The 65,440-nt window shown below is 32.0% G+C and overlaps 3 protein-coding genes and 3 long non-coding RNA genes across 8 annotated transcripts; 2 read left to right on the top strand and 4 right to left on the bottom strand.

Annotated features, from left to right (window-relative positions):
• Positions 1 to 10,002: 10,002 nt before the first annotated feature.
• LOC121127403 (coronin-1C-A) lies at positions 10,003 to 18,150 on the bottom strand. Of its 3 annotated transcripts, none has more exons than XM_040722742.2 (8): positions 17,876 to 18,150; positions 16,443 to 16,824; positions 13,078 to 13,232; positions 12,692 to 12,946; positions 12,385 to 12,625; positions 11,987 to 12,331; positions 11,783 to 11,920; positions 10,003 to 11,712 (listed from the first exon to the last, which is right to left on the bottom strand). In XM_040722742.2, exons 2-8 carry the CDS (start codon positions 16,638 to 16,640, stop codon positions 11,488 to 11,490), a joined length of 1,557 nt encoding a protein of 518 aa, XP_040578676.1. In that variant the 5' UTR covers positions 16,641 to 16,824; positions 17,876 to 18,150; the 3' UTR covers positions 10,003 to 11,487. The 3 variants fall into 3 exon arrangements, with proteins under 3 accessions (XP_040578676.1, XP_040578677.1, XP_040578678.1); XM_040722743.2 differs by lacking the exon at positions 17,876 to 18,150 and adding an exon at positions 17,485 to 17,612; XM_040722744.2 differs by lacking the exon at positions 17,876 to 18,150 and adding an exon at positions 17,042 to 17,498.
• Positions 18,151 to 20,743: 2,593 nt separating this feature from the next.
• Positions 20,744 to 23,355, bottom strand: LOC121128053 (R3H domain-containing protein 4). The gene is made up of 5 exons (XM_040723622.2): positions 23,198 to 23,355; positions 22,910 to 23,133; positions 22,129 to 22,358; positions 21,756 to 21,897; positions 20,744 to 21,090 (listed from the first exon to the last, which is right to left on the bottom strand). Exons 1-5 carry the CDS (start codon positions 23,248 to 23,250, stop codon positions 20,978 to 20,980), a joined length of 762 nt encoding a protein of 253 aa, XP_040579556.1. The 5' UTR covers positions 23,251 to 23,355; the 3' UTR covers positions 20,744 to 20,977.
• Positions 23,356 to 29,987: 6,632 nt separating this feature from the next.
• Positions 29,988 to 31,306, bottom strand: LOC139906973 (uncharacterized). Its single transcript, XR_011783254.1, has 3 exons — positions 30,657 to 31,306; positions 30,459 to 30,604; positions 29,988 to 30,270 (listed from the first exon to the last, which is right to left on the bottom strand). It is a non-coding gene; the product is annotated as an uncharacterized lncRNA (long non-coding RNA).
• An 8,090-nt stretch (positions 31,307 to 39,396) lies between these two features.
• Positions 39,397 to 41,564, top strand: LOC139907070 (uncharacterized). Its single transcript, XR_011783385.1, has 3 exons — positions 39,397 to 41,001; positions 41,054 to 41,193; positions 41,256 to 41,564. It is a non-coding gene; the product is annotated as an uncharacterized lncRNA (long non-coding RNA).
• Positions 41,565 to 46,078: 4,514 nt separating this feature from the next.
• On the bottom strand, positions 46,079 to 48,261 carry LOC121128504 (uncharacterized). The gene is made up of 2 exons (XM_040724088.2): positions 48,035 to 48,261; positions 46,079 to 46,853 (listed from the first exon to the last, which is right to left on the bottom strand). Exons 1-2 carry the CDS (start codon positions 48,118 to 48,120, stop codon positions 46,160 to 46,162), a joined length of 780 nt encoding a protein of 259 aa, XP_040580022.1. The 5' UTR covers positions 48,121 to 48,261; the 3' UTR covers positions 46,079 to 46,159.
• A 4,204-nt stretch (positions 48,262 to 52,465) lies between these two features.
• LOC139907048 (uncharacterized) lies at positions 52,466 to 54,046 on the top strand. Its single transcript, XR_011783361.1, has 4 exons — positions 52,466 to 53,112; positions 53,166 to 53,305; positions 53,367 to 53,525; positions 53,713 to 54,046. It is a non-coding gene; the product is annotated as an uncharacterized lncRNA (long non-coding RNA).
• Positions 54,047 to 65,440: the final 11,394 nt, after the last annotated feature.

Raw genomic sequence — 65,440 nt, 5'->3', positions numbered from 1 at the left:
AAAAAAAAATTCTAAATTTTTACTTCGGCCATGAATAATGCTCATTTTTCCGAAAATATTTATTCTTGTTTTCCCATTAATTATTTCTTTTTTAAACTGATAATTTTTTCTTGATCAAGACAAAAATTCCTTGGTTTGGGGGAGGGGTGATTACAGCACCTTCAGCCTCCCCTTACAGACGCTCCTGAATCACCATGAGTTACTTTCCTTTCTAATCCTAATGTGAATACTTTCCTGGTGGGCTTTAATAGAGAAAGTTAGGTCAAATCTGGATTGGGGGAACTTCTCTTTTTTTTGGATATCACTTCATATGTATTTACCGAGTGGTCAATCAGAATCTCAACATCTTGAATTTTAAACTTCAACAAGATATAATTTAATTAATTGAAAATATACATTAAACAAAATTCTTTAAACTTTAACAACATATAACTTATTAATACACAATAGAATTAATAGAGTAGTGTCTGAGTTCTCTTAATGCTAATATAGAAGCCCTTAGCAGCATTGAGGAATTCAAGGTGGCGGCAAAAGGCCACGCATCGGCTGTGGATATCGTACTCTGTCATAGCATCCCAGTGCTGGCTTACAATGGCCTTAAGGGCCTTGGTGTTTGGATGACAACACTGCAGGTCTTCCCCTCGACATGGGCCAAAAGTGTCAAAAAATAGTTCAAAAGACTCATTAAAGAGTCTTGCAACAAAAAAAAAGGGGTTTTTTTTTCATTGCTGGTGTCAAAAGTGGTCTCTCCACCCTCACAAGACTCTTCCCATCCACTTTTTTAATAGCTTTCCGCACAATCTAGAGTGAAAACCCAAGATATCTTGCATGGGCCTCATTGACTTGAGGGGATTGCCCTGGCCTGTTTTGTTTGGCTCCTCTGGATATAGTTCAGATTTTTGGACAGAATTCTTCTTCCTGAAGACACTCAACTGCTTGGAGTGTGTGAACGGAAATGTATTGATCTCGTTCAAGTGTCATTTTCTCTACGTGTACGTAAACAAGAGAGTTCAGGCTTTGTTGTGTTTTATTACTAATTGTATATGCTTTAATATATCAAAATATGAATTAATTTTGATCACTCAACATTAAATAGTTATTGAATTAGTATGTGTTCAGATGTCAATGAACCATCCGGTATGAACATAAACAAGGCAAGCTATAATGATTTTTCTAAAAATTGAGCCACAATTTCATTTGTTTCCTTCGTTGGATTTTCTTCCATTTCTATCAACAAATTATCTGTTGGAGGCGTCGTCAATTGCCCTTAAAGTAGCAAAAAATCATCGTTATAATGAAAAAATTAGAAATTAATAGATATATTAAAAAGACCTTATCAGGGTCAAATAAGTCTTATACATCTCATACGAAGGCTTAAATTATAGTTAAATTCCATTGGAAAAAGTAAAAGGATCTGACTTAGGATTAATTCATTTATTGAAGTGAAGGACTACAATTTGTTGGATATGTTAGAATGTTACACATTGGCTCACATACATAAATCATTATTAAATTGTTGATTTCATATATGCATTTAAATAAACTATTTATCCCTTTCAAGCTCATGACATAATATCTCATATTTGAGCCTCATTCTTCTTTTCCTGTACTTTGAAATTGTTTCAATATTAGAAATCTTTAGCTTTCACATTACCTATAGGAACCTAAGTATTATTTATATAACTAACTAGCAGAGGGCTGGCTGAATATAGGGGAAACAAAGAATGAAGGTTGAAGAAAAAAGACAGGGAGGAAAAGAAGGGGAGAGACAAATAAAAGAAGATAGATATAGCACGTTGTTACTTTTAATGTACCCTGCAAACTTTCCTCAAAAAAAAAACCAAAAACCAAAACCATTTGGTAGTAATTCAATCGAACCAAACTGCTATTTATCTTTTTAATCATTTTAAAAATGAATGACATAAATTTATTTCATAATATTAAAATCCTACATAGTATTTTATTTGATAGTGTATTACAAATGATTTATGAATATATTATTCATCAAAAGTGAAGGTATATATTTGTATTTCTGTATGATGGCCAAAATTCCTTCATAGAAATAATAAAATGGCCAATATATATACATTATATACGACGAAGGATCAACAAGAGATTGTATTCTTGTCTTCTTTTGTAAAGGAGCATAAGTCAAAATGGACCACTCGGTATATTGAAGAATTGTTCTGATATAAATGGACTATTTTTTATTTCGTACTTTTAACACAGTTTTCCTTGCTAACACAAAGACATACTGTGTATTTTGTTGTCAGTTGTCGATGTGTAGCTGAGGTGCCCAGATGCGCCGGTTACAATATCTTCAACACTTTCTTATGAAGTGGTTTTAGAACAATCATTTTGTCCTGGTATATAATCATGCCACGCATTTGATACAAAGACTTCCTAATGGACTTGTATTGCTCTATCTTCTTGGACAGATCGTCTTTCAGAACTCCATCTTCCATCAAGATCTGCAGTATCTGAGAAACTGTGTTCTGTCTCGTTACATCTGCAACTTTTTTCAAGATGATTCTTACAAGCTCAGGTTTATACCTTATCAACGTTATCAACAACTGATCCTCTTCTTTCGCAGTCACATCACCTCTGATTCTTGATATTACGATAGCGAATGAATTTATAATACCAGTCATATGAAAAATATGAACTTCCACATTAATGTACCCTGTTTAAGTCTAAACAAGTGCATAATTCGAATTTCATTCAGGGTTTGATCTCCTAATCGCTTAACAAGTGGTTTATTGTCTGGTACAATCTCCTATTTGTCACATCCTTGAGTAGAATACTTTGTTTCTTCCAAAGCCCATGCTTCTCCAACATTTATCCTTCTACCGGTACATATCATTTTTTCAATATCAAATAGAAATTTTGATCCCACATTCGTAATTTTCCATCCATGAGAGCAACATTCTGGTATTCAGAAATGGCATTGACAATATCTTTTACTCAAGATAGTATACCAGTCCTCTATTGGACCAGTCTGGTCGTAGACATGTAGCTTTGCTTGGGTAAAAAATCCGAACTCACTTACTATTTGTAGGTGATGAGGACGTACAAAGGCAGTTATGGATCTCGCCATGCGGAAAGAAGACTTCATAGTATGGGGTTCTCTCTTACAATATTTATTCAGTGGAGACAAATCCACCGTGTGTCTAGGATTTCCATCATCTTTCCTGGTTACCAAGATTCTGTGGCAACATTTACTTGGTAATACAATTTGTATGCGTTCCATGATACCCATCCTCTCGCCACTTCTTAAATCTTCTTCCACTTTATATTTCCAGTGGTGTCACTGGTGAGGGCGTATATACAGCTCTTAGGTTATAATCTTGCTCCAATAGTACTTTAAATGGCTACCTTCAAAATTGGGTAAAGGTTGATGCTGATATGTATTAAAAGTAGATGTTGCATATCTGTCAGTTATCCATTTTTCATTAGAGGAACATTCGATTCAACAGCTTAAAAAGGCAATGACCTTCGTTTCTCTGAAGGTAACGTGCACCTTAAACAACCACATTGGCTCATTTTACATAATTTTTACTAGACTTGGCAATGACCTATTAATTACCTTCAGCTGCTCTAATACATCCATTTATAAGTATAGAATCTTAGCTTATGGACTTACGTAGTTCTAATGTTTCTACTCTTATCTTTACTCTCTATTGATACGCCAAGTAATTTGATAATAATTTTTTCTCCATTCTCTGCCGTAGCTTCATCTTAACTTTTATAAGGTCTTGCAGCCATAACCCGGCTCTTGAAAAAATCTTCTCGTCCCCAAAGGCAAGGTCATCAGTTATTGCATGGATCATCTCTGTATATATTTTAGGATATTTGTGTTATATATCTTCCTAGTCAATGTTATGGAGAGATACATTTACTTATACTCTTGGTTGCAATATGGGATTTTTATAAATCGATATTTTGTTCCGGATTACGAGATGGGCTTTTGATGACGAAGATGTAGAAACCTCCAATATAGGAGCATCTTCTATATTATCTGGGTTTTGTAAAATTCCCAATACCTCTTGCTTACTTTGGTTGCCAATTTACGCCAATATTTTAGGCTCTAGGTTTCTTATTATAACTCTTTTGGGCCATCAGTAAACAATTTAAAGAGCTTCCACAATTTGTTTTATTTTCCGTACTTTATCCTCTTCCATTTCATTATTTATCCTAGAGCGCCGTCTCAAAGTAGAAACTGCTGCCGATTTTGGTTGGCTGCTTGTATCACTTTTGGTTCTTTCTGTAGATTCAATAGAATCAATTCTGTCGACCTTTTTATCAATTTCTGATAAAGTCACAATCTATCTGAACATTTCTCGATCGTTAACTCAAGTCGTTATTATTCGAACTATTTATAATGTAAAAGCAACGTTCCTACCGCATTTACACTTTGTTTAAAAGTAAGAGATGTCCGATTTGCTTCCAACTATTGACGCGACCGCTTTAATTGGTTCTCTCAGAAGGCGGTGGATTATACTTACGAACCGGATCCAATTCTCGTGAAAGTGATTTTTGATCACTCAAACTATGAGTGTTAAATAGAGCAATTGCTGCTACCTCTCAGTCGCTCTTGATAACTACATCCTAATCTTTGATTGGAAAATTGATAACTGTTGGTGGTATAGTAATATATTTAATCTGTTGAGGTGTACGAGCACAAGAACTCGATTAATTAAATATAATGATGAATACAGATCCTATTGAACAAAGAATATAATAATATATTTATTATGCCGACAAACTCTCAACTACAACACCCTTTCTCCTCTTCTAAATCAAATAACCTGTAAGGCTCAAAGATAAAGTTAAATAATACTTCACTCAGCTTCTACGGTTTTATTATTGATTGCCGATCTAGAACAGTGGTTCTTAAACTGTGGGGATTGGCTGAGTTGCCATGTGGGGAATAACCGGTCTGATAGAAAAACTACTCATGGTTGAGATCAAAACTAAATCGCAAAATCGCCTGATTGACCTTGAATTTTTTTTTGTGCTGCGCCATTTCTAAAGTGGAACCAAACATTAAGGCACCCATCAAGGCCAAACAAATAAAAAAGTGTCATTAACCTGTGTGCGTCTAGTTTACATTTTTATTTGTTTTTTATCGTACAAATAAATTAAGAAATAAAACATAACAATTTGAAAAGACTGTCTTCAGAAAAGCTGGATATTTTTACAAAAAAAAACAAAGACAAAAAAACTTTAAATTATTAACTTGAGGTAAAAATTATCTTCGTAAAAGATAGATGTTATCATCACGACGATTAAGAAGAAACAAACAAAAATAAAAAGATAACACGCACTAACCATTTTTCTTTTTTCAATCTATAAACAATATTTGTTTGCTTTTGTAAAAATCATATGTCTAGTTATAAGAGTATACTTAATTCCTTGTAGTCCTTTATTATGTATTTAATGTTAGGCTCCATAATTTGAGAGGAACATATGTGGTATCAATATCATTCTTACGAGGATCGTTTCAATAGTCCAAGAGATGGTACTACTGGCGCGTATCGAGTAATGTTTAGTTAGTAGGATCTCTTGGAAGAACAATCACATCAGACAGATCGGTGTATTTCTTTCGGTTTGACATTCTTTTTAATCGAGGAAGTAGAGTTACTTTCAAAAAATGGACAAATAGAATATCTTGTGTTGGTTAAACATTACTTTATGAAAGACAAAACACCTCAGGAGACTATAAAGATGCTTCGAAAAAAGTTTCAAAAAATTAACAGGTATTTACAAAAAATTTCAAAAATTAATAGACATTAACAACAAATTAAATTTTTTTGGAAATCATTTTGAATATTAATTTTTTTTTTTTTTTAAATCAAAAATCTACAGATATTCACAAAAAAAAATTGAAAAATTATTGTGGAAATTTTGATTTTTTGGAGGGGGCTTCAACTTTACAATCCCAACCCTTGCGGATGCCCCTGTAATGTCATGTAAATCTACTTCGTAATGAATGAATAATAAACTTTTTTTCTTAATGTCAGACCACAGATCCGCAACTCTTTATTGGTAAGTTGTGCTAGCTAATTTTAGTAACTTACTACACACAAATAAATACATAGATACGTACTTGAAAAGCACAAAAGAAACATTTAACATAATCATCATCGTGAAGAGAGTTATATTAGTAATTTTGAGTATTAATGTGTATAAATAACCTATGTAGTTAGGTACATCTTGATAACTATCATCAAATGTAGATAAATATATTGAATACATCAATTCTAGACCCTAACTATAAAAGTATGACGGAAATCCATGTAAATAGACTCTTTTGTTCTACATCATTTATCCAACGTTATGAACATAGTTTAAAAAAGTGCGTGAGCGGACTTTTGGACCGAAACATTTTCACCGAAAAACAATTTGTCGAACAGATATTTTGCCGAAGGACCATTTGGGACATTAGGACGAAAAACGATATTTAAACCATACGATTGTATATTTTAATTCATTCTAAGCACCAAGGACTTCATCTAATATGCTATGATACATCCAGACCCCCACCCCTTAACATTGCACCAAGTGTAGAGAAAGTAATGTAATCTTCTAAAAATACAGTTTTGAATAGGCGTTGTTGATTAATTCTTAAAGTTCCGATTATTTTTGAATAGATTAGATTTTTAAGCCTTTGATTGATGTACATGATATAAAAAAAATATTCCGTATGTGTAGGATGGAGGCCATCATGGGCAATTTAATCTGCACAGAGAGAACCACCTCGAACATCATGAGGGCCTTAAACGTTAGCAAGGCCACAGTCTGTCGGGTCAGAAATCGTTTGGGTGATGGGTACAATCTTAAGGACAAACACAAGAGTGAAAGACCGACAGAAGTGATGCCTAAATACATCATGGAGGGCTTTATTGTCAACGCTGAAGATGTCAGAGTACACCAAGAAGAAGAAGGTGAATCGGTTTACTGTGGACAAGGCCATCTGAAAGGCTGGAGGAAGGTCGCTTAGAAGAATCATTTCTCCTGTTTAGAACAGCGTCCCCTGTGAAGATCTTCTTGTCGGATATCAACTTGTGCGTAGAGGAGATCGAACACCCTCTGTCGTTTTGCTTGTTGTTCGGACATTTTTGATTGTAAAAAACAAAACAAACATCAAATTGTAGCCTTTTGTCAAAATTGTCATACTTTTAGAACTGAGGCTAAAACGGTTTCGAAGAGCATTCTAATTTTTAAGTCATCAACTTGTACACAACCCGTGGTCATATTATAGCATATTAAGGGGGTTTGATCCTTCTACCCTTTCGGCGGTAGAGTTTAAACTGCTTTGAAGCCCAGCGCTTCGCTCGCACAACCTATTGGCTAGGGATATTAAATGGGGGTTTCATGGCTAGTTTCTTCATCATTCAATAGTTTTATCGTCGGAATATAATGATATATAAGGTCTTGCAATGAAATTACTGACAATCATATTGCTTAATATGATGTTGCTTAACAATGATATAACCTACAACCTTTTAGTGTTTCAAAATGATAATGTACACCACAATTTTATCATGCAACGATATTACTCAAAATATTATGTCCGTAACCTTTTTACAACAAACCTTTTACAGTGAAGCAATATTTATCATAATATCATTTTAAATTGAATTAAAATACACAATCGTATATATCAATAAAATAAATATCCTTTTTCGGCCAAATATCACAAATGGTCCTGCTGCGAAATGTCCGTTTGGCAAAAAACAAAAAAAATTGGCCAATTTTCATAGAATCGAAAATAATGATTTGCCGATATGCTAAAAAATAGAAACCAACCAAAAATTAACCCTGAGAATTGAAGAGCATTTGGAAGAAGAAAATCTTATCTGTCAAGACGTTTCATTAAATTAATTCCGTGCTGCTAGAAGATAAAAGGAAATAAAAAAAATCCCACTCTGTATCAATCTATGATATAAGCTCGAATTATTCTGTTGTCGATCCTCAATTCTACTCCGAGTCCAACAAGAACTTACTTATAACTCCGTAACAAGTCCTCAGAGATACTGCTGGACTTTCATGCAATAGTGATTACTTTATATTTATAAGATATATGTGTTGCTCATCAAATTGCAGCTACAAAAAATCGCTCCCGATGTTATTATTTTATTTTTTCATATATTGTCACTCATGAGTAGGAGTGTATAAAAGATGTTCTAGAAAGCGGGAGTGACTTTATGAGATTGCAACCTGAACACGATTTTATATATTCTAAATCTTTTATCAATCTTGTTTCATTATTAGAAGTGTAAAGTAATAACTACTGCGTGTGCTCAACAAAGACAAAGAGTAACAACAATGAGGATTTGAACAAGAGTTATAAGTGTAAGTTCTTGTTGGACTCGGAGTAGAATTGAGTATTCGCATCGGTGTTATTCCAGGCTATATGTCCTTGCCATATACGGAGTGGGATTTGTGTATATTTCCTTCCCCTCACGACTACTTGCAGCTGATCTAATAAAATCCCATGTCAGCTAAGCTGCTCTCCTCCCAAACTTTCTGCAAATTGTTAGGATTACCACTTTAATTTTCGGCTTCTTTTATTTTTACACACCGGGAGGACATTTTTTGCGTAACTCTAGACTTATAAGCAACTGATCGAAGGCGATGTTGTCGTGTATATCTAGATAAACAGACCTTAGTAGGATACATGCTATCTTTAAAGGCTTTTCTTTCTTTTATAATTTCTCTAAAATTTAATTTCTTATAATCAAACATAACCTGCGACAACTGACTGTAAAATACTACTTTTTTCTTCACTTAATTAGTGACTCTATCATTCTATGAGTCATAATGGAAATTGAATACAAGGTTGTATCCATTTGAAACACAAGACACATGGATGAGAATAGGACAGGGGCTTCGATTTTTCAATAGGAAGTTGTTTTGTTTTTTTTTTCAAATTTTCTAATTAATCTCTCATTTTCTCTTTTTTTTTAGAAAATAAAAAGGTATACAGTATAAATTTGCCTACACGTCATACTTTCTCTTTCTATCTCGAAATTGGAGACAGCAACATCGGAAAGTTGAAATTCAATTATCAGAACCTTAAAATACTAGGGAAAAACTTTGCGAAGCGTATAATATATTATTGATATTGGAGTAAGAGGCGACGGACCTCGACTTTTTAGAGATATTCTAGCACTTTGGAGTATCATGAAAGTAGATGGAAGGTCTCATTAAGTGAAGTTATTATTTTATTTCTTATGGAGTATACAGGAGGGAGGGGACTTTAAAGAGGGACTCGGAGTTGATCCGTGGACTGAGGATGAGGCAGGAGGAGAGTGCATCTCATTATGTAAAAAACCATGACTATTTCTACGATGGGATCTCCTCCAGCCTGTTTCCTCAGTCTAAGGATCGACTCCGAGTCCCTCTCCTCCTACTCCAATGATATATTTTTGGCGTCGCCTCATTAATCGAGGTTATTTCTTTATTATTAAAAGGTTTTGATAATTGAATTTCAACTTTCCGCTGTCGTGTCTTCAGGGCAAACTTAAAACTGTACCCAGCCTTCTGCTGTTATTTTTGATGAATAGTGTCCATATTTATTTTGAAAGTAATATTCCTTTTCATTTTCTAAAATGGTCTCTTATTTCTTCTAAAGAGCATCCATACCATTCCTTCTGACTCAAATATGAAACAACATTTTTTTAGGAGGAACATATGAATTTTTTTTTTCGAATTTCATCCCATTATTTCCTACTCTAATAATCCATGGGGGGGGGGGTACCCATCTCCGTGGGTAATACCTTATCACAGTAAACGAATTCATGCATGTATTTATCATGTATGTGTATTTTAGCTTGAATAGAATAACAACTCCAATTATATGAAGATATAATCATTTTTGAAATTCGAATCCTTACAAAAACACGGAGATATTATATAAAAAAAAGTGTAAAGTGATAACATCCTCAGAGCTGCACTTGCTTAAATTTATATACATAGATTCATATCAACCAAAAATAAAATTGCAAGCATATTTTGTATTTAACACTTATTATTTAATAAAAATATATTATTCACCAATTTATATAAATAGCCTAAACGACATTTGTTCTCGGGGAAAAAGTATGTTGAGCCAATACTCACACTAACAAAGAATGCAAAATAATTATTGTCTATTCTATATGTAGATAAGATATATTCATAATTGTACGTAGAAGCATATAAAAATAACAAATGTCCAATATAAAATAGGTGTAGTGTGGAAATCAATAATAATTAATTTTATGTCGAAGGGCAAAAAAAAAAAAAAAAAAGATAAATCCTCTAATAAAGACATCAATTATATTTATCAATCAATCAATTATATCTAAAATGGTAGGTGGCGCAGTCAAGTATCGTTGATATTTTATATTATTATTTTGTATATAGTTATTAATAAAAAGAGAAGGAAACTTTTCCCCCCAAAAAAAATTGTAATAATATAATAATGATAATAACTAGAAAAATAAATAAAGAATCCATTTCACATTCCTTTCTTATTCGTCTAAATTTTATATTAATACAAGTAAAGAGAGAGAGAGAGAGACAGAAAATATAGTCTGTTCGATCAAATTCAAAAAAAGAAAATAATAAAACAGATTTAAAAAATAATGTCATATATCATGTAGAACTAACGAACTAGGTAAATATTTAATAAAAAGTAATAAATGAGCACCATGAAGATAACTGTTAGTAGTAACTGTAAGTTTCCATCAATATTATCCATTATGTCTATTTAGGTCATAGCATAGCATAGGTATAATATATTATACAATATACAAATGTATACATATTTAGGTCAGTTTATTTTTAATTTGTTTTTTGTTTGAAAGGCACTATTAAATCACATAAGGATACTTTTTTAAGAAGAGACACGCATTGGTTTGAGAGTAGTAGATATATGTAAATAGATGCAGTAGTAGACGAATAGAAGGTCTGAGAGAAAAGAAGGAATATCGTATTAGATTAGTGGTGTTTATCGCAGATTATAATTCGATGTATGTTGATTGTAGAGAGTGGTGGTGGTGGTTGTTGTTGTATGCAATATAGTGTATTCAATATCATGGCACAATTTCGTTATTTGCATGTAAAGATAAGTATATATATATACATATATATTAATATATATTCTTCATTCATTCGAGGGAGAGGAGAGGTTATTTAACTTTTGTTGTCATTCTAATGTTGTTTGAGTCATGTTTCTAATTATACATAAATATATTAGCACAGTTGCCAATTCAAGGTGAAAGAGAGATAAACATTATAATAAAAATATATTTTTGAAGAAAAGTAGAAGCTACGACAGATATTTATTTCTCTTGTTGTATTTTCGTTAACCCGTCGCAAAACTCTTACGTAGTTGAATGTTGATAACATACAAGTACTACGTGTGAGAAGAGGAGAAGAATTGAAGGACGACGCACACACAAAATATCTTTATTAAATTCTTCTTTGATAATGCAATTAAACTTCGTCAGGATCTAACAATTCACTACAATGTCCATTATTATTCCGTAGTCCAGCATTCTCCAATTCTCTATTACGGGTTTCCAGAGTACCGATCCTAGATTCGTGTTTTACGATCATTGCTTTAAGTTTACGAATTTCGGCTACTTGTTCATCGATTTTCTCTTTATGTTTGGCTGTTATTGAAGTGATTTGACTGTGAACTTCTTCCATCACAGCCATCTACATATAAATATGAACAAAATGTTAAGCCCACACGCAATTATATATATTATTGAGTATTTATTATTACCGTTAATTTTCTCATGTCTACTTGCGAAGGTTCTGCAGAAGCCGTTGATGCTCCGTTAGATTGTAGTGTTGCTACAGAGTTCTTACGAGTAATGGGTTTGTCAAGAGCATTGGACTTTCTGACTTTAGGCTCATCCGTCTATATTTGTAGTAAAAAATAATCAATTAAACAAACCATACATAGATTTGTTTCGTGTAATATTACTTTTTCGGTAGACACCCCAGTCTCTGTCATAGGAAGCAAAATAGGATCTGAGTCGCATCCAGATGCCCATTCATCTGCTGTAATTGCAGGTATATCTCCCTTAGTATCAGGATAAAGATCTTCTTGGAATAACTCAGATTTACGAGGAACAGTAAATGGGATGACTTGGCAGAATCCATTGTTATTAAGACGGAAAAATCTTGTTATTTCACAGGTTCCTACATCTACCCCTCGCTTACCCATCATACCAATACCCCGCTGAGGATCTGGGGTTTGAAATGTGTTGATATAGTGGACAAATGGAGGTTCCGGAGTTATTTCAAAATAACGTATTACACTGTCACCCTGAAGAACAAAAAATAAACTCAAATAAAACAACCCCTGCTCGAACAACTTACCTTCCCACACAAGTAAACAAGATTCACATCAGGATCATACATTGGAAACATTACACCGTTAGAAGTGTCCAATTCAGTCATGACGATAGGGTCGTCAAGATGCTTTGGTGCTCTAAGAGAATACTGTCTCTCACTATGCTTTGTAAATCCAGTAGTAAAAATTAATCCGTTCTTTAAAAATATGGCACGGGATGCTTTGTTTCCTTCATGCGCCACCGCTTCTTCCAAAATTTCTCCATTTCTTTAGGCGAAAATGAATTTAAAAATAGATAAAATATCCTTCCCTATTTCATTAAATAAAGTCTACCTTGGATTCACACGACGAATCTTACGATCTTTGCAAGTAAACAAAACCTCGGAACCATTCCAGTTCCAGCAACCAGAATATACTAAGTCAGGGAGTGTAAAAACACTCAAAGCCTCTCCAGTTCCAACATTCCAAATAATGACATTATTATCAGATCCAGCAGATAAGAGGACATTTTGAGCAGAGGGATGCCACAACACAAGGCCTACTCGACGTTGATGTTTCATGAGATCCACTACAGACTCGGTAATTGTTCTAAAAGAGGTAAAAAGTCGAGAGATATACAAAACGTGAAAATCCATAACTCTAAATTCTAGCTTTGTTATAGATGGAGGCAATTAAAGACAATAAATCATAGAAATGTTTAGCAACATAAATGAAAATACCTAACAAGACCACCATCCGGGATGTGCCAAACTTTAACAACACAATCTTCGGAAGCACTAGCAATAACATTATCATTATGAGGACACCACGAGATATCCAATACAGGTCCCTTGTGTCCAGCAACTAAAGGTGCATCTGGGGACAAACGACCCGTCTAAAAAATAAATTAACGATTAAAAGGGTAAATATATAGGAAGGAATCATACTAATTAATGATGAATAAATGTAATGCTTTTCAACAATACTTTGAATCACTTTAAAAAAGAAACTTTATAAAATTGTATAGTTTTCAGAAGCAAAAAAAAAAAAAGAAGTTACTTATTATATTGATATTAAAAAATAGTACAGGGGATAAAACTAAATATTGACAGTTTACATAATGTATGCAAATACATCAACACACCAAAAATGGTAAGAAGTCATCCTTGAATGAATATGGACGGATGGATATACATACATATATTAATAACTCTTTGACAAAGTGATCATCTGTAGCGGTATTTTTGTACATACCCCTCGAAACAAGAAAATAACAACCCTAGTCCATCTATAAATTATGTGGGTTTTTTTACAAACATCTTACTTAATCGCAAACGTCACGTGTCATAACAACTTATGAACATGCATATTGTCATTCGGGGGATAATTTATAGTAAATCAATTGATAAAATATATGTCAATGATAGTCAAAACAAGAAAAAAATATTGGATGATTCAAAAAAGAATAATGTATTAATAGAAGTTAGAAAGCACATAGAGGAAAGATACTAAACAACAGTTTCATAAAATAATATTCCCTTGCCCCCAGCGTGGTAGACTAACATGACTTCTTGATGAAGTCATCCCGTCTCATTTTAAGTCGAATAGGAGTATCTTACAGGAGGTGACAACTTCAATGAGGGTGAGTCGAAGAAGGGGAAGAAAAAAAAGAATCGTTATTGATATCTCTTAGTGCTTTATTTTTAAGAGTGTCAAGTAGAAATTAATTACAATACATTACTTACTTATAAGCCTTATGACACATACAAATTCACCTATTTACATTATGATTCAATTTTCAATATACATTATGTTCCTTTAATATTACTTCTATGAATAAGATATTCGGCATGAAAGGGTGGGAAACAAACTAATTTTTATGGTGTATTCTTTATTTATTAAACCAAGTTTTATTATATAGATGAAGGCCCAAGGATCAAAAATAGAAATTAAAATTCAAAATACTATTAACAATACATATCAAAGATAAACGAAATAAATGACATTGCTCAACAAATACTTTAATATCGAGACACATTAAAACAACACAACTTCATGAATGATAAGAGTAATGACGAATCGTGTTCCATTTCCAATTCAGTGTCTCAAATAATCAAATCAATATAGAGGTAATACATTGTTCGATATTATGAATAAAGATTCGTCGAATTATACATTTTTGAAAATATTCAAAGAACATAATTTGAATGACCCTCTTCATTTAGATCTAAAAAAAATCCTTCTTTTTCAGAATATCATTTAATTGTTTGATTTCCTCACAATTAACTCTTGTACTTACAAAATCCCCATTTTTTTAAAGGAAGGATATTGAAGATCAAAATATACAAGATATGTAGTATTATATATAAAAAAATCGGTTATACCTAATACATTCATCTATGACAGATAAGTATGATGTAATTGAAGAAAAAAAAAGGCTCAATTTTTTAGAGCAGATATCATCATTATTCAACATTATGATGAGTACACTTCTCTCTAAACATCAAATAATGTGCTGTGGTATTGGTAGTGGGCATGCAAACTCTAAAAATCCATCCAAACTTTAACCCCCCCCCCCTCATAGTTATTACACAACTATTTTACTAAATATGTACATTTAGAGCACAAAAATTGGCATAAATTATCTATAATTAAATGCATTTGAGGAAAAATTATTATGTTAAAAACAAACTATGTTTTGTACGTCAAAAGTAATTACATGAAATATATATATATATATGTACACATAGTCCGCGAAGTAAAAAAATGGTACAGACATTCCCTACACATTTCACAACATTTAAGACGACCCAATCAAATTTGTATTTAAAAGAAAACAGGAAATTTTGCAACTATCTCATAAGGAAAGAAGGGATAGATAGGGTCTTGCAACAGAGTAAGAATTGATAAGTAATATGATGTATTCAAATTAATTATATTTATTGTATCATAGAGAACAGTCGACAACTGCTATCATTTAATACGGTGCTTATTTGCCACAGAGATCCATAAGATTCCCACACGTAAGCTACCTCTGTCTTAAATGATATTTAAAAGTAAATCCTAAGTAATTTCTTTCATCGTTGTTTAAGTAACATAAGGTATCAAATTGAACCGTTATTGATAATACAATATATAAATATAAGAAAACTGTTTCCGCTTTGAAAATATACACACATATCAACATTTAAAAAAAATAATTCCCCTTTTTAATTTTTTTTCTTATTGCTCACATATATAGGCCTTGAGAAAATAATACATTTTCTTAAAGAAATAGAAAAAATATTATTTCAAAAACAAAAACCACAATACATCACTTTCCTGGACTCATAATTACTCCTAGGAACGTATGTATGTATCTATAAATATGCAACTAATTCATAGGACGTCACATGAAACAACTGACAAGATAACTGTTATACATGGATGATGTTGTTTTTGAGGTGTAAAAGAACACATACATATAAACAAACGTTACATCGAAACAAATCATGCAAAACCACCTCTTGTGGCTTACGAATGACGATTCTATAAAATTTGATTAAACATATTTTATTTCGGCTACTAAGTGAAACTCATATTGAACTAGAGTGTCATTTTTCATTGCATAATGTATATTATCTATATGGAAAAATCTTTATTTAAAAGTAGTAGATATACAATCTTTGAGTACCTAGTTATCCTAATAATTGAGCAACTCACTTTTGAAAATTGCACAAATGATTATTCAATACAAGTTATAACTTATTTGATATGCTATACACCGATGCGTCATAATGTGAGCATTTCCTAATAGAACAACCATTTTAATGATAATACATAAATACTATTATGCTTCCTGGCTTCTCCTTTTCTGTATTTATTAGTACACATAAGAAGTTACGGTCATAGGATTACAATAATAACTGGTTTGAGGAGAAGAATCCCTACACTTCCCACGACATCAAACCCCTTTAACTCTTTATACACACGCATTATTATTACTTTTTATTGATAAGAAGGCCTAGCAAGCTCGTTTACATTCAAAAGATTGGCTTGATGCATCTCCCTCCCCCAAACATGCTTGAGACATGATATACAGTAAATCATAATATTAATAAATTACCTTGGACAGGGGTAGAACAAGGAAGGCACCGCCGCCACCGGACTCAACAATGACAGCTATAAACTTTGGGTTAACATCACAAAACGTAGAATCCCAGGAGGATTTGGATACACGGATATTGTCGTAGCATTGCTCACGTTTCTGATTAGAGCCGTAGATATGACGAAATTTACTGGATCTTACGACTCGAAAGGACATTTTTCTTAATTTTTCTTCTGAGTAACTTTAATTAGTTTAATTAAGATGCGCAGTATGAACTTAAATTGAATTCAATTCAATTGAAATGATAAGAGATGGAGGAAAGTACTACTTGATATCCTTTCCAGATCCCAAACTTTATATTTTATCTTGATCCCGATGAAAGTATCATAGGCGAAAACAGCTGTAAATAATAAAGGTACAAATTAATATGATGATTCACAAGATTATGTCAGAAGCCACATGAGTATTTTAGGTGCTATTGTTGTGATAAACAACTAAAATTAGTAGAAAGTCGTAACATAAGTTGTTATAACAATAATAATCAAAGCTCATAGGGGTTATAGGGTGTTCCTGTCGCACTTATTTGAAATGAAGATACATTGGAAAGCCAATCATACCGGGGAATTGGACTCTCTCCAAAATATTTTTGTTTAAAATAAAATGAAATTCTTAAATGAGAAGATATTTTTGGAAAAGTGATGTTTCGACTCATGGAAGGAGCATCAAAATTCAATTATTCGTTGAACTCCCATAGCATTGTACGAGACATCCATCTCTTGGAAGAGTATCCATGTCAAATCCCCTTTTTATCTGCATTCCTCTTGCTTGATCATCCATCCATTCAAAGTTGTATAAGAGAACAATTTTGTTGTGTGGAGTGGATTATGCATTACATAAGAGTTAAGACTCATTAGCATAGAAATCTCTGCATTACACAATATGGATATGAGTATATTGTACACAGTGACCTCCACCTGTACATCGAATATGACCTATCTCAATGGCATTTCATCGCGAGGATGCAACTAGGACTTTTGAATGAGGACCCACTATGACTCACTTTTGACAACAAGAGAATCAGCGAGTTCATGAGATGGATTTACTAATTCATTTAACGCCCTTTCAAGTGTCATTCTCTTGAGTACACCCAAATGAGTGAATGGATCAACAAGTTTGGTATCCAATGAGTGGAAGAGACTTGAACTGGATTGGAAAAGACAAAAAGAGAGAGAGAGAGAGGGAGATGGAGAGGGAGAGAGGAGCCAGTCACAAGTGACAACTAAGAAGGAGTCTTCTCTCTGCGTCTTAGTTACAACTAGGATTAAGAAACTTAATGGAGTAAACTCGCTGAGTGTAAAGGCGCCAAGATTGGCATCCTTGAAAAAATGGGTTTGGAGAAGCAAGGACACTAATGAGGAAGGGCTCCAAAAATATAGAAATGGATATTCTACCTCGCGCGTTTTCACTGAGTTTCCTTGAGATGTTGATGAGACCTACATTCCACAGAATGGAGGCGACGAAAGAGTACGGAACTGATGTAATGGGAGCAAGTAGATCTAGCTTTGGCACTGCTTTTGAACTTAAAAAACTAATGTAAGTTGTAACTAATTAAAAAATACGAAGTGGGACTTTTTTTTTTATTATTGTTGAATGTAAGAGAAGTGGAAAGAAGTTGGAGTCTCTGCTCGCGCGTTCATGTGTGAGTGTGTGAGCGACGAGCGTAGATCATCTGTTGTACGTGTCTCTGGGCAAGAAATAGACGACCAGCCGAGAAGAAAAAGAAATAAAAAAGGAGAAGAAGAGGACAAGAGGGAGGGAGTGAGTGAGTGACTCACGCCCGGAGCGTCATGCCTCCCTCAAGCTAAGTTCATGTAATGTAAATTGTTTTTTACTTAATACTACTACTACAATTATTCCTCATATTCACTTCGGTTTGGATCCACCTATGCGTACGGACATGGAAAACAGACTCCTAGATCCGTCTCACATAATCCATAATACTCTCTTCCAGTGTATCTCAAAAATGGAGTAGTTGTTTTTCCGCCATTCATTTCTAAACTATCAAACTCAAAAGGTAGCCATGAATCATAATTATATAAGAGTGTTCATCCTTAGCCAATGTTCACTTATATGATTATTCATGGATGGAGTAGATCTTTTCAGGAAAGAGCGCGGATTTGAGATGGGTTAGCAAAATTCACTTGAATGTTCTATTGACCTTGGTACCATATGGCTACGGAAAGTGTTGATTTGATAGATAAACGTAAAATGATGGGAATTTTATACATTGATAAGTATCTAGTATACAGGTTGTAACTTGTATAATCATTAATCAGATTCTACACGTTACAATGCACATTAGATCTTATTTAGTTACAACATTGGTGATTTTAATTAACAGCTATTAATAGATGATATTTTTCATTTTTGGTCCATTAATATTACTTATTTGTTATACATTATATATGCGCCATATAATGTTTATCCATTAGTGGATAATTTGCATTATTCTCATCAGATGTACTGTTAATTCTTCATTTAAAATTATTCAACTCATACAAGCTCAACGCCTAAGAAATGGATTAAAATGTCCGCTCAAACTGTATTGTTATTAAATTAAGATGTACATATAGGCAAGATACTGTCTCCAAGTATCTTTTTTGCATGTTGGAAGGAAAAGTTATAGTCCAACGCGGTTTTTTTAAGAGAAACTTTTAAAAGTTTATTCCATAGAATGGGGATGTAATCCCCTTGTTCATTCAATTTCGATCTAGGAATCTACTTATATGTGAGACTTCCAATATATAGAATAGATAGTCTTTAAATTACATTTATGTAGGACATCCAAAGACTTTGAAACGCTAAATGGTGAAAGTACATCTGTCGTGCATGATTGTTTTTTCTATGTAAATATTATTTCTTAGATATTTATTATAATCCGCCCAGAATACTATTAATAATAGTTTGTAAAGAAGGGCCCATGAATCTAACATTACATTCTTGTTATTATAGATTAAGTTATACATATATTATTATTATAACTGACTCATCATCAAGATACATTTTTGAAGGGAAGAAAAGCGAATTTATAAATGTATCATAACATATTGAACATGCAACCCATGCAAATATTATTTCACATTTATATTGCATTATGTCAATCAATAAAAGGATTCATGGATTATAAGACTTGTATTTTAAAAAACCTAGTGGGAGTGAATGTTCAACGGCTTTGTAATAAGGAGATGAGGCAGTGAGATCCTTTACCCCACGTTGCGAGGCAAAACATAGGTACATAATGTTTTATTAAACGGCAGTCACTAATATAATATTTTTGAAATACGCATTGTATAAGGTTCTTTCATAATTATGCATCCCTTTAGTTACCCTGAGATACGTTGCGAATATAAATATCCATGAATTTTAATATATGATTTCAGGGGCGTCCGCAGGGGCTTGGGTTGGTAAGGAATTGTTGTTTATTACAAGAAAATTTAATTTAATTTTTCAATTTATTTTTTTCCCCAAAATTTAATATTTGAAGTATAAATTTTTTCAATTTTTTGAAATATAAACTTTGAAATTTTTTTTAAATTTCGAATTTTTTTCCCATAAAATTCAATTTTCTGTTAATAACTATGGATTTTTGAAATTTTTATCCAAAAAATTAAAATATTAAAAAAAAAAAGGGTAAAAGCTGTGGATTTTTGAAAATAAATAAATTAAAATATACAAAAACCAGAATAAAAAAATATATATACATTATTATAAGCCTACTGACACCCCTAAGTTTAATATAAATATAACCCCTTTTTGTTAATAAAACCTTGAATGATAACAAGCTGACGAACATTGGAAAAAAAGGAACCACAAAACTATTTTGTGGACTTCCAACACATGATAAATTCATTTTTATCAATTAATTGCCGTTGTTTACATGGGGTGAGATGAGATTTCTTATCCATCAATTCAATGTCAATTAAGCTTATATTCTTTTATTGAAGAGTAGGTATATTGAGATTTGGGAATGCCTGATCGTTGTACTACTCAAGCTTAACTATGATTATAATTAGCATGTTGTTATTCCCCTACTCTATATCATGTACTATTCATAGAATAGGAATGTTAGTTAAAGGAATACATATTAACAAAGTTAGAGGGAAAAATACCATATAAGGAGATGCTTCTTGAAAAAAGTACGGATGTTGTTTTTAAAAAATAAATGTTTTAATAGTAGATTCAATGCTTGAATAAGGTAATAATAATATTTCATAAATCACATGTATGAAAAAATGGAGGAAAAAAAACGCAAAAACAAATTCATAGTTAAAAAAGCAGTATTCTATATTATCAATCTAAATTTGTAGCTTAGAGCAACTATAGTAGTCATTGTTTAGAGTTATCAAAAGGAAAAATAAAAATACATAATATATACACTATACATAATATAATATATAAAATAAAAATATTCTGTAAAAAAAATGAAAAATACATATTGTAATATGTAAACTACTTATTCTGAACATATAAAACTTTTTTTAAATAAAAGATCTTCATTGTTTGTGAAAGCGTTCTTGTAGATATGAGGAAAGGGAAGGATCTGGTTTGTAGAAAATTTGGTTGGGATTTGCAATTTTTAATTTTCGCCTTCCACTTTCATTAAAACCTAAGGGAAAAGTTAAATATTATGTAGGCATACTTAATAATTTTTGAAGAAGTTTAGGTATATATGTTGCGTACAAGCTGCGATTTTGTACAATTTGCAAATTGTACAAGTTCCAACCAAAAAATTAGATGACTAATTTTAAATGAAGTATTTACAGTACTTGGGATGAGGATAATGTAATAATTGAATATTTCATTGGTGATCGATTTATTAGTGGCGTACTTTTTTGCTATTTTAATAGAAATTACTAAAATATTAGTATTTTGTGGCACATTATTAAATTCAAATACTCACAATTATATTACTCATAAGTACATAATAACCCTATAATTTTAATAGATCAAAATGAAATGTATAGTTGATAAATAAAATGACTCATCCTGTAATTAAACAATGCATTTTTTGACGAAGTAATAACAACTTGTACGATTTGCTTATACAAGTTGTAACTTATACAAACATATACATTACATTATCATAGGATACACATATTTTTCAAATATTTGGGACGAAAACAAAACCTATGCATTAAGATTATAGCTAATTATAGAAAGCATTACTCAAGTATATATATATATTTGGAATAATCCCAAAACATACTAACATTCATTGAAAAGGTAGAATTTTGATTTAATACTAAGAGTAAAAGTCGACGTAAGACTTACTATAGGAGTAGAGGCAATGGTAGGATGAGCAAGCATGTGCCAAAAGTCGTTCATAACTAGAGAGCTCTTCAGCAATGTAGGAAGATTGAGGATTTTTAGTGAAGAAATCAATGATTTCACTCTCTAATCCAGCAAGCATTCCCTATAATGTCATAAATAAACAAAAGTAATATAAAACATCATAAATACATAAATGTTAAAAATTGAAATTTTTTAAATAATAACTTATCAATATCCTGATCGTGATTAAAATAAATGCTAAATCAACGAGTTAGTATTTACGTTGTAAACTGCATTTCTTTTTATTGAACATCATTATTGAGAGAGCCGCCCATAAAAATGTAACAGAAATAAATAATAAATGAAATCATACCATAGGCAAATTCTTTTTTAAGGCCGTTCTTAAATTACATCCAATATTAAGATAGGCAACTTCTGGATCAAAATCTTCCGGTTCGTAGGAAACTTTATTTTTTGGTTTCCTTTGTACATCCTCATTATAGTTCTCAAATTCCCCATAGCAAAACAGAGACAGTGTTTCATCATCCAATGAAGAAAATTTGGGCGAATTGGGAGATCGATCTACCACATCCCAGATGAGTTCTTCCTAAAATATATATACCTATTAGACATTTCTTTGAGTAATTACAATTGTGATATATGAATATATCATGTCTTATTTAGCTAAAATACCAGAAGTTTCAATCACAAACTACGTACATACTGACCCTAACATTGGATAGTTTATGTATTTACGGAGCCCTTGTATTAAATTCCCTGATTAAAAAATCGGTTGAGTACAAAATTTGCAAATTTGATTAATAAACTTATAGTTTTATCCAAAATATAGTCCAATTTAAGTTAAAAAATCATTACCTTTTATACAAAAGTAGTGTAAACTTTTTAATTAATTAATTATTGATCCTTATCAGTTTGACTGTTTAAGATTCAGCCTAAACAAATTGCAATTCTTACAACTTATATATTAGTTATAAAATATTTTAAGTGACACTTAAGCGATCCACTTAATCATCAAAATTAATTATGGGACACAAATTAGCAAATATAGAAGAATAACCCAACAGACAGTATGTCATGAATGGGTTGTTTCAGAACTTAATTTAAATTGTGGATACAAATTGTTTGTAAAAAACGTTCCTCATTCGTAGTAAGCAATTTCTCATTTTCGAATCGATGACGAGAGCGTCGACCCTTTTTAAGAGCCAGTGTATGACCTCTAGTAGAGAGAGACTGGCTCTTGTGAAACCTTATTTCTTGCCTCCTTCTTGGAGTAGGGACGACTTCGTCATCTTCCGAAAAGGAATCGGATTGGTTATTATTGTTATTAGACAAAATGACCCATTCTTCATCCGAGGACCTGAAAGAGAGGAAATAGAATAGACCATTTCGAACAGAGAACTTAAAATAACTTTAAGGTTTACCTCGAATCCTCATTTGGTCGTTGAACAAAGACTTTTTCCTTAATTACACCCATTTTTGATCAAAAGATGGAATTTTCAATTATGAAAAGGAGTAACGAATCTACACAGAGAATTTTTTATACAAATGACAAGGAGAAGGAAAATGACGTCATAATATTTTTTATATCCTAATACGAAATGGAGAGAAATCATTTCATTTATTTAAATGTGTCACTAGTAGAACTTTATTATAAATATATCTAATCATAATTTAGCCTTAAGCCCTCAAATAACCAATTAATTACTGCACAATCTGTATAATTAAACATGATTTAATTTTATGATGACGTCATGGCTCATTCAAAGTTGAGTTTGACATCAAATATAAATATAATATGGACACAAATGAGCAAATATAGAAGGATAACCCAATAAAAACTCTATATCATGAATGGGTGATTTCAGAACTTAATTTAAATTTTTGATACAAATTGTTTACATATTATGAACTCATCTGGGATGTGTTGGATTGATCTCCCAATTCACCAAAATTTTCTTCATCTGATGACAATTTTTCTTTCTTTTACAATAGGAAATTTGAAAACTACAAAGGAAACCACAAAAAATAGAGTTTCCTACGAACCGGAGGATTTTGATCCAGAAGTTGTCTGGCTTAATATTGGATTTAATTTAATTCAAAAACGGCTTTCAATATCAGAGGCGTCCGTGGGATTATATTTGTGATTTTTTTTTTTAGAAAAGAAATCCTTAAATTGATTTGGGTGTAGTTTTTTTTCCTTATAAATGATTTCTTTTTAATTTCTCGATTTGAGAGAGGGGAGCTACAGCCCTCCCCCGGCGGACTTATCAATCAATTGAATGGTCTAGGATCTAATTCTAGAAATTTGCTAAGAGAATGAATAATTAAAGCCATCTTTGTGTCATAAATATTGGTTCAGTATTCAGTTGTGATTAGAAAACTTCCGACCAAAAATTACTTCCTAACTTATATTAATATTTTTGTCTTCCTCAGTGACTGGATGGTTAGGGATTTCACTCATTTGTTTGATTGCAATAAAAGCTGGTTAAAATACATGAAAAGTACTTGTCCCTGTTTTATTATCTTTTTATTTCATAATGATAATATTTAATGTTTTCACTATCATATTGAAAATGTCTCCTATTTTCATTTCAGAAATCTGATCACTTTACATTTATATGAATTTAAAATATGAAATAATTCTAATGAGACCATCCTTAATAATAATTAAGGGACGACCAAAAAGTAATGAAATTATTTGATATTCTGTTATTTATTACCCCTATCTATATTTTAATTAATAATTTAGAGATGATAAACGCTGAACTTTTAAGTTCGTTCTAACCTTTAGTAATAGCTGGATAATAAACTAAATTTTTAATGTTATTAAATGGACTATTATGAAGTTAACTAAATATGATACATGGTGTTTGAACAATTTTAGTAAAATTTTGTTCAATATATATATATATTCAGGATACTCTAAACAAATTCATAATTGATTTAAAAAGTAATAGCAAATAAATCTAATAGGCGCAGCCAAAAAGAAGGAAGCTTTGATTAAGATTACTTAAGGTAGGAAGTAGTGATCGGACGATTAATCGAAACCGGAGAATCGGCTGTTTTTTCTAGAATCGGGGAAAATAATGTTGAATTTGCGATTCTGATTATTATTAATTACCTTATTCAAAAAAATATATATATTTGAAATTTAATTTAATTTTCCATTTTTTTTTTTTTTTTCAAATTATTTTCAAAAAAACTAACTATGTATTTTTGAAATTTTTCTCACAAAAATTTGATTTTTTGTGAACAGCCATGGATTTTTAAAATTTTTTTATTTTTTTGTGAATAGTTGTAGATTTTTGAAAAAAAATCCAAAATTCAACCTCCCCATAAATGTTATCCTGTGGACGCCCCTGATTGCATAATGTTATTTTTTTATATTATTAAAAATATTTAAGAATCAGAATCGGATTTTTTTTTTTTTTTTTTTTGAATCGTCATATCACTTGTAGGAAGTAACAATTGGAAATTTGTGTTGTCAAGTCCGGTACATAATATAATATCCCTCAGTGTCTCAGCTGACACACACTATCCTACAGCAGCTGTTGATGGCTACTTCTATTGAGTCATCCATACATGATACTCCTCATCTACTCCGTTTTTAAGGGCATTAGAAATTCATATTTCCGTTATTAAAGGGAAGAGCATTCATCGCCTGGGTTAGGCTCTTGTCTAACAAATCTATCAATGCTCCATTATTTCAAAGAATTGGAGTCCCCATTCCCTCTTCTCCGGGTCTGTCTCAACAATTTACATTTTGGATTAATGATTCTACATTTTAACAAGGTTTTCATTCTATTAAAGACATTGAAACCCATTGAGGATCTTCCACGTCGTAGGGAAGCATATGAAGCTAAGTTTCAGTTTCTCAAGAGAATCACTTTTCCATAGTGGACTGCAGTGAGGAACGAAGAAGACTGTCAGATTTCACTCAAATCCATTAGAGAAATGAAATTTAAGCATTATTCTGTATCAGCTCTTTAGCCTTGTCGTCATCAATTCTATCATTCAATCTAAGACCAAATAGTCAATCCATATAAATTGGAATTACTTATTTGTATTGACTGTCATTTATTAGGAAGGCTATTAATTATCATAAGCATTTTTCATCAAATAGAAGATACTAGCTGGCTCCTCCTTAGCGAATATGAGGAATTGCAACGAACAAAAAATCGTGTTACTTCGTCTCACACGGCATTAAAGAATAGGTCATTATGATAAAGTGTAACATAATTATTAGTTATATATAGTGAGCGTTTTAAATGATAAGGAGACACAAATATATTCAAGTACTGACTACGTTCAAGGATTTCTGGAAGTAAACAACTTTTAAGATTATATGTAGTTCATAACTTTCATAATATGCATTGGTATGTCATGTTATGTAATTATTTCTTCGATGTTCTGAAGGAAATCTAACCGTGATTTGAGATATATGCTTGTGAAAGAGGATATCCCTGTATGAAAAACTTGACTTACAATAACAGCTAATATGTACAATTCTTTTGTATAGATAAGAACTTCAGTTTTCCTATAGCATATAAGTAACTAAAAACTTAATAGAGTACCTTCTCCTCTGTTTTGTTTTTGATATATTGTTCAAATTTTAGGCTATAACATTTATTTTCCTTTCATTTTCAATAGTTTTTAGAATTTTTATAAACTGTTCAAGCTTTGATTCGAGTAAATTTTCTAAAGGACAAAGAGTTTCAATTTTCTCAAATTGACATATTTGTTCAAATTTGTCTTCGGTTATATTTGTGTCATGATTAGATAACGTAAACTTTAATCTATCAAATTTTGAAGAGGTTTATATATTTTAAGGAACTGTTATAACCCTTTATAAAGCAAAAAGGCAGACTATCTCCGATTGTCATTAGTTATAGCTTATTAGTTGAGTATCAGACGGTAAACAACTACAATTATTTTTTATTTTCTTTAAAGAAGGATGCTATTCTATTCATTTCAAAATGATTCACTTCTGCTTTAATTTGACAATTCTTTTCATTTTGAAATCTGTGAAGGTTGTAGGAAAAAATATTCGCAGCCCAAAAAGACCTATGAACGTTTGCATTGGCTTCCAATTACTAATTTTTTTCTTTATCTCGTAGCCAAACTTAAAGCAGTAGTTCTTGGAACTGGACTTTTTTTTTTTATAGTAGTATTGCTTGAACACTCTAATATATAGACGGAACTGGGGCGAGAGAGAATCTTTTCTTTAAAATTAATAGTCTTCGTGTCTAAAATGTCGCTACATAATCGTAAATTTTTACTTCCTTCCCTATCTTATAATAAGTATAATAATACAAACTTTTTGTATTGATACGGTTTTCAAAGTTAACATAAATCGATTCAACTATGGAAGAGAGTTTAATTTTTCATAGGTAGAATTTCAAAAATAATATTGTTGTCCTTTAGATCGCCGGAGTAGCCTAATCTTCAGTTTGGAGAATAGCATTCAGGCATTGTTTTCAATTAATTACGAATATAGATTTCCGATCCAATAATAATTAAATACACCATTTTAATTCCTTTCAGAGCCGATTCTTCTGTTCTTTTAGCTAGGGGATAATAATAATATTTTCTCACAACAGTAGCCAGCAAATATCAGTTGTAAGTCCCCCTTTTTATAAGTCCTAAGTCAAGTGCAAAATATCATTATATAAGTTACGTGATCTTTTGCAAAAAAATGTTTTGAGTAATATTCTATTACTCCGAAGATTAAGTCATTGCCAAAGAGTTCTAATATAGCTCAATGTCAAGGACTATTAGAGAAGGGGCATTGGCGCCATAGTCCATAATTTCATAGTGTCATGGGAAACTTCTACGTAGTTTGATCAACAAATCGTGACTTTTATGGTATTTTACAACTTTCCTCAAAAAAAAAAAGAAAATAAGATAAAAATGCCCCAAAATAATTTTGTAGTTAGCCAACTTTTCCACACTATGGAATGATTACATAATAGTTATATAGCAGTGTTCATATCTTAGTAAGATCTTTTCGAATTCAATCCATCAACATTCAGAGAATCAGAACACTGATAATGAGTTTTATAAATACATTTTTTTATCTCTATGATTAAATAATATTTTAAGAAAAAAAATATACCTAGAAGATTCTTAGTCAATATATGTATTATATTTACACAAATTGGTAAAGCAATGGATTTAGTAGGTTATTTTATACAATGAATTTAAGGATCGGTATCGAAGGAGCATGCACAATACATTATGTTATGATAAATATTTCTTAAGTGATAACTCCTTAATTAAATACGATGAAATAGAGTCATGATTATCATAATGAAATACTTCAATAGATAAATCATGTTTATTTTTTAATATATATAGTATTTGATTCAATATTGAAAATCAAACAGAAGCCTTCCAAATCTTCCCGAAGTAAAATCAATGGCATATTCGTAATCGAAATTTTCAAAATACCGGGTGTCCCGAAAGTCTCGACCAGTACCTTCGATGGTTTTTTTCGAGGTTTCAGATACTTTTTACGTAAATGTTGCCTAAATAAAAGTTAAAGACCGTTTTCAGATTAACAAGTTTTGTTTCGATAACATTTCGAAATTCATAATTTATTTTGACATGGAGGCTAAAAGACATGAAGTAGCTGCTCTGCTTCGTGCAGGAATCTCTAAGGCCGCCAGCACCATTGGCAGGATTAAGAGGAGGTTGGACAAGGCGGAAGGCCTTGAATACAAGCCTCGAAGTAGGAGACCTGTCTTAAAGGCCACTAAGAAGAAGATCAGGGCCCAGATCAAGATAAACCCTCTTCTGAGCATCAGAACAATTGCCAAGAAGAACAACATGGGTAAGACTACTGCTGCCAACATTGTCAAGGCCATTGGGGGCAAGTCCTTGGTCCGCACCACCCGTCCCATGTTGTCCATGGCCAATATGGAGGCCAGATACATCCGATGAAAGAAGATTTTGAACAACATGAAAAGCAATGGGGACAGAATTCTCATTTTTTCCGGTGAGAAAACTTTTACAGTGGATCCAGTCTTCAACCACAAAAATGATCGCTACATTAGCCTTAATGGTTATTGGGATCTGAGAAATATGTGTCCATGACCAAGCACCCAGCCAGCATCATGATGCTTGGAGTTGTTGGCTCAGATGGTAAAGCTATGCCTCCAGTCTTCTTCCGAGAGGGATACAGGCTCACCTCGGAGGACTACATCAAGGTACTCAAGACCAAGGTGGTCCCATGGATCAAGAAGGAGTATTCTGGCAAGAGGGTGTGTTTCCAGCAGGATGGGGCGCCCGCACACACAGCCAAGAACACCCAGAAGTGGTTGAAGGAGAATGTGGAATTCTGGCCTAAGGACTTCTGGCCCCCCTCCTCCCCCGACCTGAACCCCTTGGATTTCAGCATCTGGGCGCACATTGAGAGGCAGGCTTGCAAAAAACGCCACAGCAGTACCAAAGCTTTCAAGGCCAGTATCACCAAGGCCTGGGTCAAGATGGACCCCACCTACATCAAGAACAACTGCTCCTCCTTCCGTCCCCGTATTGTGGCTGTTATAGAAGCTATTTGGCTAAAGGCCAAATTGTTAAAAACATATTATAGATTATAACCAAGCGAAGCTTTTTTATTAAAAACATTTCTCTGTATTCTACTTTTAGTCCTTGTAGATCTGAATGAAGTTGGAAGTTAGAAATCAGTCAGGACTTTCCGGACACCCGGTAGATGCAAACCACTCATATCTAATATTTGAAGAGATATCGATGTATATCCAGAAAAAAAAATACGGGTAACAAATATTAGGTCAAAATTTCAATCCTCCAACTACCCCCCTCTTCAAAAAATAACTTCATACTATGAGTTATGACTAGACTAAAGTTGATAATATTGTAGAGAAAAACGCGTGCAAGGAGAAGGGGGAAAAAATACATATGGTATTATTGTTTAAAATACTGATGTGATTATCATCTGCCTGCTTTATTATGATTTTTGAGGGTATAACGAAAGTATTTATTAGCAAAATGTTTAATGAAGATATACTGCGTATACTTAGACGTTTTTATACGTTACAGTAGATTTCATTCCATGAAATTGTAATGTATTATGAACCTTATTCTCAGAATAATAGCTAATGAAACGACAAAGTAGAGTATTTCGAAATATATTTGAAGTTCCAAGTTTAAAAAAGAAGGCTTTAATTAAATATAATCTACATAAAAAAATATGACATCATACATTTATGTTAAATATACAAAATAAACAATTGGAATCATATGACTAATAACAATAAATTATATATACAGAATATTGAAATAATAGATTGATCCAAATAATATTTTCTTGTTCTGACACCGGAATCCAGTTAAATATGGCATAACTTTAGGTTGCAAAACACAAGCAAGACGTGAAGTTTAATAAAAAAAGATTATCATCCCTCTTCTTCATGTGGAATTTGCTATATACTTTTGTGCACAGGATAGATATATCTTTACCGCCGAAATCTAACTAATTATTAAAAATAAAGTAAATGTCAAAATCATAAAATTAGACAATAAATATATTAATAAAAAAAATGATAGAAATAAATCCATCTTAAAGATTTAGAGGAAACGCTAATTATGTAGTAATGTCCGCCAATATTACTCCTTATTAAGAGCATCAAAAAAGATATTTTCCCCGTTATTTATGCTTACATAACAACATACTATTATCATGAAGGATATACACAATTGCTAATTATAATGCTACACCAAATGTAACTACCCCCGTTGTTGTGACCATTTAATTAGTTGTTTTTGCCATTTAATGAGTTGTGTATCATAATTCTTGATATGTTTAGCTAAAATAGAATCATATTTTATGGTTAGATTTTAAAAAAATTGAAATCTTACTGTTAGATAGTACAAAATTCAGAGTTCCATTTCGAAATTAGTAAATATTTTATACTTTTTACTGATAACTTGATCGTCATTTGGTGTGGATGACTCAAAACATTTTTATATGTATTTATTTAAATGACATCAGTACCAACATCCTCCATTAATTTAATGATTGTTCCTCGGGAAGGGATAGGTTTACCCGTGTATTTTTCCATGAATTTTTTGAACGTAGATGATTAGCAATGCATAAGGTTATATTACATGCAATAAGCAACTTTGTGAGATTAGTGTTAAAGTCTGACTTGATGTATTCATCATTAACTTTATTTTTTAGATGAATATCCATGCTCTTGATATGAGATGAGGATAATGAGTGGCGTGTAATTCTAGACAGGGGACTAAAGGCACATTTATATCGACAAATCCGACAAACAATCTGTTTCTCATTTGGTAAGTATTTTCCAAATTCCTGGGCCTCCATTTTCATAAATCCAGACAGAAGGTGACGTTATTTTAGGCATTTTATTCAGTTCTCTATCGACTATCACCACCTAATATTATATTAATATTGAATAATAAAGGCGGGAATGGTAACGTTCTTGATTGATAGAAGAAGATGTATATTATTAAATCAATGATGCCATAAGTATTTCTTCTCTTCTCCTCGCACGCTTTTCTATTCTTACCAAAATTATCACCCTTAGTTATGACTAGGGATGATAAAGATTCTAAATCCTCTTCAGTGTAAATCAAAAATAAAAGTATATGTTGGCAATTTTGATAGGCACCCTATTTGCGGAGTAGTACTGAGAGAGATTAACGACCACTCCCACCACCCTGATATAAATAAAATAACAAGTTTTTATGAATAAATAAAAGTTTTATTCATATCATAATATTTAAATTAAATAAGTAGAGTAAGATAGACGTTTAAAATATATATCCATAATAACAAGTAGATTTTTTTCTATAATATCCCTAAGTCCACTTCCGATAAGCATCCAATATACTTCACCTAGTGAGATAAAAAAGTATATATCTTTGTAAAGCAACAATATGATTTATTCTTACCTTTTAATTATCCAGTATTCAACTCCTTATTTTTTTTGTCTGATTATCAGAGGTTCAGAGGAGCAATAGTTACTAATCAGTGTTTTCTCTTCAATCACTTTACTCGTACAGACACTTATAGTGGATATAGCTCAATAAGATGATCCAAAATGTGAACAAAAACTTTATCCTTTGAGAATTTATTTCGCCACATTCCCTAGACTCGACTCCACAAAAACTCAATAGTCTGAGTATGAGCTCAAGTCAAGGGGCCCACATAATTTCTCTTATGCAACACAGTAAAGTGTTGCATAACTAAGGAATGTACCCACATATAGGACGCCCAATCGTCGGACATGACAGTAGTTCCGGTTTCGACTTACTTTTCGAGGAGTGGCAACAGAGTAGCCGCTGTTTGGTATTCAACCTCAACTGTAAACCATCCCCACTGTCTTTATCCCCCCGGGGCCTTCCTCTATGATACTTCGTCTTTCCGAACTTGGACTCATCGATCTCAACAACACAAAAATTATTTCGACAAATTATAAATGATAATAATAGAAAGGAGACTTTTTTCAAAAATAGTTTTTTTTTAATTGAATATATTTTCCTACAATGTGCCCGAGAACACCTATACCAGGGGATGCCTGCACGCAATACTTCCTTACAATTCCTACTGCATGAACAAATCACAAACGATGGAAGGAGTCATCGGGCTTGAATCAACCCAATCACTGCTTCTTCGGATGAATTGGCATTGAAGATATCTGCAAGCATGTTTCCTCTACTAAGTTCACGAATAAAATGAGACTATGGGAAATTATGAGTATAGTGATGACCGTTGGTGTACTTTAAACGATCCAGATTATCATGTTAATAATTATTATGCTGATGTATTTATGTAATGTATGATGCATTTTAATATATTAGGTTGCTGTAGGATTAATATATAGTTGAGTCTAGGGAAAAAAGTTCTTGATATGGAAAAAGCGAGAGAGAGAGACAAAAAAGGAAAAATAATTAGAAAGAGAAAGTGGTGATGGTATATTTTAGTAAAAGTACCCTCATGCTTTTTATTATAAAAAAAGTACATACATACGATAAGGGCTTAAATCACTGGAGGCAGGGGAGCCTGAGTCCCACTAATTTGTTCAATAGTATTATTTAATGGTGAGTCATTCATAGTCACTCAAATGAGCTCCTCCCCCCTTACAAAACCATATTACAGCACGGGTATATCTTAAATTAAAAACACTCATTGGTTCGTTTTTTTTTTAATTTGAATAAGTTATAACTAGAGTTCAGTAGTTAGTTATGAAAAAAAAATAGTACGAGTAGAAGGCGAGAGCGAAACATATGTTACGCCTTAATTAAGACACGTGTTAATATCAGCTCCCTTTTTTATGATTTTGGGGGAGAAAATGCATTACTGCAGTGAAGAGGAGAATCTTCTACATTTCAAATAGGATTAAAGTGAGTAAAAATATTATAATTATATTTAAATTCATATATATACATGTTGTCCAAAAATTGAGGGTCGTTTTTCAAAAAAATTATGAAATAATTTAACAAGTGAATTTTTTTTTGGCAAAGAACTTTATTTACTTCCCAATATGACGACATTTAAGCTTAATATATTTTTATGAGTTTTGTCATCCCTTCATACAGGTTATTCAAAGTATCTGGATAATTTTTTCCCAAACTTTTGTCAGTTTTTTTTTAATTCATCCTCTGAAGTTGTTGTCCCATTTTCATTGAGTTCCCTCTGGACTATGGCTCACAAATTTTCAATGGGAGACCAAACAGGCCTGTTGGCAGGCCATGTGCCTTTGCCCCAGAAAGTATCCAAGTTGTCTGAACATCACATTTGTGCCTTTTTGGAGTGGTGAGCAGGGGCACCATCCTGCTGGAAAATGGCTCTTGATGTGTCAGACAACATTTTCTTCTTCAAAGGAGGTTTCTTCAGTACGAGACAAAGCTGACATCAAAGACTTGCTGAGGATCTTTGCTACATAGTACTCGACCGTCACAGTTTGTTTTCGTGGAATCAGCTGAATATCTAACACTGCCTAGTGGCTGATAACGGCCCAAATCTGAATTTTCAGAGGAAATTTCCCTGTTGAAGTGGGTTCCACATTTCCCTGATCTCCTACATTCTTTGCATTGGTCTTTGGCGTAAGCTCTGATGGCATGAATGCTGGTTTAACAGGATCGATGCTGATGGTTTCGTGCTTCCCATCTTTGTCAATCTCAACAGTTTTGTAGGTGCGTTCAATAACCCTTAACGAACCCCGATAGGGTGAGTCCTGCGCTTTGGTAGTAGGTGGAGATCTAATAAAAACGTGCGAGGCACTTGCTAATTTATGGAAAATGTACCACGGTCTATATTGTAGTCTCGTCTTAGTAGGAACTAAAGATTACATGGTAATCTATCAACGACTTGCCAAGCTTGAGATAGCAGTAACAAGTGCCCGGAGTCGTATCTTCCAAGAATTGTCGAGGAAGACGTAAGTATGTGCCATAAACAAGTTGGAGTAACCAATGTCTTCTTTGAGTGTATAACGGATGCCCTATGTAGATATTCGATCCAATTACTAGCAAATGCACCAAGAGATGCCTTCTGGTTGCTATAAATTCGCTCCAACATGCCATTCACTGTCGGATGGTAAGCTGTCGTCTTAAAGTGCTGACACCCCATAAGATGGTTAAGCTTTTTGAATAGGTCATGTTTAAAAATCGTCCGATATTTGCTGTGATCTTTACTGGGAAACCATAGCGTCCTTACCATTCCTCAACAAAGTTCTTACCGACCGTTTCAGCAGTCATATCGTGCATTGGAAGTGATCCGGCCAACGAATAAACAGATAAACTATTGTAGGCAGTTATTTAAATCCTTCAATTAAAGTGAACGGGCCTACAATGTCTACAGTGATCTCCTCGAATCTTCCATCCATTTAGAAAATCGTCCAATAGGTCACTTGATGTGGCTTACTATCATGTATTGTTGGCATTGTACGCATTCTTTGCACCATTGTCTGATGTCTTTCTTCATGGCAGGCCAACAAAACTATCCATTACCAATTTGATCGTTGGTGATGCTCCTGGATGGGAGAGTTCGTGAAAAGATTCAAGACATCCCAAGTTATAATTTAATTGCTTGAAAGTCATGGCTGACGTTAAAATTTAAGTGACAAGTCGTAGGATGTAAGTTCATCCATTCATAAATAGGAGAAATTTTTAATTTTTACTTTAGTATTTTTTCTGTTATCTGTAATGATCCAAAGATGTTAGGTGTTATAGGTTTAAGAGCTTGAAAAATTCCCTTACTAAATACTATCATCTTACTAAGGTCGGGAGCAAGAGTTACTTGGAGTCATCATGGATTAGTGCAAGGTGACCATCAAAATACTGCTCCAAGATGATTAATTACTCATAAATAGCTAAGTAAAAATTAAAAATTTATCTTTATTTTTGAATAATCTTTATATACCTAAAGATACAAACCCTCCCGCAAATGATCTTATTAAAGGCCACGAAGACTCGTCTACTAAGTGGAACGGATGACCACCTGAAGTTCTTCATCTTCTTTTTGTAAATTCGCCAGGGCATCTAAATCCACTTTGGTAACTGTATGAAAATGTACGATGTACGAAAGTGCATCCGTCAGCTTGTTTGCTACACCATGAACGTGTATAATGTTGCTTGTGAATTCAGACATAAAAATCATGTACCTTATTTCACGCGGTAAATTCCTATCCGACTTAGACTTGAGTGCATGTCAACGATTTGTGATCTCTTAATGAATGAAATTGCCCCCCTTCAATAAAGTAGCGAAAGTGTTTGATTGCACGATAGATTCCGAGCAATTCTCGGCTAAATGTGCTATATCTTGTTCCAGGGGATTTAAGTTTGTTTGAAAGAATGAAAGGGGTTGCCATCGGTTTTAAGTTCTTTGTTACAGCACTGCACAAACTGCGACGACGTCTGAAGTGTCGACTACAATATTAATGGGAACTGTAAGGCATAAATGTACTAAGAAAGTATCATTTGCGATTGCAATTTTTGCACTTGCAAAAGCTGAATCAGCGTTAGTGGACTAAGTTAGATATGCGTCCTTTCCTTTCTTACCTCCCATCATCTGATACGGAGGTTCCAAAATCTTAACACAACTTTTGAGAACACGATGATAGTATGTTATCATTTCAATAAACTCACGCAGTTTTCGTTGTGCCTAATTAGGAGGAAAATCAACGATCCTTTGAACCTTGTCCATAATAGGTTCTTCTGAATTCCCTTCAACTAGAATATCGCCAAGTAAACATGACCAAATTCAAGTACAAACAAAACTTGATCAATAAATCTTTGAAATGTTTGGGCTGCGTTGTGGAGTTCTTTTAGTAAAATGATGTGGTGATATGCACGAACCAAGTAAATTTTAGAAAATATAGATGATCCTTTTAAATTTTCAGTAAAATTTTGAATATGTGGAATTGGATATCAGTCTGGGATTGTAGACGCATTCAGGACTAGATAATCTCAACAGGTCCTCTAATCACCATTCTTCTTAGGTACCATATGAAGAGGGACGATCAATGACTAAAGACGGCTGTATAATTTCCAATTCTAATATATGATTAAAAAATCTTCTTTTGCAGTTTTAAATTTATCCAGAGGAAGTCTCCTTGCTTTGTCATGAACAGGTGACCTTTAGTTTCTATATAGAGGTAAACGTCGTCTTTTATATCTGCAGTAAAGGTTGTAAGTATGAACAACGAAGGAAATTTCTTGAAAATGCTTTGGAAGCAATGATTAGAAAAAAAACATTGATGTTGACAGACAAAATTGAAGTAGGTATACATATAGCACAAAGTTTGGTAAAACCATCAATGAGTCAAGATATTCGTATGTCCTGAAACAAGTAAAATGATACAGAAAATCGACTTCTATGATGGAATGTGAAACGTGCACCGAATTTTCAGTGAACGCTGACCATGTAGCTATAGATTAAAAGTTTACTGCCGTCACAGATGCTCCTCTTGGGAATTGTTTTCTATCTGCTGGAGTGGCCATTATAAAATATTATTCAGCTCCAGTATCCACTAGAAATTATTGCTTGGATAAGTTGTTTCTACTTCTCCCGTCGCGTTCCTTCATTACGAGTGAGCGAATAACTTGCTCAAACACTGTAATTTTCTTTATAAGTCGTTGGAGCTATGAAGATGGAGATGTATGTACTGTAGAAATGCTAGGTGTTGATATGTCTTGTAGCCAAGCAGTTCACATACACAATCTGTGGGCTCGGGTTTATTATAGATTGGAAGGACTCCCTCCTGGCATGTTTCTTCATCATTTAATAGTTTTATAGTCCGAATATAATATATATAAATGGCAATGAAATTGCACACAATAATATTGTCTTGCATTGAAATTACTCCCTATCACATTGCTCACAATGATATTGCTTCACGAAGATATTACCCAAACATTTTTGTCTCACATTGATAATGTACAGAACGATATCACCACGCAGCGATATTACCCCAACATTTTGATCCGCAACCTTTTTATCCCAATCATTTTACCGGCCCCCAAATATAATTTATTAAATAAATATTAGGAGGTAAAAGTTGAAATTCCTCTTACAATAAATTCTCAAAATCAACTTGAATGAAAGAAATATCGACCCTACTTTACTATGTGCCATGTCCTCAGTTTGAGAAGTGACGATAATAACGATTTGTTACATTAAAATAGGCGAAATATTAACTTATTAATGCTTAACATGTTGAGTTGAGCATTCACTATTTTTTAAAGTTGACGAAATTCAAAATTATTATAAATCATACGTGTTTACATAGGTGTTGGTAATGACCTCCTAATTTTTTTTACTGCCATTAAAAACCGTTACCTCCCATCCGTTCAAAGTTCCAGCGTTCCGGAAGTACTTCAAAATGAGGTCAAATTAAAAAAAGAAAAAACCTTATTATAATTAAGTCATAAGGAAAGAAAAACTTATTTCATAATTTTTTTAAATTTGTTGGTAATTTTTTTGACTTTATTATTTAGTCGGGTTTTTAAGTTAAAACTCATGAAGTAACTATTAACGGCATACAAATATAAATAAATAAATATGGATTTTCTATTTATTCAGCTATTCATATAATTAAATTTTTTCAAGAACAAGATGCAAATGGGCATAAACATATATAGTTTTTAAATTTTTGAATACTCAATATGTTAATTTCTCATTGTATAACATATTATTATAATTATTGCGACTTTAAGGTAAGAAATTGAAGAGATGTCAATGTTAGTAGATCCATAATATAGGAGTATATATTTATATTATATCCTCTAAAATCATTGCATGAAATGCAATTGATTTTTAAATAAACTTTAATTAATAGTACCATGTGTCTCCCTCTCTCTCTCTCCTTGTACTCACTTGTATGCCCAGTCCTAAATTTGTCTTGGTGATGTTAACTTCTTTCTCTGAAGTAAAAATGCATAAATAAAAAAATATAATTAGAATATTGTCCCTGAATTAATACTCTTTTAAAAAATGCAAAATTTATAGCAGTAATTCATTTTATCCCCCCCGTAATTATATAACAGGCAGCTGATACTAACAAGTCTCTTAATTCAATAGTATCATGTGTATGACTCCCACCTTCACCCTGCCCTCTTTTTATCCTTACAAAAATGACAGCTCTACGTATAACTAATGAATATGCAAAGGAAATATATTCAAAATGAAACAGATTGGACAATATAATTTAGTTCTTTCTTTATACAGTTCAACTTGCATACTTACAAATTATGACCGAAAATTGAAACTTAGTACCAGATTCAGCATATTTTAATTTCTTTTTCTCAATATATATGATCATAAACTGACAGTTAAAAAACAAATTTTTTAAAAAATTGTGTAACGATTCTTCATTAAAAAGAAGAATATTGTTCTAAGCTGAGCAAAAAGTACTATTTTAAGTTTAACCATGTTCAGAGAATATTAATATTGGGCAAATAAGTTGAATATTGACAAAAATGAACATATATGAGTTGTTACCCTATTTTAAAAATAGGCAGTTGAGGCATACAGAAGTGGGAGGAATCTCTACGAAAGCCTCTCCTTTTATTTTCCTTATTGTATCAAAACTATTTTAAAAATACATCATATTTCTTTAATTATGTGATTCACTAATAATTATTATACAGTATTTACACGTTTATACGGATGCACAACATTACTTCTAATTAATTAATCAACTAGTTGTTAACTTATTCGCTCGTATTTGATTAAGATACCCTTTTACAAAAGTACAGAGGTACCCATGCACAAAACAGTACAATTAACTATTCATTGAGGCTCATAGATGAGTTAGAATGCGTCCATATCCGGGCTCTTTTTCCAAACTTTGTTCCCTAGGCTCTCTAATGCATTCTCCATTTCGTTTAAGGATGTGCATACTTTAACCTAATGTGAGTTCTGATGGAAAAAATTTCCTCCCTCTAGCGGTATTGCTCTATATGCTAACAAATGTTCATCTAAACTGGCTTTTCTATTTTTGGTACATATATTTTTAGGATTCTGACAGCTCGTTCTGTCAATCTGTTGGACTGCGGGTGATGAGGAGGATAATAAGAGATATTGATTCCTTAGTATGTCATCTTCTCTTTGAATATTTCCTTGAAGTCTACGCTGTTATCCAAATGGACCGATTTGCATATCTCCGATATGCGAAAAGCCATAAAAATTGTAGAGCTATTCAAAGGCTACCTCTTTTGAATACAAAATACAATACAATACTTAATAAAAGTTTGATTGTATTTGCGCTGTAGGACCTCTGTGTGCGATGGCCTTGGACATAATGAGTAATACTTGAGAGTGTAAAATTGTATATGTTTGTTTAAATAGTATTAATCAACCTTATTAGAGATCTTATATTTATCTTTCATTGTCTTTTTGAGAATCTTATATCTGACTCGTTGGGGGGGGTCTAGTTCCCCTCTCACAGCACATGAGCACTAAATCACTAAAGTTCAATCCCCTCCCCAGTTCTATAATATTAAATTAACTATATAATTATTATGAACTCTTTATTTTTTACAAATTTAAATAAAAGAAAATGAGTTTAGGATTTCCCCTCTGATTAAAAATGAACCTTCATAGATGTCACATAATTAAAGAAATGTATGTTATACATTGACCTCTAAAAATACATATTTGTACCCTGATGGAATCATTAAAGAAATAATACAGTTTTTTAAAACAAAGATATATTAAATATCCTTCACACGTTCATAAAATACTTATAAATTATAATAATCATTTCACTGAATTATCACGAATGATTTTATACTTGTAATTTAAGAACTTAGTTTGAAGAAGCAAAGTATTTGTGATTACGGTACAATTTGATTAATACTTGACCTTAAAACTTTATGCTGAGAAAAAATATTTATATCTACGATTAATTATATCATTTTTACTTGACTTAATTACTTTATAAAATCGCTTCGGACAAATCATTCAATACCGGGTAATATATAGGAATCTGAACCTTTACTAATTCAATAGTTAATTAAGGTTGAGTCATTGAAATTTATTCATATTTAGGTATATTAAAGATAAACAATTAGTAAGGGTGATAATTTTGGTAAGAATAGAAAAGCGTGCGAGGAGAAGAGAAGAAATACTTATGGCATCATTGATTTAATAATATACATCTTCTTCTATCAATCAAGAACGTTACCATTCCCGCCTTTATTATTCAATATTAATATAATATTAGGTGGTGATAGTCGATAGAGAACTGAATAAAATGCCTAAAATAACGTCACCTTCTGTCTGGATTTATGAAAATGGAGGCCCAGGAATTTGGAAAATACTTACCAAATGAGAAACAGATTGTTTGTCGGATTTGTCGATATAAATGTGCATTTAGTCCCCTGTCTAGAATTACACGCCACTCATTATCCTCATCTCATATCAAGAGCATGGATATTCATCTAAAAAATCAAGTCAGACTTTAACACTAATCTCACAAAGATGCTTATTGCATGTAATATAACCTTATCCATTGCTAATCATCTACGTTCAAAAAATTTATGGAAAAATACACGGGTAAACCTATCCCTTCCCGAGGAACAATCATTAAATTAATAATGGTACTGATGTCATTTAAAGAAATACATATAAAAATGTTTTGAGTCATCCACACCAAATGACGATCAAGTTATCAGTAAAAAGTATAAAATATTTACTAATTTCGAAATGGAACTCTGAATTTTGTACTATCTAACAGTAAGTATTCAATTTTTTTTAAATCTAACCATAAAATATGATTCTATTTTAGCTAAACATATCAAGAATTATGATACACAACTCATTAAATGGCAAAAACAACTAATTAAATGGTCACAACAACGGGGGTAGTAGCTTTGGATGGTTCGCAACTAGTTTGTCTGAGACTAGTTTCTTCACTTAAATACTTGGGTATGATAATGAGGTTTTCCAATATTACATAGTCAATAAATATTACTTTTTTATCACTTAAGGCTTAGCTATGGTTGATAGGCTCCAAGAAATGGTGTTCAGAAAACTCATAAAGGCAAAAACAACTGTTTAAATGGTCACAACAACGAGGGTAGTTACATTTGGTGTAGCATTATAATTAGCAATTGTGTATATCCTTCATGATAATAGTATGTTGTTATGTAAGTATACCTAAATAACGGGGGGAAATCTTTTTTGATGCTCTTAATAGGGAGTAATATCGCCGGACATTACTACATAATTAGCTTTTGCTCTAAATCTTTACGATGAATTTATTTATAACATTTTTTTATTAATATATTTATTGTCAAATTTTATGATTTTGACATTTACTTTATTTTTAATAATTAGTTAGATTTCGGCGGTAGAGATATATCTATCCTGTGTACAAAAGTATATAGCAACTTCCACATGAAGAAGAAGGGTGATTATCTTTTTGATTAAACTCCACGTCTCGCTTGTGTTTTGCAACCTAAAGTTATGCCATATTGATTTGGATTCCGGTGTCAGAACAAGAAAATATTATTTGGATCAATCTATTATTTCAATATTCTGTATATATAATTTATTGTTATTAGTCATATGATTCCAATTGTTTAATTTTGTATATTTAACATAAATGTATGATACCATATTTTTTTTATGTAGATTATATTTAATTAAAGCCTTCTTTTTTAAACTTGGAACTTCAAATATATTTCGAAATACTCTACATTGTCGTTTCATTAGCTATTATTCTGAGAATAAGGTTCATAATGAATTACAATTTCATGGAGTGTGACGTTATAAAATCTACTGTAACGGAGTTTACACGTAGTATATCTTCATTAAACATTTTGCTAATAAATAACAATGATACCATATGTATTCCCCTCCCCCCTTCTCCTTGCACGCGTTTTTCTCTACAATATTATCAACTTTAACAATTAGTTACAAAACAAACTCTATGCCGTCAGCAAGTCCAAAACGTTGAAGAGGAAGAAGAGATCTGTCAAATCAGCCAAACTGGACCCGGAGGAGCCAAAGAACACAGCCCAGGCCAATCCCCTCGAGGTCATGAGGACCCATGCAAGATATCTCGGGATTTAATACTAGATTGTCTAGAAAGATATCAAAAAAGTGAATGCAAAGAACATTGTGAAGGCAGGTAGGCCACTTTTGACACCACCAATGAGGGGACCCCATCTCCTACGTTGCAAGCCTCTTTTGAATTTTTTTGACACTTCCCCCCAACATCTCTGATGCCAACCCCCATTACTACACCTTATGAGTGAATGTCGCAAACACCAGCAAAGAAGCCCCATGATCGTTCTGAGAGTAAAAAACACATTCCAGACGAAGGCAAAGGAAATGTGGCTCTTAGTTCGTCAGATTTGAACCCCTATGTGTGTGGTGTTTAGGGTAGAGAGTCCAATAAACGAGCACATATGATATAACACTGTTGACTCAATTCTCGAGGGCGTGGACAACATGGACAAGGAGTTCTTCGTGAAGGCCTGTGCCAGGTTCAGAGCCAGGTTGAAGCTGGAGGTAGTTGGTTTGAGTAATTGACATAACTATGAATCACTAAATTCAAGAGCAAAATATTTTTGAACAGCAAAATTAATTTGGGAAATAAAGTGTACTATAAATTAACCTTAAATTTCCAGATTTCAAATCACCACCCTGTATAAAACAAAAATTTGTTTACTAGCACATAATTGAGATCAATTTGTGATAATTGACGTACTTTCAAATAATTGCTACGCGCGGAGTTTTTCACAAGTCCAAGTCGTGTGGCGAGTCTTTTTACTTCTAGTGAAGTATTAAGTTGTAGTTTAATTAGACTTAAGTGCAACTCGAGTTGTGAAGACGAATCCTCAGCTTTGCATTGTTCAAGAGTCAAATTTTTTATTACTACGAATCAAGTTTTGAGTCTTTTAGCTCAATTCCAAGTAAACTCTAAATTTCTATTTTTGAATCCAATTCTTGTGTGAGTTCGTGGCTTGATGACAATTGAGTAATACTTGAGTCTGAGTCCCTTACTCTGCCACGAAGCATATCCACGTGACTTTTTAGGAAACAATTGATATTTTAACATAAATAGGGAAAACTTGCCTAACTCAACTATATTACATTAGTAACTATCCGTCATTGCCCAAGAAATCGTCAGTATAACTCTGCGTTTTTCATGAGTACACTCACACGTAGTTACTCAATACTTAGATGTTCCCTCCTCAAGGGTATAAGATTAATAATAACAACTTGTTGATATTTTAAATATGACGGGATGTTGCTAACCCTCATTTAAAGTCATATTTATTATTTTTTAAATATATTTCCCTTTTATTTTATTTTTTAATATGAGCTCTAGCAACACAGTACATATAGTTACTCAATACTAAGATGTTATCTCCCCAAGAATGAAAAATCACCTCGAGAAAAAGATTAAAATTAAAGCTGCGTGGGTTATAACTGCACGTACTCGTTATTAAGCCTACTTTAAAGTCATATTGATGATTATTTTCTTTAAATGAAATTATTTTCTTTTGTTTAATGAAAGCTTTAGGTATGCAAGGTTGTAGTTAAAAATGTGTTCTCAAATCATTTTTTATAGTATAGGGCTGTATTGAATTGTGAGATTTCATTTATTATTACTTACACAAGGTAAATACCATAACGCTTTTGCGACTGATATTTGACTCCCACAACGCTTTTTAATAGTCAAAGAGTATAACTGTTACCAAAAGTAATTTTATATCGCCTTCCTTGACTGTTAATGTTAGAGTACCACTGTTATACTCTATGACGTCAAAATCTGTCTGTTTTTTCTAGCAGTTGGTATGGTACATCAAATTGAAAATTCTAGCAAGTCCGATTACATGATGGGATAACCTTGTATTTCTATTAACCTTATAAATGCCATTCCTATACATATGGATATAAATCGAGTGTATTTTTTAGCTTGCTTGTTTTTTTTAAAAATTGGTAATCTGAGGAATGAATTTTCTTTTCCTGAGCAGTTATCATTATTATTTAATTCCTGAGTTTATGAACATGCTTTCCTAAATAGATTCAATTAAATTCAAAACCAGATTGAACATTCGCGTGTGCTCATAAAAGCTCTGAGAATTTGTTGTGAAGTTATGATTATAAGTCCTTGTTGGACTCAGTTTAGAATTGGGGATTGATATCCGAGTTATTATTGCCTATGTTCCTGATTATTTCCTTCCCCCCCCCCTCCTCACTTGTCACAGCTGATTGTAGCTGACTAAATTATTATATATTAGGTCAAAAATGTCTGTACGGAGAACATTCATGCAGAAACACGATACTTGCTTTATTAAGATAGATTAAAATAATATTTTAATAGAAGAAGGCTCGGCCTTTTGTAGTTGCTACCTAAATATATATTTTTTTATCGTTCAAAACTGTTGGTATTATTCTCATATTCTCGAAGAGGGAACAGATAACTTATAGGTCTAAAGTAATCAATAGTGCGGGAAAGATGAAAAGTAGTAACACTGATGATTTGTTGTAGAGTTAAAAGTATAAGTCCTTGTTAGACTCAGAGTAGAATTGAAGATAGACATCAGAGTCATTCTAGTCTATGTTATTGCTAGATACTGAGTATAGTTTATGTTTATTACCATCATGTAAAAGCTGCTCGCAGCTAATTTAATTAAACGTCATAACAGCTTGGCTGCTCTTCGCCCAAACATTATTTAAATTGTCAGTTTGACCAAGTTAATTTTTTTTTTAATAGACATGGGGATATCATCAATTTCATCTATGTTTATTAATATAGATACGATAACTAATAACGTAATATCTAACAATGATTCTTGAACGAGTGGCAGATGAACAAATTTAATTTGTCATAAATGGGGCATTTAAATTATAAACAAATATTGAAAACAAGGTTATTGATTTATACCTACAGTAATAAAAATAATTAGGTATGTTCTAAACAACTATTTCTAATTGTAAGTAACAGATGGGAACCATAAGAAAAAAAAGAAAAATAATTTATTATACATTAAAGGAAATCATTAATTTTTATACGGTATGATATTTGCAATTTATAACAATTTATGTATGGCAAAAGCATTGACATTTCTATTATATTAACATCATTTTGCTATTGTTTTTTTTCTATTTTCTTTTTATTTTATTTTTGAATCACAAGTAATTAGCTCTGATATTTTATATTTTTCAATGCCATGTATGAAGTGAAAAGTTAAGGTTATTATATATAATGTATAATTTTTATCTATATTGTTTTATTTTTTTTGAAGAATCATGACTAAAATCACGTATATTTGTGACATTCAAAGCAATGATACAGCCTACACCATCACTAAAACCATGACTACTATGCTAATTTTATTCATATTCTGTAAGTATATTAGCAGGGGTGTACGCAGGATTATATTAGGGGTTGGGCTTGGTTTTTGACTTTTTTTTTTTGGAAAAAAATTTCAAAAATCTATAGCTACAAACAAAAAATTAGATTTTTTGGAAACAAATTTGAAAAATCTAAAGCTATTCACTGGAAATTAAAATTTTTGAACAAAATTTCAAAAAACCATAGCTATTTACAAAGAAATTAATTTTTTAGAAAAAAAAAAATCGAGTATTAAATTTTTTGCAAAAAAATTCAAATATTATTTTTTTTGACGAAAAAAATTGATAGTAAAAAGCAAAAATTCCTTAATTTGGGAGGGGCTAAAGTCCCTTTAGCCCACCTCTGCGGACGCCCCTGATTAGACTATTAGAAATAAGATGCAAAGTATATATTATTTAATGGTTGTAATGTGTATATTCATGGAATATATGTTTAAAAAATATAATAAATCAGTAAAAAAATGACAGACAAAATACTCAAAAAATGCTCAATGAATCCAAAAAGTCCATAATAAATTCTTTAGAAGAACTCTCCAAAGGAATCGATGGGCGATGTAGAGACCTTGACGCCTTCTCCATTCGACTCTTCAGTTCGACCACCAAAACCGGGATCCTCATCAAATACATGCTTCTCTCCGTCATCTCCATCACTATCGCCATCTACTGAAAGTGCACCTGAGCGCCCATCATCATACTCAACAATCTCTTGTGGGTTAACACCTCTTCCCTCATCATAGTCGGGTGGAGATGTCTGTGCCTTGTAGTAAATTACTTCGTAGTCCCGACCCTCCTCTCCTTCATTATAGTCTCCAAATTCCTTTTCAAAGTCTTCATATCCCTCACGAAATCCTCCCTTTTCGTTATAGCCGTTATTATAACTATTTTTGGATCCACTATATTCTTGTTGAGATCCGTAATAATTATTATGACTATTATGGTCGTTACCATGAACCCTGCCGGATCCACTATGGAATTGGTTCTGATTTCGAATGTGTGAGTATCCTTGAGGTCTGTGTCTGCCACCCCTTCCACCTTCATGATTTCGATGCCCAGCTCCATCGTTGAATTGACTATAGACTCCTCCGTTTGCCGTGTAGCCTCCTCGCTTATAACGTCCAAAATAAACAGGGACTTGATTAGAAGTTTTGTACATCCTTGGACTTAGTTCTGGGATTCGTCTTAGGGCAAAGGATGAGCGAAATATCCGTGGATCTCTGGAATACAATTTTGGATATAAAATTCCGAATTCGGAATGTGGAACTACATGATATATGTACATACAATTATCGTTTATTCAATAGAATAAAAAAGGTTAGAGATATATATTTATATTAAATAACAAATGTAAATATTAAATGAATTGAAACAAACTATGTATTTATGAGAGGCCGGTCGTGATGGGTACAAGAGAGTTGGGGGATAATAAATAGGTATTTATGTATGTGTACATATACATAAATAGATTACATATTGATGGATGAACGTAGGAAAATAAAGGTTTTGATGATGGTACTCAAAATACATTTGGAATAAAGAACTCCTCAAAGTTGCTTTCATAAGGAGACAAAGAGGAAGTTTGATAGTCTGAGCGAGCTCTAGAATTTGCAAATCTAATAATAAATCTTCGTAGCTCACTATCCACTGCTCTCGCTCCAGCAGGTTCATTTCCAGGGTAGAACCTCGAGTCCTTCACATTTCGTATGACTTCCATCCCCGGATAAGTATCCCTAAAATTAAATTGATGTCTATACACGGTCCTTCCAACATGGAAATGTCCAGTGGGGATCTCATGATAAATGACATTGTCCTCATGGATTATATCATCATGCTCCGTCTTTGGCCTATTAAAAACGGCATGATCCTCGTCATGGAGAATGATGCCTCCTTCATCATCATCACTTGTAAAGCCTTCATCATCTCCATGATATTCTCCGTCGAATATTCTATGAGTTGGAGATAATCCAGATTGTCTGAACAAAAATACAAAAAATGGCGCGCTCTGAAAATGATTACGTCAGTCTTCTTTTTTTTTTTTTTACAATTAATTTAGCCCTAATCTTGAGCAAATTTATCGTGTTTTTTTTTTCAAAAAGAAGAAGCATATTATACTATTACTTTAGTCACACATCTGAGAAAATACAATACAAAAAAAACAAGAAGTCAATTGACAAAAAAAAAAAGTTAGGAGACTTGGCTGTAGTCAGAAAATAAACCAGAGATGGGTTTGGACAAAAGTGGACGGCCTTATTTGGTTTTATGCCTAAATAGCATGGTAGTATTACCTTCTGCATGTGATTGGGTGAGCCTAAGCCCACCCAGACCAACACCACTGTTCCAGACTCATCTACTATCATATCAAAGGTGTGGACAAATAATAATGATTGAATCTACTTACACAATTTTATCTTGTGGAATTGTGGATGAGGCTATCAGGGGAAGAAGATAACTTATACAAAGTAAAATAAATCTTGAGAACGTCATGATGGTATTGCAAAATCAGTCTATGATACTCGGAGACCTGGTATATAGCATCTGAAGAAAAATTATGGTCTTACAGCATTGTTATATCCATTGGTTCAGGGAGCTTTTATGCGTTTTCAACTCTCACTCCGAGGATCTGATGAAAATAATTGTCCATGAAACAAGCAGATGATAAAAACGCCTGCTTTTTCTTCGTCTCCCTCAAATTGTACATATTGTAGAGGGATACATAATATATTCAAATGACATTTAGTAACACAAATGATGCTTAATTGCTTAGATTTACATACATAAGCTACATTGCTTAATAAAGCAGAGCAAATTAGTTAAAAATCATGCGTTCACATACAATCTTTTTTTACATGCCGATTCATGACCTTAGAGAATAATCTATGGCTGTGAACTTTGTAATGCCTATATCAGATGAAATTTTACTCCTAAAGCTTTCAAAGAAATGTATTTCCGAGAGCGTCCGCTGGGGAGGATGGAGGGGATGTAGCCCCCCTCTCCAAAAAAAATAATTTTTGATTTTTTTTTCATAAAATTTTATATTGGAAGTTTAATTTTAAAAATTTTTTTACAAAATATTTCCTTTTTGTCGTAATCTCTGAATTTTTAAAAAAATTACAAAAAAATTAATTTTTATCAATATCGGTAGATTTTGGAAATTTTTCTCTGAAAAATGTTATAATTGAAATTTAGTTTTGGAATTTTTTTTTTCAAAAAATTTATTTTATGATAAAAGCTCTGGATTTTTGAAATATTTTTTCAAAAAATTAAATTTTTTATAAAAAGCTATGGAATTTTGATTTTTTTTTCCAAAAATATAATATTTTGGAATTTGAATTCAGGATTTTTTTTCAAAAATTCAATATTTGAAATTTAAGATTTTTTTTTCAAAAAGTTTAATATTTGAAAAATTTTCCAAATAAAAAATACTTTTTCAATTTTTTTTCTTCAAAAAACCAAGCTCTCTTCCTCAAAAGATAATCTCCTGATTTTTTTGAATAACTCAATACGATGGATTCCTCTTTTGGGGACATCAAAACAAGGGATTTAGACAAATGACCTTATGTGCATGGAATTGAGGTCGTTTGTGAGGAGTATTGATTTATGTTTTATGTTTTAGTCATTTAATAAATCACAAGTCATTCTGCAAATCCATGAAAGTAGCTTTAAAGAATTATCTTCTATATATATATGTATATACGAGTAGAAGTAACATTTGTTATTATTTATAGAAACCGTGATTTAAAAAAAAAAAAAATATTTATTATTTAGTTTGTTTGTTTATTTTTTGTATTTTTCACAATGTCATTTCCTAGATCCCTTCATATCATGAAAAATCCATGATAACTCTTTTTTTTTTCTGTATAACATACTTTGATTCATTCAATGATCCCATCAAAATATCAATTAATGATTATTAAAAAAGTTAACAAACGTATATTTAATTAAGCAAATTGCAGACATTTCAATAGTGTAGGAAGATTTCTCATTGCATTTAATTCTATTTCCTAAAAATGATTCTTTAAAATTTAGGATTACTTAAAATATAATACGTACTATTATGTTGATCTGAAAAGATCTCAAGGACAAGAAAAGTTCCTTTTTGAAGAAAAGTAATAAATATTAGATAAAGAGTCTTATGTATTATCGACAATCCGTGATACTTTCCATTATTTAATTGAATGTATTTGTTAAACATACATACCAGGCCAACTGTTATTATTTACCTCTTTTAACACATAAAATATTAAAGTCCATGGCAGGATCTTGGGTGAATTAGGAAACAAGTTTATGAACTATGAATTGAAATCCAAAAAACATGTTTTAGTCGATGTATCCGCCCTCAGAATTGATGGTGAAATCCAGGTGTTGGTGGAAGCTGCTGCAGACACTATAGATTTACTCGGCGCTCATGGAGGTCCATGCCTTTTTGACAGAGGTCTTTAGGGGGTGGGTGCTGTTGTGGCGTCTCCTACAGGCCTTGTCTCCACGTGCACCTAGATGCAATAGTGTAGGAGGTTAAGGTCTGAGCTATGCAATGGCCAGAAGTCTTTTGCTCAGACGTGTATGTTCCCCTGGAGCCAAAACTCTTGGGTTTTGTTTCTGGTGTGGGAAGGTACTCCATCTTGTTGGAACACTCAGGGATAATTGTGAACGATGGATTTGATCCATGGAAGAACTTTGGTGTCCAGAATTTTGAGTCACTCATTAGCCTAGCATGTATCCTAAAGGGAACGACAAGAGATCCACGGGCATCCTGTTTGATGCAACCAGGACTAACATAATCACTGAAGTAGGGTGTTTGGTGATGGAGACATATAGGCGCTCCTCTGCTACATCCCCAAATGTCACCACCAAGGTTGGGTCCGGGTTAAGTTCAGTGGTTCTGTCGGTCCTGGTCACGGTTCTTTCATTGCAACGGCTTCACTCTCGATTTAGCTTGGAACTTAGATAAAACGGGATCCCTCTGGTAACTTTAAAAAAAAAAATTATTGAAAAAGCTGCAATTCCACACAAAAAAAAAACTAACTTGGATAATAGACTTATTAAGTAAAGTTATTTTATTTTTATAATATATACTTAATTTTATTTATACATTCTATTTTGAAAAAACACAAGACCCGAGACCGATAAGTAACATAATGCGGTCTCGGTTCGACTTTGTATGTTCCGGTTCTACAACTAGACACATAAGGGCACAATTTTAGTCACTACTGGATCACACTTTCTGTTGAAGATAGGGCTAACAGTGAAGGTCTTCTCTTAAGAATAGATCACAATGAGTCCCTAGGTTCCTTGTTTCCTCCTACATTTTTAGGTCCATAGACACCGCTGATGGTGACTTTTTATCTTCCTGGGCATGTCAGCAATTTAGGAATTTTTTCTGGAAGGCCAACTTCAGGCAATTGGCGGACCCGGAGGTTTTCTGCACGCTACTGGAGATTGTTTGAGGTCCTTCCCGACCTTCAAATTCACGAATGTATTGTAAATCGTCTTCCTTGAGGCCCTAAATGACCTTCTGGGACAATTTTGATCTCAATCCGCTTCTCGTAATATATGCTCATGGTGGCGACTAGGACAATGTTTTTCTTAGCAATTGACTGGTAAGTATGAGTTTTACAACATTGTTCTTCGGCACATTATCAAAAATTACTCTTAACCTATCAAAATTTGCATAATAGAGACATCGTATATACAGGGCCCTGCAGATAATTTTTTTTTCAAATTCCTATATTGCTGGTCCCACTTTGATTTCCGTGCTAAAAATTGCTTTGCTTTAAATGGCTGAATTATTTCTTTCATGTGAAACTTTTTAAAAAAATTTATTCTCTGGATGCCCTGTATATGCGAATTTTGTATTCCTACATTCGTGATGGAATATCTTTGTTATGGATCATTTTTATCTCAAAGTGTATTTCTTTAAATAAATTTTCCACCTCGATCGAAGTATTGAGACGAATCAATAAATTACCAACACGGTATGTCATTCAACTTCAATTGTATGTATGTATTTAAATTAAAAATATCGCAAGTGCGGCATTCCATGTGAAGTGTACTCATTCTCACGACATCATCATCACCGATTTGGATACTTTTTAATCAGAGTGTTTATTCCAAAAAGAAAACACTAGTTCTGAAATTGTAGACTTATTCAAGCATAAGGGCCCTTTTCGAAGGATCCTCGAACATCAGTGGGACATAACTCAAAGTCCAACGATTTCAAAAATGCTTTCTTCAAAAATTTACAAAAGCAATTGCTATAATTTAATTTTTATTAAGAAATAGTATTTATGCAAAAATATCGCGAAAACATTATTTCAAGATATTAAAAATGGTAGCCAAGCCACAAACTCGATTTTGCCAATTTTTTGTAAGAGCTTGAAACTACTCAAATTCTATAGGTGTATATAAAAAGAAAATGTGATCTCAATGGAATCAGCTTTATTTAGCAAAGAATAATACAAAAAAATTCAATCCCTTGAGTTGTGTGAATAACGAATGTTCTTAATGCTCAATAAAACTGTGGCGGTGGCTAATGAACCACCTTTTTGACCAGCTGTTCACTTACACAACATGTAGGCCGAAGTCTATTATAGACTGCTCAATGAAGCAGTGGTGGTGGCTAGTAACACATCTTTTCGACCAGAGGTTCACCAGCACAACCAATGGCCTGGGGTGTAATATAGGATATTGAAATGGAACCTTGATGCTCAGGAAAGCAGTGGTGACGGGTAATAATACACTTTTTGGACCAGGATTCACTTGCACAACCCGTGGGCAGGGTGTATTATGGCAAGGGGATAATTTTGGTAAGAATAGAAAAGTGTGCGAGGAGAAGAGAAGAAATACTTATGGCATCATTGATTTAATAATATACATCTTCTTCTATCAATCAAGAACGTTACCATTCCCGCCTTTATTATTCAATATTAATATAATATTAGGTGGTGATAGTCGATAGAGAACTGAATAAAATGCCTAAAATAACGTCACCTTCTGTCTGGATTTATGAAAATGGAGGCCCAGGAATTTGGAAAATACTTACCAAATGAGAAACAGATTGTTTGTCGGATTTGTCGATATAAATGTGCCTTTAGTCCCCTGTCTAGAATTACACGCCACTCATTATCCTCATCTCATATCAAGAGCATGGATATTCATCTAAAAAATCAAGTTAATGATGAATACATCAAGTCAGACTTTAACACTAATCTCACAAAGATGCTTATTGCATGTAATATAACCTTATGCATTGCTAATCATCTACGTTCAAAAATTTATGGAAAAATACACGGGTAAACCTATCCCTTCCCGAGGAACAATCATTAAATTAATGGAGGATGTAGGTACTGATGTCATTTAAATAAATACATATAAAAATGTTTTGAGTCATCCACACCAAATGACGATCAAGTTATCAGTAAAAAGTATAAAATATTTACTAATTTCGAAATGGAACTCTGAATTTTGTACTATCTAACAGTAAGATATTCAATTTTTTTTAAATCTAACCATAAAATATGATTCTATTTTAGCTAAACATATCAAGAATTATGATACACAACTCATTAAATGGCAAAAACAACTAATTAAATGGTCACAACAACGGGGGTAGTAGCTTTGGATGGTTCGCAACTAGTTTGTCTGAGACTAGTTTCTTCACTTAAATACTTGGGTATGATAATGAGGTTTTCCAATATTACATAGTCAATAAATATTACTTTTTATCACTTAAGGCTTAGCTATGGTTGATAGGCTCCAAGAAATGGTGTTCAGAAAACTCATTAAGGCAAAAACAACTGCTTAAATGGTCACAACAACGGGGGTAGTTACATTTGGTGTAGCATTATAATTAGCAATTGTGTATATCCTTCATGATAATAGTATGTTGTTATGTAAGCATAAATAACGCGGAAAATATCTTTTTTGATGCTCTTGATAAGGAGTAATATCGCCGGACATTACTACATAATTAGCTTTTGCTCTAAATCTTTAAGATGGATTTATTTCTAACATTTTTTTATTAGTATATTTATTGTCTAATTTTATGATTGTGACATTTACTTTATTTTTAATAATTAGTTAGATTTCGGCGGTAAACATATATCTATCCTGTGCACAAAAGTATATAGTAACTTCCACATGAAGAAGAGGGATGATAATCTTTTTTTATTAAACTTCACGTCTTGCTTGTGTTTTGCAACCTAAAGTTATGCCATATTTATTTGGATTCCGGTGTCAGAACAAGAAAATATTATTTGGATCAATCTATTATTTCAATATTCTGTATATATAATTTATTGTTATTAGTCATATGATTCCAATTGTTTATTTTGTATATTTAACATAAATGTATGATGTCATATTTTTTTATGTAGATTATATTTAATTAAAGCCTTCTTTTTTAAACTTGGAACTTCAAATATATTTCGAAATACTCTACTTTGTCGTTTCATTAGCTATTATTCTGAGAATAAGGTTCATAATACATTACAATTTCATGGAGTGACGTTATAAAATCTACTGTAACGTATAAAAAACGTCTAAGTATACGCAGTATATCTTCATTAAACATTTTGCTAATAAATACTTTCGTTATACCCTCAAAAATCATAATAAAGCAGGCAGATGATAATCACATGAGTATTTTAAACAATGATACCATATTTATTTTTCCCCCTTCTCCTTGCACGCGTTTTTCTCTACAATATTATCAACTCTAATTATGGGATATTATAAAGAACCTTGATACTTAGGACAGCGGCGGCGATGGATTTTGATCCCCCTTGAAGACAAGCAGTTAACTTACATAACCCGTTGGCCGGGGTGAATTATAATATATTTGAAGGGGATCCTTAATACTCAGGATAGTGGTGGCGATATATTTTTATCCACCTGCAAACCCTGTTGACGGAGTTATTTTTGCAAAATATTCTGGCAATTTCTTATCATACTATATTTTGATTGTCTGAATATAATATAAATTTCAGCAAAAATTTACTTGATCCGGGATGTCTAACTTTTTAATATAATGGGCCATATTGCAACTTGAAATATTGTAATGGGCCACATAACTTATTTTGTTAAATTTCCTAGAAAATAGCTATATAAAACAAAATTATTATATACAAATTTATTTTAATTTTAGACCAAATATAAATAAACGCCAAATAAAAATTTTCAAGGTCAAACTGCTTTAAAAAAAGCTAAACTGTCAACCCTGTTAGAATCTGGAAAATAGGAGATACCACCGTCAAATAGTTTTCAATGTTTGTACTTATTATGGGCGTTCCACGTGTTTTGATGATATTGTGATAATTTGGCTAAAATAGACTACTTGAAGTGGAAGTGAGCAGTGGGCCACACCTAAGCATTCGGCGGGCCGCTATTTTGCCCGTTATCAACAGGTTGGGCATCATTGTACTAGATTGTCAAATTGCTTGCCAAGAAATAATATCTTAATAAAATCCAAAATGATCAAATTGCTTGCAATGAATTGTTTAATTATCCAATTACTCACAATCATTTTATCCGACAATGTAAATGAAGTTAAAATTACTATTGACTAATCTATTGGAAATTTTATAGATTGGCCCGGCATTTTGCACATTGCCCGCTCTGACGTTGCTCATTGCCCGCAACATACATGTATATATATTTTTTTTTTTGAGGGAGGGGGGCTTTGTTCTAGGAATTATTTGTGAACAAAATTTCAAAAATTTATAGCTATTCAAAAAAATTTATAGCTATTCACAAAAATTTCAAATATTAATTTTTTTAGAAAAAATTCTAAAATCCAAAAATTATTCATAGAATTTTAAATTTCTAGGAAAAAAATTTCAAGACTGAATTTTGGAAAAAAAATTCTAAAGATTAGTAGTTATTCATGAAAAAAGTTCAAAAATCCATACCTCTTCACGAAAAATTAAATTTTAAATAATTTTTTTTGCTAAACTATGAATTTGAAATCAAAATAGACATAAAATATTTATATTTTTTTCAAAATATCAAATTGATCATAGGCATGCTTAGCAACTAAATATTTTCCTTCTATAATTCATAGACTCCAGACTCACTCCACTCAATTGACTTAACCCTAAATAATTTTTTTGCATTTTTTTTTTGGTATGTAAGAAAATACATATCTATATAGCTCTATAGAGATGTATAAAATATTTCCTAGAATTCGGCAGAGTAATTTTCTAGATGACACTCTGCAGGGTCTATATTATTTTCCAAAGCTTTTGTCATTATTATTTAATTATTAAGAACTCTATTATATATATACAACCTCTTATTTGATAGGTATATTGTACAAGTATTTAAACAGTTGTAGATACGGTTTGTAATACCAGGAAGTGTTGAAACGACTATTAAATTCATTTAATAGATCATCCTGAATCTACGTTATTTCCCACATGAAGGAACTTATTAAAAACTGGACGAATTATAATATAGATATTTGTATTTCAAAAATATTTCTAAGAAACAAAAACGAAAAAAAAAAGAAGTTATATTTCCCCCCTCAAAATTGATTTTTCTACGGATTCATTCTATAATTAATCAATTAATGCTATATCGTTATTATTTGAAACAAATATTCTAAATTTTAATGTTGAAAGATTCCAAAACCCTTTTTAAAAAATAATTAGGTATTATATTTATAACTCTAGTTATCTTTATTTAAAATTGAAAATGGGTGCTTTTTTCAGAACAGCACCAAGTTTCACGAAGAATAAATACAGAAAGTTTTAAATATATCATTTGATAGCTGAACTTTAATTGGGAACTTTAAAATTAATTTACTTTCAAAACATGGTCCAATATTGATACTATTAAAAGGTTTGGATGACTTAAAAATAAAAAGTACCGTCGTAGAATATAATTTCTTTGTTAAAAATAATTTAATTATGTGTCATAAACATTGAAAGGGACTTTCACATTGGCAAAGTTAAAAAATATACATATTATATAATAAAGAAGCCTAATGAATAGAGTTAGTTGTATGATAATTAAAGTTTGAAATATTTTGTGAAAATGTTTTTATCTTTTATACTATAGCAATGACGTAATTTCAAAATTTGAATTTCTACACAGTATCTTAATAATGTAATATTAAAGAAATAATCATTTGGCACAAGTTTGAACTGATAAATGACGTAAAAAGAATATGAAATGATTTAACTAGATAATTTTATATAGATACATTTGCTTGAATTTTGGCAAACTTGTTTCATAAATGATCCATTAAATTGACTAATAAACTGAATATATTATATATTTTGAAATTTAATCCAATCGCCTCACACTAAGTCTTTATAATGATGATAAATAATTAAGTATATTCAAAGGAACTTGAAAATATTCTAGAAACATTCATATATATATCAAAAATCAATATTAAACAAAATATATGATAATTATTATAATAGAAAAGAATAAATAATAAAATCAAATAATATCACACATCCTAATTGAATATTTTTGATCCAGGGTTTCATAACGATTAATAAGATCCAAGATATGAATATAAAAATTAAAATGGTGAAGCTGTCAAAATGTAATATCAGATAATAATAGACAAGCTATGAGTTTACAAATATAAAACACTGTTTCATAGAGAGTGGATGGTTCTAGGGGGCTCCTACTCCCCTCCTCCTATCATATCACTTCCTTATTTTAGTATTAAAATTTTAATGATTTATAGAAATTAAAGGTACTTTTTGATATGAATTTGAAAGGTGCATTGTCCAATAACCACTCCTAACAACCAAAACATTAATTTATGACTTAGGCCCTCTATGTCATACTAGCTGTATTTCTCAATGATAATGATAAAAAAGCATAGGTGGTTAAGGGGGGTAGAGGGCTTGGGGGTTAAATGACGGGGGGGGGAGGGGTTGGGGTAAAAAAATGTGGAAGTTATTCGATGAAAATATGGTATGGAGCCAAAATTTCAATTTTAAAGTTCAAAAACCATGTTATTTAAATGTAACGTAGCATCCATTATAAAAAAGAGTGAAATGGCGTAAAAACACAGAAAAAATGTGGGTTTCAATTTACAAACCAATGGCTAAAAACAATTTTTTTGGGGGAATTAAAGTGGTTCCTTGGATGTATTAGCAGTGGTTTTTAGCAATCCCGTACTACCCCGAGCCAATCCGAGGGCAAAAAGTATTCAGCCATAACTTAAGAGGCACTAAACTATTTATTACACTTCTCCTAATCAATCCTCTCGATAAGTTACTTAGAAGATTGGATTGAATTTAAAAAATCTCAAGAATATTTTATTTTAATAATGTTACTCAAACTTGAAGGTACCTCCTTGGGGGATGGACCAAACAAATATGTTTAGATATTTGTCATAAATAATATTAAGTGAATTTATAATGTGTTATTATTCATCATAAAGTTTGAACAAAACACTGGCAATTATCCTAACTGGCAATTTTCTGCAGGGCAATCTTCCACAGATAATTTTCACAAGAGCAGTTTTCACAGTACTTATCTACGGACGCCCTTGGTAGTGGCTCTGTTCCCAGAATGGATCCATTCTATTGTATTTAGTAAAGAATATTGGAAATCTGACGCAGAAATATAGGAAATTAACTTTTAAATATGATGAAAATTAAGTCATCAAAATTCAACTTATTATAAATTGCTAGAATGTAAATCAATAAACAATTTTATAATTAATTTCATTAAAACACTATTTTGATAGCAATTTATTGGTTAGAAAATGCTGCCGAGGTTGAGTGTCTATAATTTTTATTAATATATTTCCGAGTAAATGATAAAAATTATAACATCTACATATAACCATAGAGAAATAGATATTTATTTCTCTATGCATATAACATAAATTACGAATTCTTGCTTATAATAGTGTGGCCATTTTTGCATTTTCAAAAATGAGGACAAACGGCCCAATTAATTTCGGTTTTAGAGGAAGGGGGAAAAATCTATGTTTCATTTTTCTTTTAAGAAATATAAAAATTATATTGGTGATGCATTTTTTACAAAATATATTTGGACCAATAATTTTGTATTTTTTTATTTATTTTAACATTTCTTGAAAAAAATACAATAAGTGATATTTGTCTATACTTTCATTAATTTATAAATTGTCCCTCGACAAGACAGATATAAATATAATATAGATCATAGATTTCTCTCTTAGAAAATTATGTATAGATATAGGTAAAGTTGATAATCTTGTAGAGAAAAACACGTGCAAGGAGACGGGGAGAGAAAGACTGATGGTATCATTGTTCAAAATACTGATGTAATTATCAGTTGCCTGCTTAGTTATGATTTTTGAGGATATAACGAAAGTATTTATTAGCAAAATGTTGAATGAAGATATACTGCGTATACTTAGACATTTTTTATCTGTTACAGTAGATTTAAAAACGTCACACTCCATGAAATTGTAATTCATTAGGAAACATATTCGCAGAATAATAACTAATGAAACGACAAAGTAGAATATTTGGAAATATATTTTAAGTTCCAAGTTTAAAAAAGAAGACTTAAATTAAATATAATCTACATACTAAAAAATAAACCATCATACATTAATGTTAAATATACAAAATTAAACAATTAGAATCATATAACTAATAATAACAATAAATTATAAATACATAATATTGAAATAATAGATTGATCCAAATAATATTTTCTTTTCTGACATCGGAATTTAGTTAAATATATCCCAAATTTAGGTTGCAAAACACAAGCCAGGCGTTGAGTTTAATCAAAAAGATCAAAAACCTTTTTCTTCATGTGGAAGTTGCTATATACATTGTGCACAGGATAGATATATCTCTGCCGATGAGATCTAAATAACTATTAATAATAAAGTAAATGTCAAAATCATAAAATTAGACAATAAATAGACTAATAAAAAAAATGTTAGAATTAAATCCATCGGAAAGATTTAGAGCAAAAGCTAATTATGTAGTAATGTCCGGCGATATTACTCCTATTACAGAGCATCAAAAAAAAAAAATCCCCGTTATTTATGTTTATATAACAACATAAATGAAGGATACACAAAATTGCTAATTATAATGTTACACCCAATGCAACTACCCCCGCTGTTGTGACCATTTAAAAAGTTGTTTTTGCCTCTTATGAGATTTCTGAACACCATTTCTTGGAGCTTATCAACCATAGCTAATCCTTAATTGATAAAAGAGTAATATTTATTGACTATGTAATATTGGAAAACCTCATTATCATACCCAAGTCTTTAAGTGAAGAAACTAGACAAACTAGTTGCAAACCATCCAAAGCTACTACCCCCGTTGTTGTGACCATTTAAGCAGTTGTTTTTGCCATTTAATGAGTTGTGTATTTATGTGCAGGGAAAAGAGGACAGTTGGTAGGGGTGTCAGCAGGGCGGGGGGGGCTAAAGGGATGTAGCTCCCCTCCAATAAAAAATGGAGAAATTTAAAAAATCATTTCTTACAAAGTATTTTTTCTGGACTCTTTCCATAAATGCTTCGCGTCGTAAGCGTATTAAAGACAACTCTAGACTTAAACCAATAAACGAAATAATCAAATGTTACATTCGATAGACTTTTAAAGATTTTGTGAGTTGGTACTTCCTCTTTCCCCGATTCTCTCTTACGATTAATCAGTTGTAATCTGTATTGCATTTTGATCGGTTTGTCAACTTGTAGGAAGCGGACTGTAGGATTTTTAATCACTTTTATATAGTTGAAAAAGGTGTCTGATAGGACTTATCTCACACCTGTGAAACTAAATTTTTTTTTTGTCCTTTCCATTTTTTGACTTTCAGTTCGATTAATCCCACTATTGAAGATCTCACCAACGTACTCTAGCTTCCCTTTCCAGACGAGTAAATAAACTTTCGATTTTTCTGCGCAGGTTCTTACCAATTAATAAGTGGGATGACTTTCGAGATATGTATCTGCTTATGATAGCAATGCTAGCTCAGAATGGATTTATCGTCTTCAGCGTTTCAATAATTTCATCAGGACCTTCTCCTCTCATTAAATCAATTTCACCTCCGATTTTTTCCACCAGGTTATGTTCCATTTGGAAGTCCCAAAAGGAGCTCTTCGCAAACAGTCTCCTCAACCACGAAAAAAGCAATGATTTGACCGGAAGCAGTCTCAATCCTACATACTTCCTTGGATAAGTAATTATCTCACAAGTTATCCTTCTATCTTTCCCTCCCATTTTCAGAAATTTGAGACATATTTCTTCGACTTTATGCTCTAAATCCCTGTAGTGATACCTTTAATACATAAATTGCTATCAATTTGCCTAATCAAATTGTCGAACCCCACAATAAAAAGGCTGGGAGATATTGGGTCTCCCTGACGGCAGCCCCGTTTAATCTCAAAGCGCTACTTACAATCCATGTATCTTGTATGTAGGATTCTCAATCCAACTACAACTATTCTAATAAAAATTTCTCCAAAACATTTGATGACATACTTATTAGAAATGTTATCAAAACTATCCTTGAATTCAATTGACATCAACACACAATACGGAGTCTTTGAGTCCCTGCTTCTATATATCGTTCAGGTATTAAAACTTTTGGCGAATTATGTCTAATAGCAGGTAATAATTTCTGGATTCTCTTTGTTAATATTTCACTGTATATTTTGAAAGCAAAGTTCAACATAGTGAGCAATCTTAAATTCTAAATATTTATGTAATCTTTGCCCTTCTTTGGGATCAAAATTAATCTCCCATAGTTAAGTTACATGTAGAGCCGCTTTAGCAATGGGCACGATATTGAGCAATGCTTCTGATAAAATTCCATTATAAATCCGTCAGAGCCTGGGGATTTTTTTTATATTGTAGTTTGAAATAATAACTTAATTTCATTGGTAGTTATTATCTCTTCTAATAACAGCTTGGAAGTATTTGACAGCTTTGAGACTACTGAAATTTCATCCTCTATTACTTTGTTAACGAAATCTGCTCTACAACGTTTGCATTTGCAACAAAGAAACTCCTTTTCATTACATCGTTCTCCACATTGATACAGATTCTGATAATAGTCCGTTATTTCTTGGTGAATAACCATTGGATTCTCTATTTCCATTCTGTCTTTAATGCATAACACAACCGTTCCTTTATTCAATATTTGACTATTTTCAAATTTCTTTATTTGATTTAAGATGGCTTTTTCTTTTGGTATTTTACTAAGGCCAGTTCTTATTAGGCAACCCTTGTTTTAAATTGAGGATATATTTAGCAATCCTTCGTCGATGACAGCTCCTGAGCCTTCAAAAGATATCCTGTCAATTAGGTCTCTCTCCAAGAGTTTTCTCTCCTCGCTTTTCACAACGTCCAATTTGATAAATTTGTTTTAATCGATACTGAGTCCAATTTGGAGCAGATATCTGTTATTAGGACCGCAACTCTGTTTCCTATATCCTTATCTTCCAGTAGGCTTTTATTTCGTTTCCAAGTTTTTGCCTCGAAATTATTGGGCCTCTTGATATTGAAGGTTAATGTAATTGGATAATGGCCAGAGTGAGTTTTTGGAAGTATAGAGTATTTTCTAATATCGCATCTGAAATTCTTTGAGACTTGGTAATAACATGTCAAACATAAGCCAATAATACGATAGTGAACTTCGTTTGGAGCATTCATATGATTCATAGCTTTAATGTATACATGAATATTAATGTCTTATTAAAATGAAAGAAAATTAGATTTTTCTTATGGTTAAAGACTCTTTACGTAAAAGCCTGTTGTTTTTTCCATTTAATCTATATTAATAAAGGAAAGTTTATCTGTATGAATGCTTGTATGTTAAAAAAACAGTCACAGGGTGCACTGAAGTATAATATATACCAATACAGTATATATATATATATAAATGAATATAATATACAGGGATCATTGTATAAAATTAATTAAATCTTCTAAGTATTTAGTTCAACTCATATTTAAAATACAAACAAAAAAAAACAAAGTACTTTATATAAAATTTGAAAAAATAAATGTTACTTTAGATGAGGTTTAGCAAGAGCTAAAGTACTGTCTGGATCAGTGGTTCTCAAATGGGGGTAATTCAATTTGGTAATAAGTTATTGTATACTTATGCTCCGTTTCCACAAGGCCAAGAATACAATTTCTTATTGATCCCTCGTCATTTATATACAGTATGTCCAAAAATTGATGGTGGTATTAAAAATATCCATTTTATAATTTTTAAAAAAATATTTTTGGTAGGAATAAAATGAAATTTGGCTGATGCAATCATTAGGGAATATTGAATTTTTCTGATGCAATAATTTTCGATGATTGAATCATAAGATTAGTATAAAAGGACTCAGACAACATCACACGATGTTAGTTGAAATTCAATATCCGAAATGTTGAGGGAGCACTCTTTGGAGACCAGGGCCAAGGCTGTTGGCATGATAGAGGGTGAATCAAGCCAGAGAGACGTTGCTCAGAGTTTACAAATTCATATCAGGACCATTGAGAATTGGTGTAAGAAAAGGAAGGATGGGCAAACCCTTGCAAATCAGAAGGGTCGAGGAAGGAAGAAAAAAATTAGTAAAGTTCGCAAACTGGTAATTTCAAAATCTTTGACCAAAAAGAGGCAATCCACAAGGAAACTTGTAGCAAGATTGACTTTAAAGGGCTATCCAATAACCAAGTCATCTATCCACAACTACCTGGGGGTACTCATTGAATGCCTTGCCATACAAACCTCGTCTGCACCCCAAACTTTCAGAAAACCAAAGGAAGGGCCGGCTTCAATTTTGCCGTGAGAGGAAACACTGGACTGCAGATGACTGGAAATGAATCCTCTTCAGTGATGAAAGTCCATTTGAGCTATTTCATGCCCAAATTCCCAAACAGATCGGGTTGGGGCAAGAGATCAGGGAGATGTGAAACCTACTCCAACTGTGAAATTTCCTCTGAAAATTCAGATTTGGGCCGTTATCAGCCACCAGGCAGTGTCAGATCTTCACCTGATTCCACGAAACCAAACTGTGACGGCCGAGTACTTCAGAGGATGAATTATAAAAAAATTGAATAAAACTTGGTAAAAAATTTGTCCAGATACTTTGAATAATCCGTATGAATGGATGCAAAAACGCATTTTGTGCAACAGTGAACCTTTTTTTAGTTATTATTGATTTAAGATATGACATAAATATCTTAGGTTTAAAATTTTAAATATATGAATGAAGGTTCGAATGAAGGCTTATATGAAGTATTTGACTTTCTCCTATCTCAGTATATAATTAAGAAATTAGAGAAAATTGAAGGCACAATTGACAGAAATAATGCATGATCACTCAATGAATTTGTTGTTTCTTCAATGATAATCATTTGTCAATTATATATCTAGATACGTACTTAGATAAAAAAGAAAAATATTTTCTTGTATTGTTGTTTTGTTTTTTGGCTTGTCATTAATTGTTTATATTGTATTCAATCCTCTCTTTAATTATTCCACAAAGTTGTTTGAGACAGTTAAGTATGTATTGGTGAAAATTTCTTTAGTAATCGATGTCTTATAAATTGCTTATAATAGTAATTAGATAATCCTTTCGAAAGATGATAATTGAATAACCCTTGTTGAATTTGAAAATAAATATGTAGAAATTTAGATAGAGTATATCAATAAAATATATTGTTAATTGATACAATATGTACCTACATCGTTTTTGCATTAAATCAACGGATATATAAATATATTATATTATTTTTATTCAAATTTGAAATTTATCAAATAATTTATATTTTTAATTTAACAACCATATTTTTTTTTTTTTGAATCATTCAATATAATTTTTGAATTTAATTTTTCTTAGAGAGATTTCACTAGGACAAAAGCATTAAAATAAAATAACAAAATGCGACTGTTAGCTTGAAGAAATAGAATGGTACAGGGTTGTACAGTCGTACATATTTCATTTATTGATGTCCGAGATGTCCAAGCTAATAAAAACAGCAGTATTCGAAAACTACTTAATAAATAAATTAAAATTACCAAATATCACTATATTGTTTAAATTATTTATTTATTATTATTGGCTATTGCTGAGTTTTAAATTTCGTACATAGAATGAGGATTCTTTATCTCTGATGACAATACATGTGTGATGTGATTATCTTCTCATAAATGAATCTATGTACATTATACATACGAAACGCTAAACATTTTGAGGAATACTTCAACTTGACCTCCTCAAAAAAGAAGCTATCATTCATCCCAAAGGTCCAAGTCAACCAATGATATCTTTTTCTTTATACTCCACAATTCAAATCCCGGCTTCCAGAAATCAAATGACCATCTTCTAAAATATATTCATTAACATCATCACTCCTAATTATCTCTCCAAATAATAACTAAACAGTGCATCTAGCGGACATAAAATGTTTGTATGCACTAAGACATTTTTCAGCTATAGAACACTTGGGTTCTCGTTTAGCTAATTGGTTTGAAGCTTCAACCAGGACAATTTTACTAGGAATTGAGACGGAATGATAAATGCACGGTTCCTTTTTTTTTTTAATTTAGGAAATATAGTTTCCCTTTTTCAGAAAATTAAATATGAATCCTTCTTTTTTTCCAAATGACTTTTTTAATAATCAAATCTTTTTAAAAAAAATAATATTTCTTTGTATGATTAAAAGGATGTTTTTTTACAAAAAAAAGTCAATACTTTTTCAATTTTTATGGTATTTTTATTAATATGTATAATGTATACATATTAATACCCAAAGAGACTTTAAGGGAAAGAGGCGTCACGTATATCAATTTAGAATGTTGGTTTTTTTTCAAATT

This window comes from Lepeophtheirus salmonis, chromosome 13 (assembly GCF_016086655.4).
Source record: "Lepeophtheirus salmonis chromosome 13, UVic_Lsal_1.4, whole genome shotgun sequence".
Lineage (NCBI taxonomy): Eukaryota > Metazoa > Arthropoda > Copepoda > Siphonostomatoida > Caligidae > Lepeophtheirus > Lepeophtheirus salmonis.
Note: the sequence above shows the minus strand (reverse complement) of the source record. Positions and strands in the feature narration are given on the sequence as shown.

Excerpts from the sequence above, each read along its gene's own strand:
- LOC121127403 (XM_040722742.2), bottom strand. The coding sequence starts at position 16,640 with ATGTCCTTTCGAGTCGTAAGATCCAGTAAATTTCGTCATATCTACGGC. Across the intron at positions 12,626-12,691 it reads ATTCGTCGTGTGAATCCAAG|AAATGGAGAAATTTTGGAAG; the intron begins GTAGACTTTATT and ends TTTCGCCTAAAG. Across the intron at positions 11,713-11,782 it reads TAGACATGAGAAAATTAACG|ATGGCTGTGATGGAAGAAGT; the intron begins GTAATAATAAAT and ends ATTTATATGTAG.
- LOC121128053 (XM_040723622.2), bottom strand. The coding sequence starts at position 23,250 with ATGGGTGTAATTAAGGAAAAAGTCTTTGTTCAACGACCAAATGAGGAT. Across the intron at positions 22,359-22,909 it reads GCTTACTACGAATGAGGAAC|AACTCATCTGGGATGTGGTA; the intron begins GTTTTTTACAAA and ends TATTTTAGGAAG. Across the intron at positions 21,898-22,128 it reads TAAAAAAGAATTTGCCTATG|GGAATGCTTGCTGGATTAGA; the intron begins GTATGATTTCAT and ends ATGACATTATAG.
- LOC121128504 (XM_040724088.2), bottom strand. The coding sequence starts at position 48,120 with ATGACGTTCTCAAGATTTATTTTACTTTGTATAAGTTATCTTCTTCCC. Across the intron at positions 46,854-48,034 it reads ATTCCACAAGATAAAATTGT|AGATCCACGGATATTTCGCT; the intron begins GTAAGTAGATTC and ends ATTGTATTCCAG.